At 41.1% G+C, this 62,846-nt stretch overlaps 1 protein-coding gene and 1 pseudogene across 1 annotated transcript; both read right to left on the reverse strand.

The window, feature by feature from the left end:
* Window positions 1-869: 869 nt before the first annotated feature.
* On the reverse strand, window positions 870-2,619 carry LOC133726944 (UDP-glucuronic acid decarboxylase 1-like; annotated as a pseudogene).
* An 18,933-nt stretch (window positions 2,620-21,552) lies between these two features.
* LOC133709859 (uncharacterized) lies at window positions 21,553-51,392 on the reverse strand. Its single transcript, XM_062135790.1, has 8 exons — window positions 48,383-51,392; window positions 47,730-47,820; window positions 47,423-47,585; window positions 40,171-40,258; window positions 23,408-23,606; window positions 22,182-22,288; window positions 21,988-22,068; window positions 21,553-21,864 (listed from the first exon to the last, which is right to left on the reverse strand). The coding sequence occupies exons 1-6, from the start codon at window positions 48,386-48,388 to the stop codon at window positions 22,260-22,262; spliced, it is 576 nt and encodes a 191-aa protein (XP_061991774.1). The 5' UTR covers window positions 48,389-51,392; the 3' UTR covers window positions 21,553-21,864; window positions 21,988-22,068; window positions 22,182-22,259.
* Between the last annotated feature and the right edge of the window lie 11,454 nt (window positions 51,393-62,846).

A 62,846-nucleotide genomic window follows, 5' to 3' on the forward strand; every position in this document is an offset into this window, starting at 1 on the left:
GGTCCAGATTCCATGAACCAACCCAAGAACATGGTAGCAAATCTGCAGAGAAATGATGATAAGAAAGCTTGATCAGATAACTGCTTAACCCCACATACAGTACTGTTTTATATAATCCGCAATGATGGATAAGAATTCTGTATTTCATGTTGTCTTCTTTAACATAGAAAAAGTGAAAAACCAAAATGATGGAAGCTAGAGTCATTCAGAAATATAAAAATCTATTTGTGCTAGTTGCCTTTCTATTAAAAATATATGTCAACGGTCAGAACTGCATCATTACAAAGACCACTGACTGAAGCACCAAATCATTTACGGACCTTTGCATTCCCATCCCTAATCCAACCTCTCTAAAATAAATGATGTAAAAGAAAAGAAAGAGCTGGCCTTGAATCGTTAAATTTGAACAGAAAGAGAAATAGCAGACAATCAACCAAGTAAATAACAGAGTGTACTGGTGTTGTTAGGGTAAATAACATCTGTATCTCATTCCCAACACCCAACATGAAAAATTTAGTACTTCCTGAATCACCCAAGGAATAATAACACAGGAAATGTAGAGTCTATGAAAAACACAGGAATAATAACAAACGATAGCTATTAGAGATTGACCAAACAAATGAATATAATGTTACAAATTACCCAAGGAACATTACAGATTGTACCTGCCAAGAAACTATATAAAACTACATTTGAGATTGTACCTGCCAAAAAACCATATAAAACCCCGCATTAACCTCAAGAAACCCAAGAAAATGAAAATCCCAAAAATTAACTAAAACCCGTCAGCAGTTGTGCATTTTATGTATTGAAACTTAAAAAAAAAAAATACCAATATACGTATCATTAGAGAATGATAATATTCCAAGATCAGGAGAGAGGAAACATTCCTAGAAGTAGTATAAGGAGATTAGTTTACCTGATTGAGCAGAGTTTTAGTTATTGCTCTGTTTGTTCTATTGGTACCAAATGATTAGAGGAGCAGGTCTAGTAATATGGTCTGACTGCGAGTAGACTAAAAGGAGAAAAAGAAACAATTCAAGGAATGTCAGCAGTGTACCAAGTATATATTGCAACTTTGAAATTTGAAACAGAAACAACAGAAAACAGACATAAAGCATCCATCTTTCACATCAAAACGATATCAGTAAAGAAGACTAATGAAACAGAAATCAATACGGAAATTTCCGTATGTGTGTTGGGCAAGCAATAAAATCCCAAAAGAACTGTCAACAAAAATAATTGAGGATTACATTCCACCACCACAATTTGTGCCAGAAACAGTGGTCAAAATTGTCAAAATCTAGTGATTGTGGATTTCGTGCTAATCAAGCACAGTGAGAAACAAGAGATACATCTTCCTACTATTGCATTTTGCTAGAAGTGCCAGATAATGTAAGTTGAGGATGACAAAAATAAACGAATGAATTAAGATACAGCCATGCTTCACACTATACATACTGGTTGTCCTTTAATTATTAATTAATTCCCTTTTCCTTCATCCTCATTTAAAATGCGATTTTGGAAATCACTCACCATTAGAGGCAGTCCCTCCCTCAGTGATACTTTTGGCTCCCAGATCAACAGCTCTTTTGCTTTGCCAATATCAGGTTTCCTCTTATGAGGATCATCAGCAGTATTTGGCCTGAATTCTATTGTTGCACTTGAATCAATTGTTTCTTTCACAACCTGTACATTCAGGACAAAGAGAATACTTGAGCATTCCTTTGTAGATCTCTCTCCATTTGCAAGCAAAAAAATCATTCAACAATACCTAACACTTAAGTTTTTAAATCTAAGAACAATCAAGGATTAAAGGAGAACGACATTAAAAATGCTTAAGCACAATTACCATACAAGAACTTTGGAGCATTTTCGGAAGTGTAAATAGATTATATTGAAAAGATTAAGATTATGGAAAATGAGTCTCGTAAACATACCTCAGCAAGCTCTAGCATGGTGAATTCCCCGGGATTTCCCAAGTTGAAAGGCCCCACATGTTCGCCTTCCATCAATGCCACCAGTCCATTTACCTATTATAGCAAAGAAGTGTCTCAGATCATTCATTAATTATTTCATCCGCTCAACCTGTTTCAGGTGATAACCCTTTGAAGTTCAAATCCATACAAACAAATAAATAATGCTCTGCAGGCTTTCAGCTCATGGTCTAAATTTCAAGTGGAAGCTGATGATCATAAGATTTATAGTACCAGGCGTATAATATAGATGCTTCAAAGAGTGTGTCATAACATATAAAAGCCCCAAGGAAAAATGTGAGAGAAGGCATCTGCTAAGGCTCCAGAAGAAAAAGTAACTACCTAAGAGAAAAGGAAAAAGAGAAAAAACTTCCATACCAAATCAGAGACATATTGGAAGCTTCATGTTTGTTTACCATCACTGTACACAGTCAATGGTTGTTTGCGGATAGCCTACACATATAGCCACAGTTATCAGTAAACATATGAGGGATAATCACAATGAGAAACACCCTATGTACTAGTCATGAATCATGAATAAAGAAATAGGTAAGTGATTGACCTGAGCAACAAAATTGCTGACAACACGCCCATCATCCAAACACATACGTGGCCCATATGTATTGAAAATTCGAGCAATACAAACCTGAAAACAGAAAGCCTTATGTGAGTCTGACAGGCCAACTATTTAAAATGAACCAAAACACAACACATCTTGCGTGGAAGTATTTCAAAAGCATTCAGATGAAACAACGTGCTTAAGAGTGAGAATGGACAGATTATGACTTGTAAACCCTAGTCTAGGATCAAATAAAACTTAGAAGTGAACTAATCCAGGGCGAGAATTGGTATTACCACAAATTTCAAGCAATCATTCAAGGAAAGCTCAAACAACTGAGCTACCTTCCACCCTAGTTTAATAGAAACTAGGCTTATCTCTGGTTTGCAAACCTCTACAAAAACCTTCCTGAATATGCATATAGAATTATAGATAAACTTTTCATTCACACTCTACTACACAGCCCTACATTAACTTCAAAACTAGGCCATAATTAAAAGTTACATTGAATCAACACCCAAAAGAAAAGAAAAGAAAAGAAAAAAAGCAGAACATAGAATACATATACACATTCTCAGAAACCTACAGCAGAAGATATATCCTCATGAATAGAGTTCAATACAGTAGTCACTATCAGAAACCAAAATACAAAAGGGAAACATAATACTTTAAATTTCCCCTGAAATCACAAACCTCTCCACAAACTGATTCAAAAAAGAGATTAACATCAGCTTGAAAAACCTGCAAAAGTCAAGCCAAAAAACAGTCAGATAAGAAGTTTAAAAATCTAGGTGCCAACAAATGACAAACTGTTACCAATAAAAATACCTTCCTGTCAAAAAAACCATCCCCAAATCCCTGAACCCAAATAACAACCAAATCGATTTGAAGAACAAACCATCCCCAAATCCATAAACCCAGCAGCAAATTCCTAAATTAGAGTAAGACCCAACTCTATTTCAGTCACCCAAATCTCTAAATCGATAGAAGCCCAAACACCCAAACCTAATTGCAAAGGACATTAGCAAAAACACCCAAATCAATATCCCAAGAGAACCCTAAAACCCAAAACAAATCAATACTTCGGAGAAAGAGGCTTACCATCCAACAATAGTGAATCAATACTTCGGAATCGTTCGTGAAATTGAAGAACTCAACCAAAACCCAAGTTATCTGGAGGAGAGGTTGAAGAAGAATCTTTTGTGTCCAAAACCTAGCTTGAGCGGTGCGTCTCTAGCTTCCGTCTCTCCTGGGGAAGAAGAACCTCTCATGGTTTTGAGATGAGAGGAATGAATCGATCTGATAGCTAGCTCTAGTTGCTCTAGGTCAGGAGAGCGCGAGGTAAAAAAGAGATAGATGTTTTGATTTTTTCACTGGGTACGGGAAAGCACGGGGTGAGAGGCTGCTTTGGTTGTTGGTTTGTACTTTGTAGACCGATACGAGAGAGCAGTGATGGAGGAAGAGCAGTGAAGAAGAGGAGCTGCTTGGTCGGGCGAGGGAAAACTAAGAATGAACGAAGACGTGAGCTTTTTCATTTTTCCACCAAGTGGTGGAACGCGGGGTCTAGGTCAGAAGAACAAGTCCTAGTTAGGCCAAAAAACTGTTTTTGTCCACATAAGGAGAAAAAACTTTTCCATTTACTCAGACAACAGAATCTGTTGTCTGAATTTTCTAAATTATAACAAACTTGAAAAAGTTGAATTGGTGTTGATTTTGATACGATTTAGACGACATAAATAGTTAAATCTGTTGTCTGAAGACTTTCAAAAAAATCAGACAACAGAAAAAACGTCTTCTGTCGTCTGAGGAGTATGGTATGAAGCATTTTTTGACATAGTGGTATGAATGAACACAAACTATCTGAATCTTTATTATATGATAGATAATGAATGCGATAAATTTTTTACATAATTTGTACATATTGTACAAAGATGTAGGTTATGACAAGGAAGTAGGTTATCTTTTCACAAATGATTGGAGTTACGCTTTCATTTTGTTAGTGAGCAGTGGCAGAGTCAAAAGTTTAAGACTACTAGTGCACACTTTAAAAAAAAAAAAAAAAAAGATTTCATTGAACTGATGCACAATTATTAATATCAAAACATAAAAAATATCAAAATAAAACTTCTATCTATTAAAATGGTGATTGTCTATTAAAAAAAAATGGTGATTGTTCTCGACGATCATATTTTTAAAATCGTTACAAAGCCGTCTTCTTATTTGATTTTTGTTTTAAATGTCTTTCTTAGTAAATGAAATCAAACAATCAAGTATCAACTCGCAACAATATTTGATTTTTGTTTTAAATGTATTAAATAAAGAAAATCTTTTATAATTAATTAATCCATTCATAATTTCAAAAATACAACATACCAAAAATTATAGACTAACTAATATCAAAACATAAAAAATCTTTTAATGAAATTTCTATCTATTGAAATGGTGATTGTTCTCGATGAGATTTCATATTTTAAAATCAAAATAGTATTCTTATTTATACTAGTAAAATGTCTTTCTCAGTAAATCAAAATCAAACAATCAAGTATCAACTCGCAGCATCAGTGAGTCGTGACCTGTTGGTTAGCTAGCCTAACTAACACCATGGTGGTCATGTGTTCAAACCTCACTTACAGTAGGGTTGGGTATGGTGGGTGGAGAGTTACACTGTCGTCCAAAATAAAAAAATAAAAGTATCAACTTGCAACAAGATTTGATTTTTCTATTAAAATGTATGAAATAAAGAAAATATTTTATAATTAATTAATCCATTCATAATTTCAAAAATACAACATACCAGAAATTATAGACTAACTAAGTAACTAACATTAAATAATTAAAACAAAAGATTTGATTTTTCTTTTAAATATATTAAATATGGAAATATTTTGTAATTGATCAATCCATTCATAATTTCAAAAATACAACATACCAAAAATTATAGACTAACTAATATCAAAACATAAAAAAATATCTTAATGAAATTTCTATTTATTAATATGGTGATTGTTCTCTACCAGATTTCATATTTTAAAATTGTTTCAAAATAGTTTTTTTTTTTTAGAATAAATGTCAACTCCATTAATAATAAGAAAGATTACAAAAGAGAAATGTAGAAACTACATCATAAATGAAAAGTACGAAAATAAAACAATGAACATAAAACCTAGCAAAGATACGATTGGATGCAAAAATGCATCTGAGGACGCATCGGGTGTAAACCGTGCTATGTGAAAAGTTACTAATAGTACGACCGACCATAAAAGGGCAATATTCTATCAAAGCAACCGGTGGTATGACCGACCAAGCAGATTCCTCGTACATCTTACGTCGAAAAGAGAATAATCTTCGACCTAAGTTATCGATAGTGTGACCGACCACTAAAGGGCAATCTTCTAACAATATAACTGGTGATGTGACCATCCAAACATCTTCCACGTAAAAAGTACGTCAAACAAAGATCAATCTTCCACCAAAGTGACCTATGAAACAAAAAGATGAAAACCAAATAAAAATCAACATCAAAGCCCACATCCAGGCCCAGTACCAAGTCCAAACCCAGACTCCACCCGTGATCCAGATCCAGACCCAGCACCAGACCCAAATCTGGATCCGACCCGGATCCCAAATCCGGATCTTCAAACCAGTCTACACCATGTCGTCACGTGGCGTCTTCAGCCCAGAAAAGCTTCCGACCATCGGCTCAACATCCGGCGATCTGTCGCCCTCCGCACGCCTCCAGATGCCGCCCATATCAGCCTTCCAGAAGCAAATCCAGGTCCGCCGTACACGACCACAACCAGGGACGAGGTTCCCTGCCTCTATTGCTGGCTGACAACCGCTCGACCTGCTCACCACCGCGTCCACCGTACTACCCCTATCCACCACCAGAATCGGAAAGCTATTCCACCATCCGATCCTCCAATGGCTTTGAGAATCACAGTAATAACTCTGCCGCAAGGAAGAGAAACGTGGCAAACAACCTTCGCCTCTACACCAGATCCCCACCACACCACCGGAGTCACCCAAGTCCTCCATATTCATTGAGGAAGTTTCAGAAGCAAACCGCGAGGGCGACCGCTCTCAACCCTAGCAGAGCAAGCGCTAGGTTTATACAACAAGTTCTTTGTTTATGTTTATGTTTATGTTTTTGTGTTTAATTTCAAAATAGTCTTCTTATTTATACTTGTAAAATATCTTTCTTAGTTAATGAAATCAAACAATCAAGTATCAACTCACAACAAGATTTTATTTTTCTTTTAAATGTATCAAATAAAGAATTCTTTTTATAATTAATTAATCCATTAATAATTTCAAAAATACAACGTACCAAAAATTATAGACTAACTAAGTAACTAACATTAAATAATTAAAACAAAAATACAAACGTTTGTGAGAAATGAACTTTCAAATACTTTCTGGAAATAACAAAGCCATATCGCTGCACTATGATGGCAACCTTTGATGTTAAGTGACCAAATTTTATTTATCTGTAAAAATCTAGTGAGTCCTGTGACCCAATGTGGCTCCACCAATGTTAGTGAGGAGCATGCATGAAGAGCATGCCTTTATGAATGCTTTGAATTTAAATCTTTATTCTTGAACAGAAAATATCTCTCAAATTGTAGTGGTATCTTTGAAACAAATAATTGGGATTTCAAGTTTCATGTTGTTAATGGTAATAGCATGAAAAGGAACCCTAAATTTAACCAAAATTTTTATAATTTTTATGCGGGAACAGAAAACAATATCCAAAATCCAACCATGCTTTTAATTATAACAAAAATGTGCTTATTATGAAAAGATGTTGTGACTAGTGGGTCTCTTTCAAACAAAATAATTGGGGTTTCACTTTCATTTTGCCATAGTGGGGGTAGCACGAGAGAAACCCTAAACTTGAAAGTTTTGCATGCGAATGTTTTGTATTCAAATCCTTAGCTGCAACCACAAAATTTCCGAGCTAATTACCAGATAGATAGGTGCGGTGGGTTTGCAGATATACAACTGCACATGTTATACAATGACGTGTGGGTCTATTTAACAACAAATAATTGGGTTTTCCTCGAGCTATCGATCTCAAGCTCCCTGAAACTGAAAGTAGTCGCACTGACTTCGGCTTTATGGTGTTGTTTTGGCCCCATTTATGTACCAGAAAAAACAGATAGATGAATGGCACAACTCGATGAGCAAATGGCAGTGGTGAATAGTATCACTAAAGAGACGTCGCTCGACATGTACTGTTTCACCTGCAAATTCAAAATGGAACCTAATCCCAGATCAATCGCAACGTTGTCTGCGAATCAACTAGTTGTGCTAAATGTGCAAATGCGCCCCACCTCTCGCTCTTGCCCTTATCTCAAAGCTCATGATCAAGCAAAGAAAGAGTACTGAGTGTTATAGTAGCTAGCTAGTTTTACAGATGATACATTGCTTTCAATCTCAATCGCTGTCGCCATCTTAGATGGATATATACTGCTTTCTTCTGTAGATTAACAACTCGATCTTCAATTTTAACCTAGCCAGCTAACCAGTAGTACTATGAGTCTCTTGTTATACCATTCATGTATTCACAGGTTTCCAACGTAAGGTTTCAAAAATACTCCCAGGCTAGGGGACATTTCTGTTGAAAACCCAAGGACTTGACTCGAAGGTATCAAATGAGTCTTTTCTTTTTATAAGTTGTAGCTAGGAGTGCGGACATTATGATCGCTATGAAAGATGCGATCGCCTCAAGCAATTGTCTAGACGTATATCTTGGCTTTTTTCAAAGTAACGACTAAATGGTTATCCATTCTATTGGATAAATATCGAGTTGAGCAAAATCAATTTAAGTCCTCTATTTCCTTTCCGAGCCTCGTTTGCTTCAAGGTGGTTAAAAGCTAATATTACGTCTTTCATTTTTCAGTGTCCTCCGACCTCATTTCAACATGTCTTTGGTGTTGTTGACTAAGTCACCGATTTAGGGTTACTTTGGTGTTGTTGAAATGTATTCAGTATGGTGATTTAAGATTTTCCTATTTTGCAACCATACAAAGTAATCGCAATCGTATGCTGAAAAATAAAAATCGAAGCAGAGACTTGAAGAAAATATTCAATAACAGAACATTTGATTTACTTTTTTTTTTTTTTCCAGAATTTTACTTTTTTGTCTTTTCAGAATTTTACTCTTTATCCTTCTTTTTTTACCAGAATTCTACCCTGGTGTGTTTACTCAGAAACCCTACTGCCAACTTGCTCCCGTACACACCAGAAGAAAACAAAATGATTAAGTAACGCCGTAACGAGTGGGTAGGCCGTAGGGGTCTGAAATTTCTTTGTAGAACTAATTACTATATTGTTTTTGGATTCTATATTGTTTTTGGATTCATGGGCTGGTTGAGAGAATAGTGGGGGCCCACAGCCCAACAGAATCGCCACCATCACCACCACTTTTAACCGTTTAACACGATCGCCGGTGATCTCACATGATGTGATTATATATGTTGCATATAATTCCAGAATAGGTTATGTTATCCTAGCTACCTCCATACTCCATGTCATGATGCAACTTATCCCATAACCAACGGCATGAATTTCAAACATGAATGGTGCCCCACGACATCATTGGTAATATGAAGGTAGAACAATACAATCAGTGGCGGAGTCAGAATTTGATCTTAAATGGGGCATTCGAATGTTCCTAAAAAAACATTTGGAACTTAAACTATATACCAAAATTTTAATAAAAATTAAAATATTAGAATAAGGTTCCAATAAGATCATTTTTTCTAATTACATATTTTATTAATCAAATATTTTTAGAGTTTAGAAAACTTTTCATGATGGGATATAAATTATCTTTGACTTTTAAAATTATAAGGAAGTATAGTATTTTTTTTTTTGAATAAACAAGGAAGTATAGTGTTAAAAACAATAGAAAATTACACACAAGTGTCATTTTGAAACTTAAATTAGCCATAAGGCCACCAAAGTTTTTTTGTACACATAAGGCCACTTTTATCTTAAAATTATTTCCTTACTGATGATTTTGCCCTTCGTGGAAGAAAACTGACTCCATCGATCAGTCTCTCACCAAAACGAAAGAAATTCACTCTCTCCTCTCTCTCTCTCTCTCTCTCTCTCCGACGAGAAAACCCTTGCTCAGCTCCGGCAGCTCCCTTCCTCACCATCGCGCTCGGCTCCGGCGGCACCCTTCCTCAACGCCATCGCCAATTCTGTCGCCGATTCCATCTCCATTACCTTTCTCAGTCGAAGCGGACCCGAACGGAGACGAGCCGGAGTAGATTCTCATCATCTTCGCGCATGAGGACAACATCGTTGGAAAATGGATCATCGAGGTCCTTAAATCCACCACCTCTAACACCAATCCGGCTATATCACGATCCCGCAGCGCAAGGCGAGAAGGATGAAGGTGAAGTAGATCTGATCTGATCGGCGTCTTCGATAACGCCGCGTCGTTCAACTCCGACGACCTTACGCTCCTCGTCGAGATACGAGGTCGTCGATGTCCTCTAATTCAGCCTGAGCGGATTCCAGATCGCGTTCTTCGTCGTTGGGTCTGAGAGCAATCGGCCCTAATTCGTCATCGTCGTCGAGCTTCAGGTTTACCTACTATTTCCAGATCGCATCTCTGAGCTAATTCAGCCTAGGATGATTTGATTTTTGAACATTCGGAGCTTATGGAATTCTTAAGTTTGATTTACTGAGTATTTGGATTCCGAATTTCTTGAGTTTGATTTGTTGTAAGAATTGAGAAACCTCTACATGATTACAAATTGTTTAGAGCGATTGGAATAGTTAAGTTTGATGTTCAAGATTTAAGTGAATTTGTGATGTGTATTCGATGTCGTAGAATTACCGAGTGGCTGTAATTCATATACTAGTCATCAATTCAAAGTACTAGCTGTCACGCCCCGGATTTTGAATAACAAATCCAAATCCGAAACATGAATTAATACAACTCACATAAATACAACCTGAATTTTTTCTCAAAACAACCACACCTCACATCGCTCGATATTACATAAACCAAATCTCAAATTTGTTTATTACAGCACACTCTCACCAAATTATATTGTAAGGCTCAAATGAGCATAACTCACCTCACAATTACAATTGCTGTAAAACTAAAACAAATTCTCTAACCCGCACGATCACCGTCCTGATTCTCCTGACCTGCAGGATTACCCGCTACACCGTTTGAATAGTGTACCGGGATTGCAACAATACAAACCCGGTAAGCTTTTTGCAAAGCTCGTATGAGTAAATGAAAGGATTGCACGATTTAAAGTAACACAATCAACTCAAGCACATTTTAATTTTGTTTTGCATAAGAATTGAAGTGTACAACATCACTTCAAGCATCAATCAACTCACATCTCATCATGACTACTCAATAATAAACAACTTCTTACTCAATATATACTCACAGGCTTATGATTTATTTATATGAATCATCCCATGCAGTATATTATACTTACAGGCTTATGATTAATTATATTAATCACCCCATTCAGTATATCATACTTACAGGCTTATGATTAATTATATTAATCACCCCATTCAGTATGTCATGTCATACCCAAGGGCATATGATAACTCGTTTATCCCCCAAGCAGTATGACGGCAGACAGACTAGAGCTCTAACTGTATCGTAAAGTGTCACCTGGGCCAAGGTTCACCTTACGAATGACTGCTTTCCTCAATTCACTCGACTCCTCATTTAATTCATCTCAACGACTCAACTATCGCACTTTACTCAATTACCCATTATCATAGACAACACAACATCTAAGATAAATCACATATTCCAAAGGGTAATGCTCAAAATATAACTCAGTAAATCACATCAATACTTCACCCGATGTCACACCATCCAATATATATTCCACGTAAATATATATATACGTAGTCACCCACACAAGAGTGACCACTAATACCAACTATAGTTCACATGCAATAAAATCTAGAAATTCATTTTTATAGTTTAAATACATTTTACTTACCTATGGACCGTAGTCGATCAAGTCCATATAATTTAAAACAAATATTTATTTTCATAAAACAATTTCCACAATTTCCCAATTAAATAAAATCACCGAATTTCGGTTCGTGAATGAACCATGTGCGATTTACTCACCTCGATATTCCCGCTGCGTCTTCAATTTAACACAATACACACCGAAATCGTTCACCCAAGGGAGACCGTCAATCACCTAATCACACATGACCTTATTTTAGCCAATAACTCAAAAACATACTTAAACGACAATCCAACGGTCGGATCGAAATTAAATGATGATCCAACGGTCGGATCCTCACGGATCGCCTTTAGGATCATCCTCCAAAAATCATCACGAAGATCCAACGGTCGGATCTTCCTGAATCGTCCTTACTAACATCTTCACAAATTTATACAAAAATCCGACGGACGGATTCTCACGAATCGCCTCCCTAATCACTGTTTCTCAATTATACGAAGATCCAACGGTCGGATCTTCTCCCGTGACCTCACAAAGTCACCGGGACAGTCATACGATCAAGATATCCAAAATTGAAGCAAAACCGATGGTCAGATCTTCACAGATCGTAAACCGAAGATAAACGTAAAAACGTTAAATAGTAACGTCAAAACGTAAATCCACTATTTATCAACTTTTTCTAACATGACCATGTTATATATCAAAACGCTCGTATGGATGCATAGATCATCGCCTAGATAATGAAAACTCGAAATATGGTCTGATGCGCCGCCACAAGCGGTGGTCAGTGGGCGGTCAACGCCAGTCAACCACCTCCGATGGCAAAGTGACCAACTACAAACTGGTTCAAAATGAAAGGGTGATCGACTTCCATACCTGGAGCTAAGCCTGGTTCGGCCTAGATCGTCCTAGATCAAGCGTTGAAGTTGGATTAATCTGGTGCGTCTGATCAGATTCCAGATTGAATCAGGGACGTCGAAATCTTCAACTCGTGATCTTTCACTCCACACTCCAAATCGTCAAGCAAGGAGGATATGAGGATGATCAGGGGAAGGAGGAGATCACAAAAATGGGGAGGATCGGCCCGTGCAACACCGGCACGGCCAAGATCCGATCGGGTCAAAAGCTTGGCTCTGGGGGGCTTCGATCCAGGGATAGAGACAGCGGCGGGGCAAGGAGACACCAGAGGGAGGCTGTGCGTGCGACGGCGAGCTCAAGGAAGGCCGGGTCCGGGGCCAGAGGAGGCTGGAGGACCACCGTTTGGCCGGGTCGGGTCGGTCGGAACCCGAGGGTTCTGAAGGTTTTCGATCGAGAGAGAGAGAGAATCCGGGGGACTATTCCGCAAAAACAGAAAAGTTTCGTCCTTAATGAAAAATAAAATCAGAAAATTCCCTATTTATAGAAAATTCCCAATTTTCAAAAATTCATAACTTAATCATACGAACTCCGAATAATGCGTTCCACATGTCCACGAACTCGTATCGACGATCTCTACAACTTTCATGAAGGAAGTTTTCCCAAATTTTGAACGTATAAAAAGTCAACTTTGTTGACCCCCTAAAAACGTTCGTTTTCGAAAATAAAATCGTTCGAACTAATTCCACAACTTCTCCAAGCTTCGTACTCGCTCCTACTATCGTGAAATCATTTCGAAAAATCCATGGAATTTAATTTGGATTTTTCGGGGTATTACACTAGCTCTGAGACATGGATAAGCTTAATCAATTCAAAGCCTGTTTGGTTTCTCATTTTGTGCTTTTGTCACCCGGCTGGTAAAACCCTTCATATATTGCCTACCATTTTCTTGTGTCAAGTTTCTCTGTCCCTTTGATTCTCTTTGATTCTGCACAGACTAGTTTTAATGTTCTAAACTTCTGATAGCCTCTGTTGGCAGTTGGGCCTGCTTTGGTTTTAATGCATTTGTTCTCACAATTTGAGTAAAGAAGCCCCAAAACTCTCTCTATTTATCTAAGATGCGGTTTTCAATGTTGGTAAGAGTAACTTTCGGAGTTGGTGAGAGTAGCTTTCGGAGTTGGTGAAAGTAGTTTTTTATTGTTGGTGAGAAGAGTTTTTGATGTTGATGATAGTATCTTTTGTTGTTGGTTGTTGGTGAGAGTAACTTTTGGTGGTGATGATTGTAGCTTTTTGCGGTGGTGATAGTAGTTTTTGACATTGGGGAGAGTAGCTTTTGTTGGTGGTGAATGTAGTTTTTTTGCAGTGGTGATAGTAGTTTTTTGCGTTGGTGAGAGTAGCTTTTGTTTAAGGTGAGAGTAGTTTTTGATACTGGAGTAGCTTTCTAGTATTAGTGAGAGTGGGTCGCTGGTATTGGTGACAGTAACTTTTATTGTTGGTGAAAGTAGCTTTTGGTGTTAGTGAGAGCAACTTTGCTGTTCGTGAGAGTAGTTTTCTGTTACTGGTGAGAGTAGCGTTTGTTGCTGGTAATAGTTGCTTTTAGTGTTGGTGACAGTAGCTTTTGTTGGTGAGGATAATAGCTTTTGGTTTTAGGGAGCATAGGTCTTTTTGGTAAGGAGTAGCTTTTGTTGTTAATGATAGTAGCTTTTGTTACCTCGTCAGAAGTTGCCGGAAATCTCACCACAGTAACTTTTGTTGCTAGTGACAGTAGCTTTTGTTGTTGGTGACAGTAGCTTTTGTGACCTTGCCGGAGGTTATCGGAAATCTCATCAGAGTAGCTTTTGTTGCTTGCGACAGTAGCTTTTGGTATTAGTGACAGTAGCTTTTGTGGTCGCCGGAAGTTGGCCGGAGGTCGACTAGAGACCAGCCGGAGTTGGCCGGAGACCTCACCGGAGAGGAGAGAGAGGATGATTGTTAACTTTTTACTCTAATGGCATTTATGTAAATATATTAATTTTTATATCCAAAATTTAACACCTTTTTTATTCTAGTGGCCTTATGTGTACAAAAAAACGTTGGTGGCCTTATGGCTAAAAAAAATTCAAATATACACTTATATGTAATTAACCCTAAAAACAAATAAAAATTATATCAGTTTTTTCAAACACAAATGAATGTTCCAAACCAAAAAAGAAACAAAAATCTCAAATCTGTTCAAGTAAAACCTTAATTTGTGTTTGGCCTAAACTCTAGGTTACTTGACCTAGTGGTAATAGAGTTTAATTAGAAGAATCTAGAGATTATCTTTCCTTGTATGATTCAGACTCTATGTATTGTAAACCTTTATATAAAGAGGCCCCTATTATCAATGAGAATACACAGCAAATTCCTCTCAATTTCAGTTTCTCTACAACACGTTATCAGTACGAAGCCCTAACCCTGAAACCCTAAATTCGTAGCCTTCAAATTCCAGATACCACCGCCGCCCACCTTGAAGATCCAAATTCCAAGAAGCCAGAACCGGCGGTGCCACCTTCAGAACCGGTCGGAAAATACCCGAACCGGCCCCCGGAAATACCGAAATCCTCTCTGCCCGGTTCGAAGATGTCCTCACCACCTCCTGCAGCCATACTCCACCACCTACAGCGTCTCCATCCCAGACACCCGGAACCGGAAATTTAACCACCGGAACTGCCAAAAAGTCCCTGAACCGCCGCCTCACCTTCAGCCTGCAGATTCTCTCTCTGCCCTATCCCTGTAACCCCAAACCAGAAGCCTAGCGAAGCCCAAAAGCCCAACGAAGCCCAGAAGCACAGCGCAGCCCAGAAGCCCAGAAGCACAGCGCAGCCCAGAAGCCTAGCAACGCGGCCCACTGACGTCAGCGTCCACGCAGGCATCCAGTCAGCACACAGTCAGCGTTCAGTCAGCCTGCCACGTCAGCAGGTCGGTCAACACTGCCGGTCAACCTTTTCCGGCCACTTTTACGGAGGCATTTTTCCGGCCAACTTTTCCGGTCAAGATTTCTCGAATTTTTCAAGGTAAACTTTTCTGAAAATTCCCGTTTTTGAAGTTTTTATTTCTTTTCTCTTCTTTTTTCTCGGGACTTGCAAACTCCCTTCTTCTACCCCTTTTTCTTCATCATAGGGGAGATCTAATTAAGCCGAACGGTGGGGGTTCGTGCTCACTCCAAGCTTGGAGCTTGTTGAGATCTCCAAACTTAGAGTTTGTAGAGAATTTATGATCGACCACTTACGTCATTGTTTCGATCTAATCCAATACCTCTTGGAATTTAATTTCTTGGAAGCGATTACGCTCAGAAATTTTATATGTTTTCGTGGTAGCCTTTTACGCTCCGAAACTAACCCTAATTTCTTGTTCTCTTTCAGGATGAGTAACCTGAACAAATTGGACTTTGCTCCATTGGGAACAACTGGCTCTAAATATCACAGGTGGGTTTGTGATGTCCGCCAGCATCTCAATGCTGATGGAATCCTGGATATGATCCTCGAGCCTAGCCAGGACGTGCTAACTGTTGAGCAAGCTCAAGCTTTGGAAGCAATAGAGCAGCCTTAGAGGCAAATAAGGTGAAAGCCATCATCCTAATGACTCGTCATATGGATGATTCGCTCCAGTACGAGTGTATGAATGAAGAATACCCCAGAAGGCTGTGGGTCTCACTCGAATATAGATTTGGCAACTTCCGTGACTCCCTGCTTCCTGACCTAGAAGTGAGATGGCATAGCCTCCGCTTCTGTGATTTCAAGTCAGTTCTTGACTACAACTCGGAAGCACTTCGCATTAAATCCTTAATGGAATTCTGTGGTAAAGATATCACACATGCGATGTTGATTGAGAAGACTCTCTCTACCTTCCCCGTCTCTGCATTGATGGTTGTTAAGAACTAATAAATCGATGTTGCTGCAGGACGGATCACAAGGTTTCATGAGCTCATTGGAGCTATGAATGTCGCTGAAAAGCATGACAACATCCTTGTGAAGAACTATAATTCGAGATCCATGGAAATAAAGCATATTCCGGAATCCAAATTATAGTCGCGCCCCTAAGAGAAGGCGCCAAGAGCGAAACCCTAACCTTAGGGATACTTCTGGAAGTTCTGGTCCATATAATCGCTCTACTTGGGAAGGTAACCGCCAATATAGGAAAACACGGAACCGAAGAGGTCAACGTGGAAAGAGAGAGGGAGGCAACGCCTCTGGCCATGTTGGTGGCGCCACCAACACTAAGAGCCATCTAAATGACGCTATCAAAGCGCCTCAATCAATGGAGTTTGAGCAAAGAGATGTATGTTCTCGATGTGGAGTGTCTGATCATTGGGCATACATTTGTAGAGCTCGTGAAGAAATCGTCACCACCTACAAAGCATATTGTGAAGCAAGAGAAGCTCACTATATGGAACAAGAAGATCAAGAAGATGATCTAGAGTGAAGGGTTGAAGACTACAAATCTGGCTGGGATCAATAGATCGCCAATTCTGTTTAAGTCTTTATTTTTCCAAGAGATGTAATAGGCAATTGCCATATACTTTGTAGTAAATGCCAATGGTTTAAGTCTTTCTTCAAAGTAGGCTCACCCAAAATAAGTGTGATGTCTAGGAAGGTTCTGAGATTAGTGGTACTTAAGCGAGCCTTGCTCCACCGACATCTCTCTACTTACCTGGTCACATTTATTTTGGAATTACCGACATAAGTTAGACGACTACCATTGTTTTGCATTAGCTAGCATTTTGGATTAGATTTTCTTTGGTCAAAGAAACAATGATGTAACTCTGTTGGCTTATGAATAAAATATCGAGTTCTTTATGACTCCATTTTGATTCTGAGCATATGACTTTTGTGACTACGATGGCTGGGCCATCAGTATTAATTCAAGGACATGGAATAGCCCAAGTTCCACTTGCCAAATGACACCTTAATTACTGTCACAGAAACTCTCTACGCTCCTAGGGCCAATAGTACCTATGAATAGACAACGGATTCCATGTGAAAACGCATGTAGAGAACTGAAATGAGTTCCTTTGCAATACCTCTAATGATTGCGAACAAATGCGCATCTTAGAGAAGTTTATGTGTCTCTCTAGTGGACTCTATGTCACTATTCGAGCTATAAAATCCAATAAAGTTATAAGAGAAGATCTCTTGGATTTAGACACATATTGGCTTTTTCACGTCAGGATAGATCATCCTAGTCATGATATCATGATCCGTCTACTAAAGACTTCATATGGATATCATTTCTTTCGAGCGAAACGAAGCATGAATCAAAAGTTGATTTCTGGACTAAGTGTGACCGACGCAGCTGCCTAGGGCACCGCCTCCGTCCACCACCAGCCTAGGGCTGGCGCAGTCCCTATCCATGACGCAATACCTCTAATGGTGATGGCGCCCTAGGTGATGCTGCAATCACCAACTTGCTTCAAATAGCGTTTCAGACGCTCAGGCCTAACCAAAATTCTCATTGGTTGCTTCTAAAGCCTCTCGCTCGTTTTACAAAGCCCGTTCTTTAGGAAAATTAGGACTGAGACCGTCCTATGCAAAGGATATGAAAATACTCATTATGTTCTTACATAGAATCCATGGGGATTCTATGGACTGATTCAACCAACTTGCGGACGTTTAAATATCTCATGATATTGGTTGATACGCAAACACGCTGGTCACGTGTTGTGCCATTGTCCACCTGTAAATGCTGCTTATGCTACACTTCTAGCACATATCATATGACAACAGGCTCACTCCCCGGATCATCCTCTTCCGTCAATTAGACTTGACAATGCTAGAGAGTTTACATCGAAGACTTTCGATGGTTATTGCATTTAGACTAATGTTGGACATTATATTTCCATAAACACACCCAATTGGTCTCGCGGAAACGACTACGATGGTAGTCCGGACATTGGTAATGCGCACTAATTTCCTTATATCCGCTTGGGGTGATGCAATATCGCATGTAGCTATGCTAATTCGTTTACGACCCACCGCCACTCAACCTACCTCTACGTTACAGCTAGTGACTGGGTACAAGTATCGTACTTACGCATATTTGAGTGTTCCTTTATGTGCCAATTGTGCCGCCACAGCGCTCTATAATGGGTCCTTACAGACGAATGGGCAACTCAGTTGGATTTGAGACTCCAACAATCGTCCGCCACTTCATGCCCTTGCTAGGTGATCTCCTTACCGCTAGATTTGCTTATGTCACTTTGATGAGACAGTCTTCCCATCGTTAGGGGGAGATAAGAACACATATGTTCAACAGGAACGACAGGAATTGTCGTGGTCTGTCCCCACTATGTCTCATCCCGATTCCTACTAAAGTGACGAGATCACACAAATATGCTGCTAACATGCCTGCAAGGAAGGACGTCCCTATGAGAGGACGTAACGCCACCCTACACGGAGGTAGGCATGGCGCCAATGCCAAAGAGAGTGGCACTCTGGCGTTATAGGCCATGGCCCCAGCTAGGATGCGTGGGAGGCCCGTCAGTCGAAGGATACTTTGGCACATTCCAATCATTTGATCATCGACACTCAAAATTCGTCTCATGAGTATCTTCCGGGTTATGGTTATCGTTGGGGGACTCCTCAAACTTACATTAGTGTACATGAGACGTGGGATAGAAACTCCATCATAATTGATGATGTAGTTGCGCATTTCGTTGCGCATGAGTTTGTTGAGTCAGATGATATCGAACCACGCTCTGTTGATGAATGAATGCCAACGTAGAGAGATTTGGCCTAAATGGAAAGATGCGATCCAGGTTAAGTTGGATTCTTTAACGAAGAGGAAGGTTTTTGTGCCAGTGATGCCAACACCTCTTAACATAAAACCTATTGACTAATGGGTCTTCGTTAGAAAGCGTGATGAGAAAAAGAGATGGCAATCTCGCCTTATGGAGCAAGGCTTCTCACAAAACGCCCTGGAATCGACTACGATGAGACATATTCTCTCGTAATGGATGTCATTGCACTCCACTACCTTGTCAGTTTGGTAGTTTCTGAATAACTGAACATGGAGCTTACAAATGTGGTCACTGCATATCTATATGGGGATCTAGATACGAAATATACATGAAGGTTCATGGTGAACTTCATCTACCCAAGTCAAGTGGCTCTAGACCACGGAACGCGTTTACAATAAGATTGAAATGCTCACTAAAGTGACTACTTGATTGGGAAGGGATATGCCCACGCATTTTTATAACAAGTTTCGGATTCTATCGCGGTTCATGTTGGACATGATTTTCATTGGAAGCCCTTAAAGAGTTAAGGGAAACCGCTGAACATTTGAAATCCGAGTTTGAGATGAAGGATTTTGGGAGAATACGATTATGTCTCGGTTTGGAACTTGAGCATCTTGTCGATAGATGCTTAGGCATTTTGACAAGGTCAAGCCTTCAAGCACCCCCATGATCGTCCGTAGTCTTGATCCTGAAAAGGATCCTCTTCGTCAAAAGGATGATGACGAAGATGTTCTAGAGGCAGAAGTGCCTTACTTAGTATGATAGGCGCATTATTGTACTTAGCTAAATGCACAAGACCGGACATCTCATTTGCAGTAAGCTTGTTAGCTAAGATATAGCTCTACGCCGACACGACGCCATTGGACTGATGTTAAAGATATCTTTCGATACCTAAGTGGTACGATCGATATGGGCTTGTTCTATCCCTACAGAGAGACGATAGATTCTGACCCATCAAGTGCCAGGGATGCCACACATGGTGGACTACGTTCCCTCTCCCCATCCCAAAACGATATAAGTGTTTTGGAAGGTTTTGCTGATGTTGGGTACCTCTCTGACCTACACAAAGGTCGCTCCCAAACTGGTTATGTTTTCACCATGGGAAAGACCGCGATATCTTGGAGGTCTACAAAGCAGACCTTAGTCGCTACCTCTTCGAATCATGCAGAGATTATTGCTCTTCACGAAGCAGTTCGTGAATGTATATGACTTCGATCCATAGTTACGCATGTTCGAAGCAATTGTGGTCTGAAGTCTACCACAGATGATCCAACAAGCATTTATGAGGATAATGCTGCTTGCATTGAACAAATGAAGCAAGGCTACATCAAAGGCGATAACACCAAACACATATCGCCTAAATTCTTCTACAATCAGCAACAACAGAAGCTTCTCAAGATCAAAGTGAACCAGGTTCGATCTGAGGACAATGTGGCAGACTTGTTTACTAAGTCATTACCCAAATCCACGTTCGAGAAACATGTGGCAAGAATTGGCTTGCGGAAATTATCTGAACTCCCATGATCGTAGTCATCAGGGGGAGGCGCAGACATCAGGGGGAGATGTCTACATGTTCGTCTCAAAGCGTGAAGGGTGTGTTGTGCTTTTTTTCTCCTTCGACCGAGGTTATTTTTGTCCCACTGGGTTTTTGTTACTCGGTAAGGTTTTTAGCGAGGCAACGAGAGAAGCACCGCGTTTGGGCAACACAAGAGGGAGTGTTCAAGTAAAACCTTAATTTGTGTTTGGCCCAAACTCTAGGTTACTTGACCTAGTGGTAATATGGTTTAATTAGAATAATCTAGAGATTATCTTTCCTTGTATGATTCAGACTCTATGTATTGTAAACCTCTATATAAAGAGGCCCCTATTATCAATGAGAATACACAGCAAATTCCTCTCAATTTCAGTTTCTCTACAACAAAATCAAAGTTCCAATAAGATCTTTTTTTTTAATTACATATTTTATTAATCAAATATTTTTAGATTTTAGAAAACTTTTCATGATGGGATATAAATTATCTTTGACCATTATTTTTTTATTCAAAAAAAAAATTATCTTTGACTTTTAAAATTACAAGGAAGTATAGTATTTTTTTTTTTTTTTGAATAAACAAGGAAGTATAGTGTTAAAAACAAATAAAAAGTACATCAGTTTTTTCAAACACAAATGAATGTTCCAAACGAAAAAAGAAACAAAAATCTCAAATCAACCAATGTTGGCAATAGAATTCGAACATGGGAACTGCAATATAAAATAGATAAGTCTGACCACTGCACTAAACTGACAACTAGTGCTATTAATAAAGTCTTACTTATTTATACGTTTTTTATAAAAATTTTAGTAGGGCACAGGACCCAACGTGGCTCCGCCCCTGAATACAAGGTCCTCGAAGTTTATCATGTATGGCATATCATGTGGCAAAGGAAAAAAAAGAAACAAATATGTGACTGGAATTAGTATATACTAGAATTTGTGCACGCACGTTGCTGCGAGTTTTGAAAGTTTTGGATATTTTGATCCTAATTTGAGAATTGAAATTGAAAGGATAGAGAAAGAAGTACAATATTCTGATTGTAGATGGTTTAGAACACATGAAGTACATTTTTCTAGTGATATCTCCACCAACATATAAGCTCCCTTCCAGCCTTCTGAATGGCACAAACATCACCATTAGAATTAAGTGTAGCGGTCATTCGTTCACCTATAACAGCCTCTTCATGGTGGGTTGGATCTATAACCTATGAAGCATCAAATCAAGTTAGACAGAGAATTCATCATTGCAGCTAAGCGGTGCACAAACATACAATACTTAGAGATACAAAACTGCTTATTTTATTGGTGCAACGGATGAAATAGCTTACCACACTGCTCTCATAACTGAAGAATGCAAAAGTTACTGCAATAGGGAGATGATGTGTTATTAGATGAAGTGGCTCTCTCTCCTGTCAATGCAGTTGCACATGAGATTAATTAGTTAACTCTATTATCCCTGTTAAATCTTGTATATATGAACAAAGGGGTGCTTAATTATCAAAAGAAAGAAACAGGAGCTAACCTCGGGTGGATGTATGATGACTTCCTCACCGTTTTCTCCCCCTAATGAGCACTCAGGCCTCCGCAGCTACTCTCCCAGTTACTGACTTATTAAGTATTGTTTTTGCCCTGTCAACATGTAAATTCTTTTTTAAAAAGACGGCTCTCTGATTTACAGCTACATATTACTGAGATAAAGAAATGGCAGAAAGGACACCTAATGGTAGTAATCTAAGCAGGAATACAAATCACACAAATGGTGAAACAGAACAAAAGCTCATCTCTTTCACACTTTGATCCCTGCAAGTTGGAGCTAATCACTATCTACTACAATCCCATATCATATTTTCCCATAAGAAAGGTTCTTTCCAAACAAATCAACAGATTAACAACAAATGGGATACAACCCAAAAAAACACTCACACATAATAGTGAACTTCTGTTGATTAACCAAGAACAAAGACTTCCATCACTTTTGAAGCAGCAAAGCTTCAAATCAAAAAAGTAAAGCAAAGCCTTATACAAAGTAAACCATGAAAACAAATAAAAGTCTACTGGCATATGTAGTTTGTAACCCTCACCGATAGATGCAGCAGTAGTAATATTAGATATGAAAAAATTAAAAAAATAAAACCATTATATGAAGGAACATAGTTTTCTAGCAGCAAGAGTAAATTCCATCATTATATAAGCTCCTTGGCTCTGCTTTTTATGAAATTAATATCCACCTAAGAAATAATCTAGAAGTGACAATCAACATTGTCCTGTTTAGCTTGTGATTGTAGAGATAAACATGAACAACTGATTGCAGAATATCAACCTTGATATTATGTAATAATATCAACTTATTACAGTCTATAGCTTTAAGAAATATATAAACAGCTGCTTTTTATTCCTTGGAATAAGAAATGGACATGAACATCCAAAAATTGGCATTATCCTTCAAATTTGATAACAGCATATAGCATTTTAATTTCACCATCCATATTTGAGTTTGTTCCCAACACTTCATCATCTCAGTTTCCCCCTTCTCTAGGAAATAACTTTAGATATTGATTTTTTACATCAAAATATTCAGCAATATTATCAAGAGAAAGCATAATTAACAAACATACAAAACACTCATTTACATTACAAAACAATCATTTACGTTAATAGAACCCTGGCATGTAAAGCAAATATCTTCATCATTAGATACCCAAGTACGTTGATCCATTGCTAGTGACCTATCATGAGGTTAGTGCATACCTCTTTGAAGATTGTGGAAAAACATATTCAACAGATCTCGCATCTTCTTTGCAGCAGCGGTTTCCCTACGTGATGCATCTTGTTGCTGCTTCGTAATTGTATTTAAGTGTGTATCCCTGTCTTTCTCCGTCGAAGTGGTTGGTTGCAGACTACCTTTCCTCAAGTAATACTGCTCGACCTTGTTCACTCTTTTCTCAAGCTGCAAATCCACCACAAACTAATCAATCCAAGAAATGCAAAACTTTATAATTGAAGAATAAATCATAAAGACAACTGTTTAAATAGAGATTATAGCTGACAAAAAAGCGACAGTAGCTATAATCAATGAGAAAACTCATTGGAGTGGCACAGCATATAACAACAAACAGATTAGATAACACAACCAGCACTGATATATACAATCTTCACTGAAAAAATGTATAGTCAAAGAAGAAATCATACGGTTACACAGATCCAGACCTGTCTATTTCTTATAAATGGGAAAACAGAATAGACCTGTCTATGATTTTATTGCAGTCTTCTTTTAATTATAGTACACTTCACTCTGTGTTTCTTTCTCTATATCCACTTATATTTATCCATCTGTAGTCACTCCCCTCTTATTTTTAGTGTTACAGTCCTTATTAGAGCATCAGAAAAACCCTAAGACGCCAATGCAAAAGCATTTTCAGAACTAATTGCTATGTTTTCCTTTACTAGTTCTATATGACGTATTAGTAGTCTATTGTCTCTAATTTTCCTTCACTTTCCTCCTTGGTGACACCACACACGAACACACATTCAGGATTGATGATGACACGTGTACTTAACTCATTGCATATCTTTATTTGTATCAATGTATGCATAAATCATTAATATACCAATTGGAACTGAAAATCTGAAATAGTGGTAGACATGATCCTTTTGAGGCCTCATGATATCTGTTAATGTCTAAAAGTTCGGCGGTAGCTGAACCTTTGTTAACGCTGATCCGGTGGGCGGATCGATACTAGTGGTATTCTCAAAGCTTCCGCTACCTGTCAAGTAAAATACACAGCGGCGTCAGAGGGAGACCGCGCTGGGCGGTCTTCAACTCTCCGATGCCTAAGTTAGTCAATGTATTTATGTTGACAAAGTAACAGTAGGTAAGTATTGAATGCGCCATTAATGAGGAGAGAGGAGAGAACCTTTTATAGGTGAGGAGGAGGCTGACCTCCTCCTTGTTTTCGATGTGGGACTGATGTGCTTCAGTTCCCAGCTCTGGGAGCTACTGATGCCATTTTGGCACGGCGCGTGGCGGCGCGTCGGCGGTGACCTGGGGGTGATCCGACGCTGAGGTTGTAGCCCGCCTGGCGGTGTATCTGTATGTCACTCCTTTAGTTGGAATTAGTACCTTTGGCGGTACAATGAGCGTGGCCCATTATAGCTAATTATGCTTGCAAATGTACATATATGTACAAGTCCCCCAAGTCCCCAGTCAAGGAGGGCAATCTTGGTTGGGGAGTTGCTCGGTGGTTTGAAGCGTTTTCTTCCGCTAGACTTGCAAGAGCATAATTAACGTCAGTGCGTTGTCAACCATAGATTTAATGAGCAAACGCTTTATACCCTTTCGGGTGGGCCCCTGCTAGGCCCCCCAGGGAGTCCCCCACTCCCCGGCTAAGATAGACCTCCTGATGGTCGGCAAATTGTTTGTTGAGGGGGAGCTGCACGGAGCAGAGGGTGTTGGGTAGCGAACCCAATCTTAGTACCCGAGTGACGGGGGTCAACGTGCCTGATCAGGGCCGTCGTAGACTGTTGACAAGTCCTTGTGTCCCGTAGGGACGGTCTGACCGTAACGCCTCATGGCGGTCGTTGTCAGAGTGAGGCGTGGCCTCGGGATCCATCGCTGGCGGATATCCCCCCGCTGACTGCAGCAGGAAGCAGCGTCCAGTAGACGTGCCTGGCGGTACTTTTTTTTTTTAGCGATATTGCGCTGAACAAAGTACGCAGTTTGCAAGATGAAAAGGGGGTTCCGCTAGAGGTACGTAGCGGAAGACGCCCCGCTTGCAAGATGGCAAGGGAGAAGTTCCGCTGGCGGGGTTTCGCTCAGCGGAGGCTTCGTCACTTGGAAGATGACAAGGGAGAAGTTCCGCTGGCGGGGTTTCGCTCAGCGGAGACTTCGTCACTTGGAAGATGACTAGGGAGAAGTTCCGCTGGAGGGGTTTCGCTCAGCGGAGGCTTCGTCACTTGGAAGATGACAAGGGAGAAGTTCCGCTGGCGGGGTTTCGCTCAGCGGAGGCTTCGTTACTTGGAAGATGACAAGGGAGAAGTTCCGCTGGCGTGGTTTCGCTCAGCGGAGGCTTCGGACGGTTGGTGAGGTCATCGCAAGTGGTTACCTCCACCAGACACTTCGTTTGGTGGTGGTTAACACGTGTTCAACCCGTAGAGGGTTAGCGTGCGGAGGCTTGTCTCCTAAGCCTGGCCGTCTTCTCGCCATTAATGATAGTAATCCGGAGAGTAAGTGGAGGCCTGCGACACGTGTACGGCTGGTGTGTGATGTCGTTTTTGAGCGGACGGCTTAGAACGCGTTGATGTTGACATAAAAGGGGGGGAACTTCAGCGAGATTTGACACTTTGTGAAAACTTCAAAACCTGAGTCGTCGTCTTCAAGCTCTGCGATTTGCGAAGAGAGTTCCGGGGGACGAAAGCTGCAAGAGTTATCGGATCTTGGGGACGAGGCCTTTACCGGTGAAGACAAGCGCTTTTAATCACACCAAAGACTTCGCCTTTGAGGTTGGTGCTCTGAATCTCATCCCTGTTCCATTGAATTTTTGTGTATGTGCTTCTGTCAGTTTTCTGGGTTTCGTGAATTTGGGGTGTTGTGAGTGTGTAAAGTGGGTTTTGGGGATGGGTTTTGGTGTTTTTTGACACAGTTGGGATTTCTGGGTCCACTAGATGGTCGAATCTGGGTTAAGTGTTTTCGGGTTGTTTGTTCTTGTTTTGGTGTTTTCTGGGTAAACTGTTGCTGATGTTCTTGGCTATAACTGATGTAAGAATAGGCTAGATCTGTGTTTGTGCTAACTGGTGTGGGTTTTAGGGTTTGGGATGGCTAACGTCATAGAGATTTCGAGCAGTGAGGATTCCGGGTCTGACGTGTCGTTCAGCGCGGCGGATAGAATATTTATTGACTCGTTGCGTCCGTCTGCCCATGCAGGAACCTCACTGCCAGAACCGCTAGAGGTTGAGCCGCTACAGACCATACCTTGGGAAGTAGTCATGGGTCGTGCATCACGTCGAGAGAGCTCTAGGCCGGGTGAGGCCGCTACGGCCAAAGCTAGGCGCGATGAGCGATTGGCAAGCAACAACGCTGCCAGCGGCTCCGCTGGGGAAGAGGAAACAGCGGGGGAGGACGCTGAGTCAGCTTGGTTCCTCCAGGATGGCACCCCTGTTGACGAGGCAGGAGGGCAGATGAATGTTGCCGCCGTTACTAGGATGAAGCGGACGTTCCGGCTGCCGGGCTCGGTGAAACTGCGGCCGCCGACGGCAGATGAGAAGGCGTCGATTCTCCCGGAGGGGTTTGCCGCCGTACACGAGGCGATATTCCGCCAAGGAGTGACACTCCCGCTGGTGCCCAACCTTCATATTCTGGTGTGCGAGTTTGGCCTTGCCTTTGGTCAAGTCTGCTCCAACATGTGGCGGTTGATGCTGGCATTAAACTCACTGTGGCGGTTGTCCGGATGTGAAGGGCCTACTGTGGCGGAGGTGCTTCATTTCTACGAGCTGGTCTATGTAAAGCGCCAGGGTTGCAGAGGGCAAGTGAACTTGAGCCGCCGCCAGGGAGCGCCCAAGCTGATCGAGAATCTAAGGGACTCAATGTCCTACTGGCGGGGGACCTTCTGCGTCGCCACAGAGGGTTGGGAGTATCACGCTGGGTCGAACGAGGAAGGGCCAACATTTAGGATTAAGTCGGAGTTCCAACCCATCCGAGGTTGGTAACCGGTTTCCGCTGAACGTAGTTGGCGGGTTCTTGTATTTGCAGACTTGTATTCTTACTAACGACTACTGTGTTTGTACAGCGAGACTGCGGTACACTCTAACGCGCGAAGAAGAGTGTCGCGTAGCAAGGATCAGGGGTTGCTAGCGGAACCGCAACTTGCTGGACTTCCGACTTCTGACCGGTTGGGAGTTACTGGTCGATCAGCGGCTAACTCGCTCCGTTGGTAAGAAATCTCCGCCACAGCGCTTTTGTTTTATAATAAGTAACCCAGGCTGACTGGTTTTTTTTATTTATTTAATTTTTTTTTAGAAACTCCGCCAGGTAACAAAGCGAGTCGCGACGCTTTTGAAAAAGCAATGGACCGTGCGGAGGTTGACAACTTCCTGGAGACAATGTACGCTGAGGGGCTGGCGACCCAGAAGACTCTAGTGAACCCCGAGACACTGGCGCAGCCAGTCCGAGGTTCCTGTGGTGCTGCCAATGCCGCACCACTCCCATCTTGGTGAGGACGGTCTGCCTGTAGTTCAGGCGGGGGCCCAAGTGGCCGGCGGGAAGAGGGGAATCGCTGCAGCTGCGCAGCAGAAGGAGCGGATGCCTGCCAACAGGCGTGGCCCTCAAAAGGAGAGGGTGGTGCAGCCGGCGGAGACTGTCATTGCGCCAAGGGAGGAGCCGTCGGCGAGGGTGACGAGGGCCGCCGCTGGGAACCCAAGGGCGCTGAAGAGAAAGCGCCGGCAGATTGGCTCCCCTGACGAGGAAGAAGGGGAGGACATGGAGACAATCGGGGTCCGCCGACAGAAGAAGGCCCGTCAAGCTCCGTCGAAAACTGCTGTGGTGGAGGGAGAGGCACCCGCCGCCAGTGACCTGGACTCATTTGCCGCGTATGCGGAGTTTATGACGGATGGTGAGCGGGAGTTTCTCTTCCATCTCTGCGAACGGCTAGGGTTCGGCGGCCTAGCGGGTATCTCGCGCCCCACGGCGATTGACCAATCGCCCTACAGCTCGGCGTTTGGTCAAATATCAGCGGGGCTGCACGACATGTTCGTGGCGGAGTCAAAGCAGCCTCTGGTCGAGGGGGAGCTCAGGGAGGAAATCCAAGGTCTCCAGAGGGAGTTGGCGGAGGCGAAGGAGAAACTGGCGGAGGTAGAGCGGCGCCTGGCGAAGGCGGAGTGTGATTTTGAGGACGCTCGAGGCAGGCTGACGGTGGCCATCGAGCGGGACTTGGACCGGAATGAACACGTCTCCAAGTTGGAGCAGGACATCGCCCTGCTGCAGGAGCGGATAGCCGCCAAGGACAAAAAACTCATTATCGTGCAGCGGGAGTCCGCCGCGAGAATAACTGAGGTGAAGCGGCTGGAGGGTGAGGTTGCCCGCCTGAGGGCTGAAGGGAATACTGTTGCGGCCGCCGCTGTTGGGACATTCAAACAGTCGGCGGAGTACAAGAAAGCTCTGACCCAGTCGGCGAAGGAAGGGGCCCTAGCGAACATAGACATGCTGAAGCGGAAGGGCGCCATCGACTTCGCCAAAGCGTCTCAGCCCGACGTGCCGCCGGCTAAGAGTGCCCCACCGGAGAAAGGCGTCGTACCTGCCCCCGCGGAAGGTGCCCGCTTAGGTAGCGGAGAAAGTGGCGCACGGCCGGCGGAAGGGTCCCAGCAGACTCCTCGTCCTACCCAGTCGGAGGTGTCACGTGCTGGCTTCCTGGCGGCGCACACCCGGGCGGACGGCACGATAAAGACACCAAGTCCCACAACCCGAGGGTCTGACCAAACGAGCCGCGCAATCCCGCCGCCACACGCTGAAGCAGAAGATGCCGAGGGCCACCCCTGATGCTCGAACCTTCACTATATTTTCCTTCTTTTCCTTTTGTAGCCGCTGAGGCATACAAATTTGTACCAGACATTTTGAAATGGAATGAACTTTTGAATGTGTTTGTTATGATGTGTTTGTACCGCTAGTATTCGGACTTAGATTTTTCTTTTGTCAATCAATGAAACATTAAAGGAATTAAGATTGGTCCAAGTGCACCATGTAGCGGACGAGGTCCGCTGAGGATTGCTGGCGTTGCCAGTTGCCCTCAGTGCTAGACTTGGTAACAATGGTTTGAATAATTCCTCGTTTCATTGATAGCTGATTTATCAGCGTGTACAAAAGTGGGGTAGTACCCGTTGGGTAGCTTCCCTTAGCTAAATATTGAACAAAAATTTAGCTAAGTCAAGATGCTCCTGGGTAGCGGATGACTATTTGTAGTAATACCGAAGGTGTTCAGTATTCCAAGGGTGGGTCGACGTGACGCCATCCTTGTCCATTAAGTAGAAGGTGCCTGGGCTAACGACTTCCACAATTTTGTATGGACCTTCCCAAGTTGGGCGGAGTTTTGTTGGTGGCGGAATGACTTCCTTCATTACCCAGTCCCCCAATTGGAGGTTCCGGGCCCTGACTCTGGCGTTGTAGAAATGCGATACCAGCCTTTTGTTTTGCAAGTTGTGCAAATGGACCTTGTGTCTTTTTTCTTCTAGGAGGTTCCTGTCCAGGTTGATGCCGTCGCTGTTGGTGTCTGGGCAGTAGCCTTCGACCCTAGCGATAGGCTGAGTTACTTCAACAAGTAGGACAGCCTCTGTGCCGAACATCATACAAAAAGGAGTTTCGCCGGTAGCGGTAGTTGGAGTTGTCCGGATGGCCCAGAGGACTTCTGGAAGCTTCTCCGCCCACAAACCCTTGGCGTCGTCGAGCTTCTTTTTTAGCAGCTTCTTGATTATCTTGTTTGCTGCTTCGACCTGGCCGTTGGTTTGGGGATGGGCGACAGATGCAAAACTCAACTTGGTGCCCAAGTTGGCGGTAAAGGAGATGAGTTCCTTGTTGTTGAACTGCGTGCCGTTGTATGTAATGATTGTATGTGGACACCATAGCGGCAGTAGATGTTCTTCCAGAGGAAGTGAGTTACCTTAGCGGTGGTTATCGCCGTCAGTGGCTCCGCCTCTATCCACTTGCTCTTATAGTCGATAGCAACAATGATGTACTTGAACTGGCCCTTGGCAGTTTGGAACTTTCCCATCAAATAAAGACCCCACGTGGAGTGAATCCATGGGCCAACGATGATTGACAGCGGTTCTGCCGGTGCATGTGGGAGATCTGCAAACTGTTGGCATTTGTGGCAAGACCTCGAAATCTGCCGGGCGTCATCACCAAGTGTGGGCCAGAAGTAGCCCTGTCGCATTGTGCGATTGGCCAAGGATCTGGCGCCCGAGTGGTTTCCACATTCTCCGCCGTGTATCTCCGCTAGAACAACTCTTCCCTTATCCGGGGTTAGGCAGCGGAGGTTGGGATGGGTGAATCCCTGGCGGTAAAGCTTGCCATTCGGGATGTTGTAGCGAGTTGCTCTCCGCTTGAGTTGTCGCGCCTGAACCTTGTCCTCCGGAAGCGTGCCGCTGCGCTTGTATGCAATAATCTCGTCCATCCAGCTGGGATTGACTTCAATGTTGAAGATTTCCACCAGGGTTTTTGTGATACTTGGCCTGTCAAGGCACTCCACTCTTGTGTCCGCTGGACTTTGATGTGGTTGGGCGGTTGCCAGTCTCGCTAGTGAATCAGCTTTGGCGTTCTTTTCCCTGGGGATTTGTGTGATGGTGTGAAATTTGAACTTTTTGAGCAACGTTTTGACGTACCCCAAATATGCTGCTAACTGTTGGTCCTTGGCCTGGAAGCTATCGTTGACCTGGTTAACGACTAATTGAGAGTCACTGAAGATGTTGACGCTGTCAGCCCCTGAGTCAATGGCGAGGAGCAGGCCGGCGATGAGTGCTTCGTATTCCGCCATGTTGTTTGAAGCTTTGAAGTTGAATTTCAACGCGTACTCCGCGTTCAGTCCCCCGGGTCCTGTTAAGATGACTCCGGCGCCACTGGCCTTTGCGCTGGCGGAGCTGTCCACATGCAGGTTCCAATCCGAGTGCGGGGGAGTTGCTTCCTCAGCGGTTACCACTTCTGTTACGGGCTCTGTCTCGGTACCGGGTTCTGGCTGACGCTCGGTGAGCTCAGCGATGAAGTCCGCCACTGCCTGGCCCTTCATGGCGGTTCTTGGCTTGTAGTCTAAGTCGAACTCGCTGAGCTCAATGGCCCACTTGCTGAGGAGCCCTGAGTGTTCAGGGTTCTGCATCACTTGCCTCAGCGGTTGATTGGTTAACACATGGATGGTGTGAGCCTGGAAGTATTGGCGGAGGCGTCTGGCTGCAACGATGAGTGCGAGGGCTAGTTGCTCCAAGGGAGGATACCTTGTTTCTGCTTCGTTCATGCCTCTGCCGGCATAGAACACTGGGAGCTCGTCTTGGCCTTCCCGCCGGACAATGGCGCAGCTTACCGCCGATACCGAGACCGCTAGGTAGATGAACAGTGTTTCTCCTTGCACAGGGACAGAAAGGAGAGGGACTGCCGCCAGGTATTCCTTCAGGCCCTGGAACGCCGCCTGACACTCTGGGTTCCAGTTGATGACTTTTTTGTGAGTCATTTTGAGGAGTTTGAAGAATTGGGCACACTTATCAGTGAGTCTGGAGATGAATCGAGCAAGGGCGGTTAACTTGCCCTGGAGGCATTGTACGTCCACCTTATACTCGGGGTCCGCCAGGTTAAAGATGGCCTGTACCTTGTCCGGGTTAGCCTCGATGCCTCGCTCGCTGACGATGTATCCCAGAAATTTGCTGGCGGTGACTCCAAAGAAACATTTTTCTGGGTTGAGGCGCATACCATAGGCCAGGAGAATGGTTACTATGATCTTGAGGTTTGCCACATGTCCGCCGGCCTTTATGCTCTTAACTAGCATGTCGTCCACGTAGACCTCGATGATTTTTCCCAGATGTTCAGTGAACATAGCGTTCATCAACCGCTGATAAGTTGCACCGGCGTTCTTCAGACCGAAAGGCATGACATTGTAGCAGTAGAGGCCTTTGTCGGTGGTGAAGGTGGTGCATTCCTGGTCGCCGGGGTGCATCTTGATCTGGTTATATCCGGAGAAAGCGTCCATCATGCTGAGGAGTTCATGTCCGGCGGTTGCATCGACTAGCTGATCGATACGAGGTAGCGGGAAACTATCCTTTGGGCATGCCTTGTTGAGATTTTTGAAGTCGACACACATCCGCCACTTGCCGCTGGGTTTCTTGACCATTACCAAATTGGAGATCCACTTGGGATAGATGACTTGGCGGATGAATCCAATGCCCTGGAGCTTGGCAACCTCCTCTCCTATTGCCTGGTACTTTTCCTCATCAAAGGCCCTCCGCTTCTGCTTGATGGGATAAAAGGAGGGTTTGATGGTTAGCTTGTGAGTTATAATTTCAGGAGAGATACCTGGCATGTCAGCGTAGGACCAGGCAAAGACGGCGGCGTTATCACGCAGGAACTGAGTGAGCTCCGCCGCTACCTCTGGGTCTAGCTGGGCGCCTATGCGGACCGTCCGCTCAGGGTGCTCGTCCGAGATGCAGATGACTTTCAACGACGTCTCCGGGTTGACCGGTTCCTTCTTTACATACTTCTTCTCCTCATCTCTAGGATCCTCAAAGATGTTTGGTGGTGGTGCCCGGTTGCCCACCGTCAGGATCTCATGGCGGCGCGCCGAGCGCGCTATAGTCGTTGAATAGCACTCTCGAGCCAACTGCTGACTTCCTCTCACACAGCCCGTGCTGTTGGGTGTGGGGAATTTCATGAGAAGCATGTATCCAGCGATGATGCACTTGAGCTTGTTAAGCGCTGGTCGTCCAATGATGGCGTTGTACGAACTGAAACAATCGACAATAATGAATTCCGTATGTACCTCCGCCATGCATGGACTAGTACCAATAACCAGTCGCATGTAATCCGATCCCAGCGGTTGTGTGACGTCGCCGGAGAAGCTGAGCAGTGGCTCGTGATCCTGGAGTAGTTTCTTGTTCCGCTTGAGATGATCGTAGCAATCGCTGAAGATGACGTTTACAGCGGACCCACTATCCACCAAGATTCTCCCCACAGAAAACCTGCCAAGAATGGCGTCGACCAAGAACGGGTCGTCATGGGGTAAATGTACGCCGCGCTCCTCCTCCTCCGAGAAGGTAATAGGTTCCTAACCTGATTTTGGGAGTTTGGCGGATCTTTCGTAGCGGATGTTGCAGACTTCCTTTGGGTGATTAGCGCGTGCATAGCGCTTCCTTGCCCTCTGGGATATGCTGGTGATTGGAGCACCGCCATCGATGGTGTTGATGCGGCCCAAGGTCTCAACGTTGGCAATTACTGGTGGCGGTTGGCGCGCCTTGAACTGCTCCAACTTGCCGTCACGGTACAAGGTCTCAATGGCCGTCTTGAGAGCATTGCAGCTGTTGGTATTGTGGCCGCTGTCCTCGTGATATTTGCACCACTTGCCGGTGTTCCTGGGTTTACCCGTTTTTTGGGTACTTTGGAGGGGGTGGCGGTGGGATCTGATCCTTGCACTGATTGTAGATGTCTTCATACGAGGCCGTGAGGACTGTGAACACTGCATACCGCTGCGAGGACTCCGCCTGCCTGTTGCGGTTATCCCCATGGGTTGGGCGGTTGCCCTTGTTGTAATGCTGGTCCCTCTGCCGCTTGTTCTGGTGGTGGCCCTGCTGCTACTCCCTCTTCTTGTCAGTTGGCGGTGCTGGAGGGGTCTTGTTAGCGGTTTCCTGATGACTGGAGGGTGGCTGTGTTAACTTTGTTGGAGTTGCTGGTGGTGGCGGTGGTGTTTCTCCATATGTGAGGAATTCCGCCTGGGCGTGGATGACCGCCTCACTCATGACGTGGTCATATGCCGCATTAGGATGATTGTAGTTGAGGTGATAGAGGAATGGCCCTTTGAGGAGTCCCTGCTTGAAGGCCGCCAATGCCATTGTTTTGTCTAGGTCACGGCACTGAGACCCTGCCGCTCGCCACCTTGTGACGAAGGCCTTCAGTGATTCGTCCGCCCCTTGCTTGACGCAGAACAGCTGACTTGTGTTGTGATGTCCGGCGGACAATAGGATGAACCGAGAGAGGAAGGCGTGTGACAGTGCATGGAATGAGTCAATGGACCCTGGCGGACACTCGAAAAACCAGCTCATCGCCTCACCGTCCAATGTTTCGCTGAACAAGTGGCACAAGGTGGCGTCGTCAAATCCCTTGTTGTTGGTGACCTTCTTGAAGGTGTCCATGTGGACGAAGGGATCAGACATTCCGCCGTAATGCGACATCTTTGGGGTTTTTGCAGACGCTGGTCTGATAGCTTGCAGAATCGCAGCGGTGAAGGGCCCAGGTCTGGAAGCGAAAAGTGGATTCTGAGTTGGCGCTGGGGCGCCAGACTCCGCCCACTACCAGAAAAATGGTCTTTTACGGCCCGCAAAGAGCGCCGTAAAAGACATTTTACGGCACACAAAAATGCGCCGTAAATGGACATGCCGTAAAAGACAAAACTCTTTTACGGCGTTTTTCCGAAATGCCGTAAAAGACCTCACCAGAACGCCGTGAAAGACATAAAAGAGCGCCGTGAAAGAGTTTTAGAAATTCTTAATTTCGATTTTCAAATACAAAGAGCGCCGTAAATGACCAAATATGTGCGCCGTAATTGATATCAAAAGTATGCCGTGATTGATCTCAAAAGCATGCCGTGAAAGACAACAATGAACGCCGTAAAAGGGTTTAGAGATTTTTTATTTCATTTTGAAATAACAAAGCACGCCGTAATTGATGTTAGAAGCACGCCGTAATTGTAATTTGAGGCACGCCGTAAATGTGGTTGTAGGATATATTTACAGCATGTAATATTTGCACCGATTTTTTTTTCCTGTAAATTTTGTGATACCATTTCAAAATCTATATAAATCTATCAAAATCTATATAAATCTATACAATTTATTGAGATGAAAAGCGAGATAACAAACTGCAATATCACATTACAAAATGTGAATTAATATGCCAACAACAATATTGTATAAAAACAACTTAATTAAACCAACAATTTATCATTACCGTCCTAAAATGTAAAACATTCTAGATTAACAAAGAGCATCCTAGATCAAAATCTTGAATCACTATAGCAATAGCATTGAAGACCCTTCCAAAGACGAACGACCAGAAGTTCATCATCACTGGATAGCTGGCTTTTCAACCCCATGATTGACAATGCTCTGAAATAAAAAAGCAGACGAATTAGTAAAAATAAATTGGAAGCAAATAACCTCCAGGAAATAACATACTCTAAGCATTAATCAACATGTACTTTAAAATCCATGTAAATACTCTAAGCATTAATCAACATGTACTTTGAAATCTGCAGGAGAGCAAAAAATCACCCTCAAAAGAACCAACAAGCAACTCAACAGAAGTTTAACGGCAGCAACTAAATAACAGAAATAAAAAAGTTGACATCAGCTACACAAGGCAGATTCCAAACATTCAAGACATGAAAGGTTCTTTTTTTTCGTTCATAAAGTGACACGGGGGGAAAATCCTATGCACCGAATGCCTCACATAGCCGGCGGGCCTTGTCACAATGGTGATGCAAGACCTATACCAGATGTAAAAAAGATGAGTCAAAAATAGACATCCATTGGAAAAAAGAAGACTGTATTCAGTGGAATACTATGCCTAGACAAGAAATACTTACCAATTTAAATCATGGAACTTTTATAAGAATGCAAGGGCTCCGTTTAAGAACCAGAAAGAACTAAGAAGCAAAGACTAAGCATCAAATTCTTTGTAAACAGATAACAATGAGAGCTGGAAATTCATAAAAGTAAATCAAAGAACTCAGACTCAAATTGAAAGACATAATCAATTCAATAAACAGAGCAGAGGAGAAACTATACCTTTGGATGGGAAGAGTTTGAGAGAAGGATATGAACAAGTAGAGAGAGACTTTGGGAAAGGAAGAGATTAAGAAAGAAGTTAAATCGTCTGATCAAGATAAATCCTTGAGTAGTGGATAAGAGGAGAGATGGTGATGGACTGAAATGATAGGAATTGGCAAATACCGAGGAGGAGTTGCGCGCAGAGAGTGAAAATAAGAAGAGTAGGAGCTGTTGCATAAAGAGAACAGCAAATGACATATGATTCTTCCAACTCCATCAAAATCCATGCCATCTCAAGCTAAACCAATTTTTCCATTCCAATTGATTATCTACCAAGTACTTCTAAAGAAAGAAAGGGTCTGACTTAGAGTGAAACGATAGAATGAGCAAATAAAATGGATTGGGCAGAATTTTCTTACAATTTCAAATATATTAAGGAAGTTGGAATAAAAGAAAATATCCTTCAGTTATACGACTGAAAGGAAAGTAATCATAATTAAAAATAGTAATATATAAAAACAATATCATATATAAGAAATCATAATATATCTTTGAAACTTGGGTCTCCACAATGAAATTATTAACTTCAACAAAATAGAATACAGAACTTTATGTAAAAAACTAAAACAATCTTTATGAATGACAAGATCGAGTAAATAATACAACTACAATGAAATCATTTTTCTTAATGAACTGGAAGAAACCTACAAATTGGCAGACTGAATACCAGTAGGCCCCTGCTTAAATATAAGAAAGAAGACCACCTACAAATTAGCAGATGGGGAAAGCCAAAATAACAACTTCAATAACTCTCTTAAAAGTGAAATTATTGTAGAGTGAGACAATTGGTAAACCCTGCAAATTCCACACTCATTGTCTGCATGACTCATATACTATAAAAGTATAAACCACACTGTTTCAAACATGCCAACCGCTAGTCCTCTAAAGCTAAATGTACAAATTTACCTAAAAACATCAGCAGCTGCCTGAGAATCAGCACCCATTGCAAGTCCAAGATCGGACCTTCTCACCAGAACCAAGAGAAATATAAGCACCTAGAATATGATCACACAAAAAAAAAAAAACAGCCATATGATCCATAGGATAGAATCCATACAAATTAAATTGGGTCTAAATTTCCTTTCAAATGGGTGATTATAAAAACAAAAACAAAAAAAGAAAGATTGGTAATTTATAGGACTCACTATCTTCCCCTGCTTGAACCATTCATCAGAAGGGCTTGGTCCATATGAATACTTTCCTGTCAAAAACTTACCCACTTCCTCAGTTACTAGTACTGAAAAACTTGGAAAGGCCATTTAGCAAATAAAAGAGGTAGTGGAAAAGAGAATAGACACCTCCACTGAAAGAGAAGCCATCACCCACTTGATAATCAACATCTATGTAATAATCCTACCACAAAAACATGGTAACAAATCAATCAGATGTACGATCACATATCTTAAGGACCCCAAACGCTTGACCACCTCCAAATAACTAAACATATAGACCAATCAGAAACCCTAACCTATGAAATCAAACCAAACCAAAAGCGAAAGGGAAGGTACTCACCAGCCCCGAGTTGAGTTTGATAGACGGCCCGAGAGCACCGTCAGCGAACAGAAGTCATATCTCCACCGCAGCTTTCTCTATTGCAAAAACTACTTCAACCCCTAAAACCCAAACAAATACAACAAAATTAATCCAAAAACTGAACCACAGAGATAGAGATAGGGAAGCGGCGATGAGATAAAACCTCAAAATCCCTAAAAACCACCAAGTTTGAAGCTTTTGATTGAAAAATTAGATAAGGTAAATACAAACAGAGAAAGAAAGAGAAAGAGATAGCGGCCGGAGTACCTGAGAGAGGACGGAGAGAGAAGCAATTGATGCATACACGTCTGGCGTTGGAAGCCTCGAAGGGCCGCGCATAGCAAAGAAGAGAGAGAGAGACCCCAACTGAATTTGGGAGAGACATATTCACTCACCTAATGACAGGATTATTGGCTTCGGCCTTTAGATCGATGGGATGGCATCGAGCGAGGATGAAGAGAAGAAGAGGAAACGAGACGAGAGATGGAGAGTCTGAAGAGATCCGGGTTTGGCCTGAGTTTTTATCTTTTAAAAAAAAAATGTCAGAGTAAAAAGGTTTGGTGGGAAATTAGAATTTAGCTAAAAATGGCTGAGCGGGATTGTTAAGAAACACATCATTTACGGCACACGTGAAAAGCACGCCGTAAAAGATAAAAAATTAGTCTTTTACAGCGCACAAAAAAAGTATGTCGTAAATGTAATATGTCATTTACGGCGCACATGAAAAGCACGCCGTAAAAGACAAAAAATGGACGTCTTTTACGGCGCACAAAAAAACATGCCGTAAATGACCGTCTTTTACGGCGCACACGATATGCACGCCGTAATTTGCGCGTCGTAAAAGACAAGTTTTCTAGTAGTGGCCCGGATCAACCTCTGCTCCAGTTGGTGCATCCTTTCCAATATCTGGGCGGTTGCATCGCCGACGGAATCAGCCTGAATAATCCGCTGGGTCTGCCTGTGCCTCGGCGCAGGCGGATTGCCTTCAGTCCTCGCCCTAGCCTCCGAGCGGTTGGTGTGTGGCAGTGATTCCGCCTCCTGCTCTATCATTAGCTGGGGGATGGGCGGTGGTCCCATCCCCAAAAGTTCAGGTGGGTCCAGCGGTACCTGCATCTGTATGACTGGCCCCGGTAACAATGTGCCAGTGCCTGGTCGACTACGCCTGGTGCTACGTGACTGCTCGCTCTGTGCTGGGCGGGCGGTGGCCTCCAGCGTCCTCTTCAGTTCCTCAAAACGTGCCATGAGCGTAGCCACCTGTCTTTGGGCCTCAGCCTTTTCCTTGCGCTCCTCCTCACGTTCTCTGTTTGCCTTATGAAGATCTGCCAGTGCTAGCTCGTACATGGTGACGAGATCTTGGCCCGGCGGGCGGCTGCTGCTTGGATTTGCCTCGCCGCCGGGGTTGGCCGGGGTTGTGAATAGTGCGCGGTTAACGGCTACCGCTGGGTCAGGGGATTGGGGAATGGCAGAATGGTCTGCCTGCTCTTCAGCGTTTCCCCCGTTGCCGTTAGTCATGGTGATTGTGGTGGGATGACCTTTTGTTCAAGGGTTCCCACAGACGGCGCCAATGTTAATGTCTAAAAGTTCGGCGGTAGCTGAACCTTTGTTAACGCTGATCCGGTGGGCGGATCGATACTAGTGGTATTCTCAAAGCTTCCGCTACCTGTCAAGTAAAATACACAGCGGCGTCAAAGGGAGACCGCGCTGGGCGGTCCTCAACTCTCCGATGCCTAAATTAGTCAATGTATTTATGTTGACAAAGTAACAGTAGGTAAGTATTGAATGCGCCATTAATGAGGAGAGAGGAGAGAACCTTTTATAGGTGAGGAGGAGGCTGACCTCCTCCTTGTTTTCGATGTGGGACTGATGTGCTTCAGTTCCCAGCTCTGGGAGCTACTGATGTCATTTTGGCACGGCGCGTCGGCGGTGACCTGGGGGTGATCCGACGCTGAGGTTGTAGCCCGCCTGGCGGTGTATCTGTATGTCACTCCTTTAGTTGGAATTAGTACATTTGGCGGTACAATGAGCGTGGCCCATTATAGCTAATTATGCTTGCAAATGTACATGTATGTACAATATCTTTGGTATAATTGCTTAGGATTACTATTACTGATGCTGTGATCTTTGGACAATTGACTATGTTGTTCCATTGATAGTTAAATAAACAGAGGAAAAGGGCAAAAATTTGAGTAATATTGATAGTTAAATATGCCGGATTAACATAAAGTCTGGTATATAATCATCTATGATGCAGCAGAAATATGAACAGTTATTTACGCTCTTACTGTGTGCCATCCAAAATCAAGACATTTTAAACCATTTGACGCTTCTGTTGCCAGCATTTCTTAAATACTTTAAGCAAGTTCTAACTCATATGCAGATTGAACGAATTTCAGAAATCAAAACAGAAGCGAGTGTCTCACCTGCAGCTCTTCTGCTTTCCTCAACACAATTCCAAAAATCACCTTCCTTCTCCTCCTTGATGACAAAACCAATATGACAATCGTAAACCTTGCATCACCAAAACCCCAAATCAGTCATATACAATGAACCGAATCGAATTTGACGAACCCTAAATTGAAGCAAAACCCAAGACACAAACCCTAAATCGAAGGAAAACTCACACAATTATGACATGCAGAACCTATTATTAGCAACTTTCTCCCTCTCTTATACTCTCTGCCAATGACAAAACACAAAAATTTGACGAAGAATAGATCCTAGCATAAAACAAATTACCCACAAATCACTTGCACCGGAGGAGCTGATGTTTCCAAGAGTCCTCAGATGCGGGTAAAACAGCAGTGGTGGAACTCTGAGCTAGCGACTAATCGGAGGACAAAAGGAACGTCGTAGCAAGGAAGATGGAATCGGAGTTGCAAATGGTAACGAACAACACCACTTTCCTCGCTCTCTCTCTCTTTCTATCTCTCTCCACCTCTCTGGAGCAAAGAAGCAGAGACACGATAGCACTGAGCAGTACGGCAGGTGTCGATGTAAGAGACAGGAGGCAGGGGTAAAATAGACTTTTCACAATATGGCTCGGCTCGAGCCGGCACTGTTCATAAGCCGATGAACAGTGCGATGAGAATTAGTATATAGTAAATATGTTGGAAAGAACTGCTTCAATTAGCACCTCAGTACTTATTCTATATCAAATGAGTGAAGAATCACATGTTGGTGGTGTATAAGCAATATATAACAACACAAGAAGTAAGCAATAAGTGAAGAATCCGATTAAAGCCCTTAATAAAACTCGAATTATGCTTGACAACATAAAAGTAATAGAAAAGTGAAGAATCATATGTTGGTTTGTAAGTAATAATGTACATGAAAAAAAATTAATCTTATAGCGCTTAGTAAAACCGAAATTATGTTTGACATCATGATTGGCTCAAGTGTGGGTCGCGTACGTAGTATTATATTGTATATGTTATTGAATGCATTGACATTTCAGCTTAAGAAATCAAAGCATAAGCAATATTTGGGATCGGTAGTGTCTCTTATGATCAATTTCAAAATTGAAAAATCAGGGTTTTGAATTACTATGTAAGTTATTTATATGTATTCTTCTTTTATTATTTTTCGATTTACAATAGAAGTATTCTCTAAATAAGATACTGTATGTGTTTGACATTTTCTTGGTTGCTTTCATTACATAGCCTGAGCCACTACTCTGTACCTGCATTGTTGTGCAACGAGCATGTAGGGTCAAAACTTTCTTGGACCGGACAAAATGATACCCAACTTTCAAAAGTGATAAAAATGATACCTAAATTTTTAAAAACAAATCAACTTGATACCCAACTTTCAAAAGTGATTAAAATGATACCTAAAGTTTTAAAAACAAATCAATTTGATACCTCAGTTTATTTTTTTTTAACTTCTTTGTTAAATCAAATGCAAAATCAAGCTCAAAAATTGAAGTGATTTGTGGTCAGAGGGCCACCAATCATCTATAACCCAATCTTCTTCCTCTATAAAATTAAAAAAAATCTTCCATTCAATTTCAATTCTACCATCGATCGTAGAAACAAATAAAGTTCGGATGTTTCCCAACTTCTAAAGAAACAAAGAAAAACGGGAAGAGAGAGAGAGGTAGAGATAGAAGAAGAAGAGAATTAACAAAGTAAAATAAAAAATAATTGAAAAATAGTTTTTTGTGTAAAATATTATTATAACCCCACAAAATAATGCACCACACGTGATCAATTTTAACAAAAAGTTACAAAAAATTAAACCGAGGTATCAAATTGATTTGTTTTTAAAACTTTAGATATCATTTTGATCACTTTTAAAAGTTGGGTATCAAGTTGATTTGTTTTTAAAAATTTAGATATCATTTTGATCACTTTTGAAAGTCGAGTATCATTTTGTCCGGTGCAGGAAAGTTTTGACTCTAGTGGTAGGTTTTACTCTAATGAAATATGTACATACAAACAAGCTAGCTAGCTAGCTTTGAGGAATATTGCATTTCGAATTCACTTTTTAAATCAACTTTTGAATTGGCAATTTCCGTATGGGGTCACTAGCTAGAAGTCCATCGAGAGCCATATAATACAATTTGCTATAGTGATTGATATTGATTCTGCAATGACCTCATGAACAGTTGGATCAGTAGTACTGCAAATAATACCTAAAATGATCTGGAAAAATTACATTATCATCATGAGTGAGTACGTGATCTATTATTTACTTAATTATTAACACACACACATATATATATATATACACATACACATACATATATAGGAAAGAAAACATGTACATAAGGGATTGGGGGACCATAAACAACCCATACCTTTAAATCCCAATAAAATAAAAAGAGATCTTGATCACATGGACACATGTGATGAGGATGGAGATATGGTTTTCAAATATTCATTGTTATAGGCTTCTAGCCCTTTTTTTGTTTTTCTCTTAACTCACTGGAAACATTTTAATTTCCACTCAATTTATCCTAAAGTCTTGACAAGCATTTTTCGACTGTTAAATTCAACAATAAAAAATATATCTAATTAATAATGCAAAAGTAGGAATATATCATATGATAGAAACTGCTAGCTATTTTGGGTTCATATATATCTGACTCCGTAATATCATGAAAAACCTGTATTTTCTTTACTTCTTGAGAGCATATAGTGTTTGTTTAATTTTTTTTTACCCTTGTGACATATTATATGTACCCCACTGCGCACTCACTCACTGGGAAAGTAAGGCATTTTGTGGGTAAAACCCTACTTACAACTGACCCAGGCCACCCATTTTCCACACTCTCTCTCTTTTCTCTCTGTCTATAAAGCTGGCCTTAATTGGTAGACAGATTATATATTGCAGCTTAGAGTGGTCCATGTGAGGGAGACTTTGTATGGGTATGGCCATTCCCAACTCTCTCTCTCTCCCTCCCCCTCTCTCTCAACACAGAAACTTACCTACTACTCTGTATACATCTATCTTGCTCCTGGTGAGCTTCAGAAAGAGAGATGTGAGATCTGAAGAAGAGAATTGTGTGTAATTCTAAGTCCTGGTCATGCTTTTCCACAGCTTTCTTGAACTTCACTTCTCTGCTAACAAACAGTAATTCTCTTTCGAGAGTATTAGCAGAATGTTTGGGAGCTCAAGAAAGCTGTGGGACAACATGACAACCCAGGATTTTTCCATCTCCTTCATTATTTGCTTACAATGTGGCTGCAAATGAAGTATGGATCTAAATACTTCATTTTCTCCAATGGATTGACCCCCAGCAGGTAATTCTCCATCTTTTCTTTGATATAATTCAGACCCAATTCGTCAAAATCTTTTCTTTCATTTTCTGATCTATTTTAAGGGATGTTTTTGTCATAATTCTATCATGATTTGAGCAGATTTGGATCAAAATGCATCTTTATTCTTTAATTAATAACCGTATTAATGTGGCCCCTCATGACAGAAGCTTGTCTCTGCATTTTCTTTAACTAAATACTATGTCCTGGTGCAGCTGAGTTACAATGTGGGTTAGTTTCCATAATTATCTTCAAGTTTTTGACAGAACTCTTTGTAAACCCATGAGTAGTACAGAAATGAGGAAGAAATTCAGTGTATATTTTGGAGTTTTCTTTTCCTAAAACTTTGTTATATATACTGGCACACGTTTGAGCCATGCAGAATGGTAAATTTTATAAATGTTTTTTTTTTCTTGTTGTCTGGTACATTTAGGTGAAATTTCCATTTTCAGTTGAAAGTATATGCTGACTTTCATCCAATTGAATGAGGTGAAAAATAAGTTTTGGTTCAGAGAAGATTCCCTGCCTCTCTTTCCTTTATATCATCAATGATGACACACTTGGGTTCCTGCTAGGCTTTTGATTTTGCTTACTTCCACATCTTCTCCTACATTTCTGTGAAAAAGGTTAAACTTTGTCCTTATCTGACAGTTTTTTTTTAACCATACTCATCACATTTGTTTTTTACTCTCTCTCTCTCTCTCACTTTTATGATTCTGTGATTGTATTTGCTATGATGTACTTGTACAGCTGAATCTACTATTATGCTTCCCCTGATCCAAGACTCAAAATTCAAAATCATGCAAAAAAAAGTAAAAAGTAATATGCACATATTTTCTGTTTATCACTAAATTATTTCATCGAAGTTACAAAGTTCCAGACAAGTTTCTGCAGAGAAGAAACAGATCACCAAATCTGGATTTCTTATACTTATTTAACTACTTCTAGTTGGAATGGTTGTTGAGGCTTCAATAATAGCTCCTTTCTTTAATTAAGTAGTTAGATTGATGGACTACTACTTTTACAGATCATCTCTGTGTGTGTAAAGTAGACACAAATTTTTCAGTCTGATTTTGTAATTAAATCCATAATTCAGCAAATTTATGCATATAACTGAGTTCATCAGCAGTTAGGTAGTAGCTTTTATTCTATCTGTGAGCAAACTAATTTCCTAGCGTTATTCTTCTTCAATTGTAAGTTTATTAATCTACAGCCGGCCATCGATCTATTAATATATAGCTAGCACTGAAACTAGGGTAATAATTCATATACTGAACTCACTGTCGTATCTTCAGCACTGCAATTTTTCTTTTACCTACCCAGAATTACTGCAATTAACTTAAGACACAAGCTCCTGAATCGAACTATAATAATTGAAACATTTATTAATCACCTCCCAAGAGAAAAGAAGAAGCATAAAGCTAAGTCATGCGGTAATTAAAACGAATCTTGATTCCTGGTGTATAAAAGTTTTCTTTGAATTTTAGGTCCACCCGAATCAGTCGGGTTCAGAAAAAAGCCAGACAAGGAAGCATGCATAGTTGTTCCTTCTGTGCTTCACCTTCAGTGTTTCACATAATATTTAAAAACTAAGCTTAGCTCTATGTAGACCTAGCTGTAGATGAATAATAATTGTTCTTACTGAAAGTCATAACGTTTAATTCATTTACTATATAGCTGGGTGTACGTTATAAAATGATCTTTACTGACCTAGTTGTCAGCAACTGTGGAGTCCTAAGCTCTTAACAGTGCTGATTCCTGCAGCAGCGGCAGCCATTAATACACAGTGGAGTAAGTAACTGAGAATGGGAAAGTGATTGAAGTCCAAATCTCGAAGTAAATAAATAGTTATTGGGAAGTCCTGACGTGAATGCCTTTCGAGTCAAATTATGAAGTTGAATACAGCAAATTTCAAGCTGAACTTTTTTTCTTTTTCCTGAAAATCAGAGAGTTGTTCAGACTTCAGAAGTAGCGATGACCCAACAGTGTTTACAAATCGTAAAGCAATTTGGTTCAACAAGAAAAATCCCGTGCCGAGCTTTACTCATCAGCCTAGACGCCTAGTCTTCTTCTGAGTTCTGAGTCTTGGCCAAGAAAAGAAAACCCTAGCCTTTTTTTTTTTTTAATAGATAAGAGATTAGACGATATTAGCTCCTCGGAGATGGACAATGTAGAGAACAAGTCCCACCCTCAAACCCGAAGGTAAAGGGTCCACCACACTCTGGGAGCCACCGCCCGTCCTCCTATTTAATTTTATTAAATAACAAGAAAAATTACAAAGTCCGACGAGTAAAGTACAAAAAAAAAAAAAAAAAAAGAATAGGAGAACCAATGAAGCATCCTCCATCTCTTGTACAAAACCAAAAGGAAAACAATACAAAAGCAAGAAGAGAGTAACTCTTCATGACCTAAATGCAAGTAGACCAACCAACACCAACAACAACGTGACCTTCTCAAATCCACTAGGGCTGTCAATAGGTCGTGTCGGGCTAAGGTATTTGTCGTGTCGCAAGAGACAAATCCAAACCCAACCAATTTAATAATCGTGTCAAAAATTTAAACCCAAACCCAAACCCAACCTATTTATTAAACGGGTTACCCACTTAACCCATTTAATAAATAGATCGTGTCGTGTTAGACAAAATGACCCATTTAAGAGTTAACAATGTGACTCATTTAACTAAAAAAAATACATAAATTATTAAATTCACTAAAAACTCCACAAGACGAATAATATAAATAATTATATATAATTCATAAATAATTAAATCCAATAATTATAAAGCAAAATATTTCAAATTGTCTAATCCTAAGCTGAAATACTCCAAACTTCCAAAATTTCAAGAAGTATAGCATAATCGGGTTATACGGGTTCATTTCGTGTTGGCGGGTTGACCCATGGCCGATCCATTTTTTAAATGGGTCATGGCGGGTTGACCCACGACCGACCCGCTTTTTAATTGTGCGGGTTCAACCCACTTTATTTCGTGCGGGTTTCAAGTCGTGTTATTGGGTCGTATCGGAATTGACAACCCTAAAATCCACATAGTACTCCAACATGCAATTAAAAGTAGGTGCTAATAATGGACAAAACCCATAAGAAAGACTGCCAAATTAAGCAGCCCTAAGATATGGGAAACCCATGGCATCCATATATAATAATGGGAGAAGCTCAGATGGAGGAGTAGCATACCAAACAAGAGATGTGGATGTTAAACCCAAGCTCGTAATCTTATCAGCCACTGTGTTGCCCTCATAAAGAATATGAGAGCAAAAGAAATGCATGGCACGAATCCGATCTAGGCAATTTAACCACAGGATTCATAGTGGCCATGGTGGGATAAAAGAAGAGGAAGAGAGACATGCCAAAATGCTTGTTAAATCACTTTCAAGCCAAATATGATGCCACCCCATTTGGTAAGCCAACTCAACCCTAATAATGACCCCCATTAATTCAGAGAAGAAAGCACTTTGTTGATCTAAGCCTTTACAAAAACTTCCAACGAATTGCCCAGAACAATCTCGGAAAACATCACCACAAGCAGCAGGGCCTAGATTTCCTTTAGCAAGGCCATCGATATTAAGTTTCAACCAAGGAAGAAAAAGGGGATGCCAAAAAACAAGTCAAGGAATTCGCCAAATTTTCTGCTCTGGAGTTACACCTAACCCGACAAGTAACTTACTGTCCAAGATCCCATTAGAGTGTCCAAGCATGTGTGGGGCGATAAAACGAATCCAAGCTTTAGTTGAGTAGAAAACTTTCATTAGTGAAGGCTGTTTATTCTGAAAACATAGCTTGTTTCTAGTTTTCCAAATAGCCATAAGAGCATATAGACCGCTAGCACGCCAAAGATTCATCAATTGTGAAGAGAATACTTTACTAGTAAATGAACCCCAAATATCAGTGAGCGTACCTGAAGATGGGAGGGAAGTACCAAAACAGCAAGCAAGCCATTGCCAGATGTGTTGAGAAAAGGCACAGGTGACAAAGAGATGGGTCAGCGTTTCCTCATGACCAAAAGTACATAGCTGACAAATTGAAACTACTGGGACACCTCGCCTACGCAGCTGATCATCTGTAGGTAATTTATTATGAAAAAGACGCCATGCTAGCATAGAAAAACGAGGAGGAAGAGCTGCTCCCCATATATTAAAGACCCAATTTAGCTCATCAAAGTGAGGCCGAAACAACTCATAAGCATTAGAGAATGAAAGAGTACCAGAACTCGAGTCTTCCCAAATGAGAACATCACGCTCAGGAACAATAGGAAGAGGGATTTTCATAAGAAATCCGGGAAGGTAATGTGAAACCTGATGGGGAAACAAGCCAAATATTATTTAAAAAAATATTATTTAAAAAATTGTGCCTCTAATTTAATAGGGGAAATTCTAGTGTAGTGGTGGGTATCTCATACCCACATTTACAAAAGTGAGAACAAATTTTGTTGTTAAAGTTGTAATTTGAGTCCTACTTTGTGTAATTTTAGTTCTAATAATAGTAATTACACCTCTTACGACATTTTACAAGTTTTTGAACAAATTTGTTGTCAATGTTGTAATCTTAGTTCTAATAATGGTAATTACACCTCTTAAGATATTTTTACAAGCCTTTGAACAAATTTGTTATTAATGTTGTAATTTTTGTTTAACTATATGTAAATAGTGTAAATGAATATGGTAACTTTTGTTCTCAATGTTGTAATTTTGGTTCAAATACTTATAAATTTTTGTTCAAATAGTTATAAATGAGGGTATCTCATACCCACCAGTACACTAGCTTGTCTCATTTAATAGATGTTCTTTTCTATTTTCCTAAACCTCAAATGTCATGCCAGTAGTATATATCGAAATCAACAAGCAAGCAGGGCTAGACATTCATGTTTAGAAGGATGTTCCAAGTAACATAGTGATCTTAGGTGCTAATTGGGTAGGAGCGTTCTGTTAGTCACCCGTTGATCTATAAATCATGGTCACTCATGTTAGTATCTAATAACAATGGTTGAAATTAAATGAATATACTTTCATGTTCTATCTTAATTGGTCCTAGATATATATATACGGTACTTTTCATTCGATCAATAACTTCAAAACTATTTGGGGATTGCTTTGGGAAACCATTTCACCATTGAATTTCACTGCCGAAGATAAGGAGCCAAAAGTGGATGAGCACATATCCTGTTTGAGAATTCCAGGACCTAGTAATAACTAATGGGAACATGGATCCATATACTACATACCAAGGCAATGCAATATATATGTGTAAATTCAAAACGTCACTACTTCAAAGTCTTGAAGTTGAAGTAATATATATATATACAGATTCTATCCAGAGCGAGGTTAGAGTTTAGGGTCACTTTTCAGTCTCATATCTACATCTCGACCATTCAGTTTTTAGATACTAATGTATAGATCATCTCTGCAAAATTTCAGCCAAATTGATAGTCTTTCTCTAACTCGCTTAAATCAATGGACTGAATCTGTCCAACCTGAACCGTACTAGCTTTAAGGCAGTTATCAATGCCTTAACGACCATCAATTTGGCTGAAATTTTGTAGATATGATCTATACATTAGTACCTACAAACTGAACGGTGGAGATATGAATATGTGACCTAAAAGTGACCCTCAACCCTAATCTCGCTCTGAAATTTCAGAGCGAGGTCTTGCTCTGGATAGAATTTATATATATATATATATATATATATATATATATAATGAATGTGCCGAGGATTGGAAATTTTCTTGACCATCACAGTTACTACATTAAGGTCTCGTGATGATGATGATTCGCATGATCATGACATATAAAGATAAAGGCCACTAAAAGCAATGAATCACTAACCACATTATCAACAAGAACATCCAAAAGGAAAACCGAGAATTTAAAACGGTTTACAGCAAATGCTAGATTAGTGGTCACTAACCACATTATCAACAAGAACATCCAAAAGGAAAACCGAGAATTTAAAACGGTTTACAGCAAATGCTAGATTAGTGGACGACATTAACACTGCATTACATAAAAAGTAGTTAAGGTGGAGCATCATTATCATATGACCTATATGATATAAGCAAGTGCAACGTGACCAACGTCTTTAATTTCAAGTGACAAAAAAGGATTTTGGCCCTATTCGTCGGATGCATTCAAATCCCCGTGAGACCACAAACTGTAAATCCAGCCGATCAAGTTCTTGATATATGCCAAGCTATAAATATTCTTGGCCGATCTGGCTCACTTCCTCAGGACCATGCAAGATTCAATTTGATCCCTTGCACACATGGTAAAATGCTCTGGTTGTCCCAAAAATGCTGAGAGAAATTGGATATTGACTGAAAGGCACGTGTTCTAATTTGAATGAAGAACATGGATCAACATCCTTTTCCCCAATCGAATTTCCTTGCCATAGTTGTGAAGGACATAACCCTAAAATCGAGCTAGCGCAACTCGATCAATAACATCTCCACCTAACTATTAAGAAATTCAATGCTTCTTGTATAGATTGCTATACTAACAAGGAATAGACAATCATCAAAAACTCTGTGGTCCATGCAACATTCTATAGTAACCAGAAATTATACCATCTAGTTAGTTCTGCTGAGGCTGTAGCCCTTGGTACTTGGCTTGACAGGGAAAAGGAACCACCCAAATGAAATTAAGAACTAGATGTATCATAGATTGTTAACAGGTGGCTTAATATTGCTCAGATTTATTATGTAGATGAAAGCTTGAAAGCAGACGAGAAATATTCAAAGTCATGAGGTTGGTAATGAGGATTGATCGATGGTGACACCAATGGAATCTGAACTAGTATCTGAACAATGGGTCACTTTTTATCAACCGACACTAGTGCAGCAAGATCACAGATCGATGATTGCAATGGCTAGCTACGCATGTATAGGATGATCCACGAATTAACAAGACCAAGTGAAACCGATCTTAGTTAACCTTTAATCCCTAATTATTAAGGGGAAGATCACATGTGCAAACTGTAAAGTAGGCCTAAACAGTTCAAAAGAAGACCTTAAACAACTTTCAGAGGAGAAGAATCTAATCTGTCATGTAAAATATACTATATAAAAGTTAAACATACATCGTTAAGTACTGTTCATGGATTTAAAGTACAATTGAATCAGAGAGCACTACTTATCTAGAATGTTATCTCAACATGCATTATCAGCACCGAGAGAAAATCAGAGACAAAACACAAAAGGGTAAAGTCATTGTTCAATTTTGTTAACGATTCAAGGACACAAATATCAACAGAAAAATCAGATCTCTGCGTTATCATAGTTGACACGAATCTATGAGACACCAGATGCAGAATTAGGGTTTATAGGTTACCCAAAACCGTCATTCCCCAAAAATCACCACCTTCAAAAACACCAGATTTTTTTCACAATAAATCACGAACAAAACCAATTATATGATGACAAAAATTATACCGAGTTACACGAAAACTTGAAGACATCACACATAACCAAAAAAGAGATCAGAATTCTACCAAACCATATACATGATCTGAAGAGATCGTCTTCTGATATATGCTGGATTTTGCTTGAAGCTTTTGTTTTTTTGAACCTGTTTGTATCTTCCCACAGCTTTATTGAACCACAAACCAAAATCTAGAGCAACCTCTGCCTCAAATGCAAAGATCAGATCTCTTATGCTAGATGCAGTTCAAGAAAGCTGTGGAAGAATACAAAGAGGATCATATCATTTATCACCATCTACACAAACAGATAAGATGCTTTGGAACCTTCCACCAATCAGAAACAGAGAACGGCCTCAGAAATGTCAAAGGGAAAACCAGACCAGACCAGACCAAACCCCAAAAGGGGGTTAGGTTAATTAGGTTAGGTTAGGTTAGGCAGAGGAGAGGAGAAGCCAGAGGAGGTGTAGGTTTTGGAGAGGAAGAGAGGTGGTATTTATAGTGGAGATTAGAGGGTTTTGCAATTTTTAATATATTTTTTATTTTTTTAATTTCATTTTTCTTTTACCCCATCAATCCCAAGAAGAATATTGGGCCTCTGAGACTCACAGTCACAGATTACTGTACTGAAGACTGAACAAAACCCCACCTTTTCCCCCATTCCATTCAAACCTTAATTAAAAAGGGCTGACTACCTTTGATCACATTAATTATAATTAATTTAATTTATATTAATTATTTACTAGTAATTAACAGCTATGCGAAACCGATCGTATTAAATTATATGCGGCTACGATGCAACTTGCTTGCCGGATCTGACGGTGCCGGTTACCCTAGTGGGGGACGGAGGTGGGACCCCTCTCAGATCTGTCTCTTTATAATACCTAAAAGGTGTTGCTTCATTTCAACCAAAAAAAAAGAGGTGTTGCTTCACGCGCTATGGGGAATGTTGGTTTGTAGACGCCTGCTAATGACGTGCGTAAGATGACATCGAAGGACAACTAATTACGAGCAAATTAGGAGTCTTTTTGGTCCTAGCTGGGTTAGACTTTAATACTAAACTAGTGACGCCTGCAACCTCATCACGACGGCTCCAATGTGGTCCTTATGTCCCTATAAATCTATAATTTAGGATTCTTTGAAATAATTTGTTGAACGATCATTTTTATATGTGAGATTTAAATTTGTAATAGAATTTAAAATGATTATGCGTGTCGTTTACTCTCATTTCTACTTCTCTCGCTAGTTTATGGGACAACTCAATTTTCTTTACGATATATATTTTTTTTTACAAGAGACTAAAAAACATCTAATTGTCTGATACCATCTATTATAAGTAATATCGTGGGAGGTCATGAATTAGACTCATGGACAAATGATATTGTATTCTCAACAGTTATGTAATGATGATAAAAAAAATGATTTAATTGATTGGACCATTCAATTCCTTGGGTCTCTCTTTTTTGAGTAAAAAGGTCATCCATTCATTATAATTTAGCAAGCAGTACAAAAACGACGTACCCCTAAAAGTCGTCATAAAACGTCGTTTACAGAGTACCTAAAAATCCTATTCTAAAGATAGAATACGAAGCCAAATACCCCAAGTACACCCACCTTTTAAAGTTACGCACTTTTATTCTAAACAAGAGCTAAGAACTCCGAAGGTTTAAAAGAACAACAGAGTTAATAGTTCCTGCGACCTGAAGAAGAAATTAAAGAGTACTAGGAGAAGAGGATGCAAATGCACCCTCAACGCCATCACCTGCTGTATCCAATGCCTCAGCCTCAGCAATAACCGCATCCTTGGACAGGTTACCTGCGGATTCAAGCACAGCACCAGAGTCAATATGACTCTTCCATTTGCAAGATTTCCTCTCAGGCAGCTCCGGATCCAAAGACCTAGCAGCCTTCAGCTTATTCTTGCTACCTTGAGGTCGACCCAACTTCTTCTTTTTCTTGGGCGAGATTATAATCTGCCCATTCTTATGTTGCAATACCAAAGCGATGTTTTCATCCACTCTAAGGGCAGGAGCTGGAAGCGACAACATCTTCTTACCCGCATTGAGCAAATCATAGCTCGCTTTTCTCTTGGTACCAGCAGCAACCAAACCAGTCGAACCCAAATCAACCCCCGGCTTCAGAAAACCTTTCTTCACTTTGGACCAACCGATAGTTGGCAAGATGGCTGACGTAGCACCATCTGGGAGTAGCTTCTGCCAATTCTTGAACCAGCCGACACCATTGTTCTCAATCAAACCTAAGGATGCACATATTGTACTTCCATCAATCGTGGAGCCATGCAGCACGTCACTACCTTGTGACGCATGGGCTTCCACCATTCCCAACAAATGGGAGCCATGCAACCTACCATCCGGTTGCACCTCCAGTTCCATAACCATTCCCCCAACCTCAGCAGAAGGCATCGGCTCCGTCATAGGAGCTAGTATTGGTTCTAGAGGGAGAACACCCACGTCTAATGACAACCCGGCCATCGCCGCTTCTGGAGGCCCATTCTGAATCTCTGCCTTCTCTTTCAGCAAAAAGCCATCACATCCTGAAGCCTCATGCTCAAATAAGCCGCAGTCCTTACAGAATCCCTTAACTTTCTCATAAATGAGAATAATCTCAGGCTGCACTGTGGGAGAGAATTCAAAGAGCATCCAAGTACGCACCCTCCGACGCGTATCCAACACCAATCGGATCCTCTGCTCCTCCTCCTTCCTACGAAGGGCCGCTTGATCAAATCGAATAACCTGACCAACCGCAGATCCAATTAGGGTTAAAGCATGCTTGTTGCGAAGTGCCAATGGCAAACCCTGGACCGCAATCCAGATCTCCATCGTCCACAAAGGAACCCGCTCCACTGAGCCAATGCCATCATAATTCCCTGCCAACAGCATCGTGTTCCTGTAGAACCACGGCCCACCATGCAGCGCTCTATTACGATCCGCTTCATGAGTGAATTGGAAAAGGAATCGGTCTCCGTCATCATGAACAGAGAGACCGGACTTGAGACGCCATATCGAAGCAATGGTGCCCTTGAACCCAGGAAACCCCGACCTCGACCCCAGCAATCGCCCAACCATATACCAGTTGTTGTCGTGCAGCGCTGCCCGCCCCGCCTCGCCCAAAGACACCCTGGCGGAATCAGAAGGAGGACGAACAGCCATAGTTCCAGTAGGAGTCTGCATCATAGAGCCCAGACAAAAGTTTTGGAGATTTTGGTCGAAGAAAATTTCTGCGAAAACCCTAGCAGAGCGAGCGGCTAGGTCAAAGTAATATCCCTTCCAACAAATTGGTAACTTGTTTAACCCTTCCTTTGGGTCTCTCTAGCTCCCCTTAATATTCTAGATTCAATTGTTATGTCTACAATTGTATTTTATTTTTGTTCTAGCATTTGATAACGATTTTTTTTCTTGATAGAAATCAAGAGTGCGATCTAATTGGTGGCCGAAAGGCAACACGTGAATATCCAAAACCAACGAAATCTCTATCTGAATGAAAATTGTGGATTTCTCGTAATCAAATAAGTTCCAAGTTTGGAACTATAGCAGACCTTTTCTTTTTATAGGACGATCCAAATAAAGCATGACATTATATGTTTCTCATCAGGGAGATCAAGTAATCAACTAATTAGCTATTCAATTTATGTCCTTAGATACTGCGGCAAGTGCGATAACTTATTTACCAATTTTTTTCCAATATATTTTTATGGGCTCTTGACCATTTACCCAATTTGAGCCTAACAAATGCCCACTTACTCCACTAAAATATATGTGTGCCCACTCACCCAATTTGAAGCTAAAATCACAATTTTAAATTAAGCACAATCAATAATTTACAATATATGCCACTATTTCTATCTCTCTCTCTTTCTTCCCCCTAGCCTCTCTGTTCTCTTTCCTCTCCCTCAACAACCGCGTTGCCGACATCGGTCTCCGGAACCTCGACCTCCTCCTCAGCCTCGAGAACCGCGTCAAATATACTGTCGTCGAGGTCCACAACAGCGACTACAGCCTCTCAAGATCGGGATCTGATGCCTTGATCCGATATTGGAATCGCTGCCGCAACGACGAGCATCTCGGCACCTACGTTGGCTGTAACGGCGCCGTTTGGTGCTGCGACATCGAGCTTGGTTCACAGCGAGCCCATCTGAGTCCATTTTCCGGTGAGATTATTGTACCGGAGGTCCAAATTGCAGATCAAAGTTGCAAAGTTCCGTCGCCGAGATCCATCAGGTTCTCCGGCTTCTCTACTTTTGATATGAAACTCTTGGTTCTAATAGATATTGACGAATCGTAGGGCAAAATACTCATCTCCAACCAGTGCCCAAAGCAATTTTGTGAGAAAAGCATGGGCTCAAAGGAATCAATGCTTAGACAAACAAAGAAACATAGAATCTATGAGCCCTATTGCTGCTGCTTCTTCTCTCCATCGCGGCAACGATCCATGAGGAGGACTCTGACACAGAAGCATTATTATCCTTCTCAGGAAATCATGTTGTCATGGAATGGAAAGGAAGGAGTTTAGTTGGGATCTGAGCTGACAGAGAAAAGTTGCAAAGCGAGAAAAAAAAACATGGCAGTGTGGGTATGGTTAGTTTATTCTGAGCTAGCTTGGATACTCACGTATAGAGCAAGGGTTAGTGATGGAAAATACATATGGGAAGGATTTTAAATAGATGGAATCTTTTCTTCTTTTTGATGTATGGCTGGTTGATCTTTTTGTCTTTGATCTTAGTTAGATGCCAATTTGGGATTGGCATATTTGGTATAATTCTTTTGTCCTCTAACATGACGCTCAAGGGTCTGCTTACAAGCTTACATTTGCTTGTAACTCTTCGAGTTCGCCGTGGGTGATATCTAATGCTCTTAAAAATTTTATTGAAAGTCAAATAAACATCCTAAAATTTTCAAAATCAAGAACATTTCCATTTTTCATTGATTATTGACCCTCAATAAAACTTTTATTGGGGGGCAATAAAACTTTTATTGAGGGGCAATAATATTGTTATTGGGGGGTAATGAAACAATTATTGAGGGGCAATAAAACTGTTATTGGGGGGCAATAAAAGTCTCCGGCAAAGTTCGGTGACCGGCCAGTGATCGGAGTCCTGCGGTCGGTTACCGGAGTCCGGTGAGATCTCCCATGACTTCTCTCTAAGAGCAAGTTCACCGGGCTCTCTTATGCCCGGGCACCACGTCAAAAGCAGGCTTGGGGCAAGATTTTTTCACTATTCATGCTTCCACCGGATCTGGGGCAAGACCACAGTGGGAGGCCCAGGGCACCATCTCGGGCACCATGGTGACTGAGGCCGTGACCCAGGATGCCACGCTGGCCCAAGAAGAAGATGAGAGGGGAGACGCGCGTAGCCGAAGAACTGAAGGCCAATCGCGTGTCTTCTACCGGCGACAAGACAGCAGGCGCGTAGCCGCCAGGTTTTTGTCTTTTAGTGGCGTGGGGGTGCGACGTGGCGTGTAGCCGTTGGGCTACTTTGCAGTTTGAATGCAACGGTCCACAGATCTGGACCGTTGATTTTGATAATTAAAGGGATCTGACGGCTATAAATCTGGTACAAGAGGTTAAAAAAAAAATTAACCGTTAGATTACAACGGTAACAAAAAAAATATAACCAAAATTTCCTATAAATACCTCACCTCTTATTTTACTTCTCACACCAAAAAAATCATCTTTCTTCCTCAAAATTTTTTGTTCCTTCTCCTCATAGCTTTCATCTTCTGAAATTTTTTGATTCCAATATGAGCGTACGAGGCAATACAATTGTCCAACCTGTAGCAGATCCAAGTATTGACGGGACACGTTGGCAGACTAATGAAGACATTCAATTGTGCAAGTCTTGGAGGGCTGTTAGCCAAGATCCGGCAAAGGGTACGGAACGAAGAAAATATGATCTATGGATAGAGGTACGCCAACACTATGCCGAACATTGGGATGGATATGTCCGATCATTGCAAGCTTTTCAAGGGAGGTGGAAAACCTTTAAAGTCGAACTTTATGCTTGGCATTGTGCGTTAAGGCAAGCGAAAAGTTGGTACAAGAGTGGTGCGAATATGATTGATGAGGTATGAATTTGTAGTGTAACACGAAATATTAATTTTTATGATTCTTTTAGTGTATATTAAAATTTAATTAGTTGATACATCTTACTTTAAATTATTAGTTGAAATTTTTTGTTGATAATTATACTTTAAATTATTAGTTGATATATTAAAATTTAGTTGATAATTATACTTCAAATTAGTACTTCATAATCATACTTTAGACTTAAATTTATTTTAATTATACATTATACTCACCTTATACTTAAAGTTAGTCGGTGGACATATAATTTGTCTACCCATAAAATTTTCTTTGGTTGAATTTCCAAATTGTTCATCAATACTATTTATCTACATCATACATTTCTCATTTTCAAAAAAAAAAAAAAAAACATTCGATGAACAGTAACTGACTGGTGACCCTGACCCAACGGGTGGAAGCAAAGATCCAGTGGCAGTGAATAGTTTCCTGCTCTGGTGACCCAACGGGTGAACTTGCTCTAAGTGACAAAGAGAAGGAGGGCAAAATTGTCCCAAAAATAAATAAAAAACAATAAAAAAAAACTTAATTGGGTTATTAGGGCAAAAATTATATAATTTATTGGATAAGTGAGCAATCTTATGAGATGGAAACTTAAAATGAAAGCTCAATAAATGTTTACGTTTATATTTTTCAATTACAATGTTAAAAACTTATAACACATTCTCTAAGCAAAAAACAACCTTGCCAGCTGCAACCCGTGTCAATGTAGGTTGTCACTGATTAGCTTTTTATCTAGCTGTAATCAAGCCTCCGCGCGTGACGCACGCGTTTGCACCTGCATTTGGGGCTGATCCCATTGAAACCTAACCAGTTAATTAACCAAATAATAAAAGGATTAGGGTGCAAAATTAGTAGAAATGAGAATATTTTTTTTTTGGGTTAAGGAGCGAAAAATTACGGGGTAGTCACGTGGCGCCATGTGGGTAGTGGGCCCCACGTAACCGTGGGAAGGCGTGATAGTACACTCCCGTATTTTCCGGGACGGAGGTCGCCTTGTCGGGCTGGTTTTGCGGACAACGATTTGCATAATCCCCAAGCCCAAATGAGGCTCTTTCTCATTGGTCAAAATTGGTGCGCACGTTAAGCCTCTGCGCACCCCCTTCTGCGGCGTCGTTTTGCATGTGATAAATCAGGTGTTTTTTTTTTAAAAAATTTAATTATTATTATTATTATTATTATTATTTTAAGAATATCATATCGATATATTAAGAATACTCAGGCCAGCAATGACCATTACTACCATTACATATCCTACCTCTACCGTTAATGGGTAGATAGAGAGTTTGTGGTAAACTACAGTGATACATAGATTATATCTTATTTGATGGTACCCATGCTCACTTATTCAAGAAAGTCTATAAACTATGTTACCAAAGACAAGTAAATAGGCTAATTTTAAAAGCAAATAAACTAAATTTTCTCCTTGCCCTTAACACTAGGGCTTGGAGGTTTGCTAGGGCAGATTACACTTAGCACTTCTTTAGCAGATACCTTCTTAGTCTTGGAAAGATTTTTGTTCTTCGACTCCAAAGGCCTACCCTTCTTCTTCTTGATTGGCAGCGTTTGCTCTTTTGGGATTGTACCCTCTTTGGGTACCAGAACTCCTCCTGGAGCCTCAACCAAACCAAGAGATTTAGCAGAGAATTTGGTGTGGAACACCGAGACTTTTAGCTTCTTTGGTATCATAGCTATACCCTCTGACGTTTCACCTAGCAGAAACTTGAGTTTCTTTGGGGAGGAGAAAGGGGAAGCTGGCCTGCTGCGCTTCAAATTCGCCGGTACCTCTTCAAAAGGTACTAGAGCTAGGGCATCCTTGCTAGTACCCTCAATTCGATCAGCTCGAGTCTCCAAACCTATGTTTCGAATTGCCATCATAGAAGCCAAACAAATTACGTGCTACAGGAGATAATAAAGGTGTTTGCACACCCTGGAATTTGAATGCCCCATTGACAAACCTGTTTTCAGCAAATCACATGAATGATTTTGACAATAGGAGGCGCACCTACTCTGTCTCCTCAGAAGGCTTACACGGTGAGACCGCCTGACAAACACTTTGGGCATGGTATATCAGATTATACTTCCTGCATTTACCAATCAAGTTCTCGAAAAAGAAATCTATCTCGGCCACGACTCCAGGAGCAAGCTTGAGGGTCATTTTCTGGAAGAAAGGTTTGGAGATTTCATGTGCTACCCGAACCCTAATCTGACCAGAGTTGTCAAACAGCTTTTGATCTAACTCCTGGTACGTCCCAACCATGGAGGCCACATTCATGATCGTATGTTTCCCTTCCAGAGCCGGTGGGATGTTATTGATTCTCACCCAAAAGTACAGAGTGTCCAACGGTACCGATTGAGGCATTTTCAAAAAAAAAAAAAAAACGGTACCGATTGAGGCGCAGCAAAGCCATCATAGTCTTGCATGATCATAGGAGCTTTGTTGAAATACCACGGCCCCCCTCTAAGTACCTTGTTCTGATCCTTTCGATGATCGAAAGAGAAGACATACCGGTTTGGAGGCCGATCTTGCACCTTAAACGAGCCATCTAGCACCTAAACACATCGAAAATGACGTTGCATATCCACAGTGTTGCATGCTTTCCTCGTCAAAGGACAAGCCAGCAAGAAAGCTTGGGATCCCCGCTTGGAGGATTTGTCAGCCATGTGGGAGATATCAACGATTTCGCCTCTGGCCAGAGCCAGAGAGGCTGCAAAAGTGGCTGTGACATCCTCGATGGAGGCCATCTTGCAGTAGGAGGAGGGCACCGTAAGCAGATCGGCGCTAGGGTTTCGTTGTTTTTAGAGCGCGGCAGAGAGGCAGCGCAAGGGTTTTGTTTTTAAATTCCTTAAATACATCTATCAAGTGTTTTGTTTAAATCGAAGGTTTTGTGGGTTAATCACAGAAAGGGCACCAGCTGGCACTCACTTAATTAACCCAAACTTTAATCATCGTTTTTTTCTACTAATAAGTTTATGCTTTTATCGTTCATCATTGTCAATTTGTCGTTTCGTTTGATTTGATTTTTGATAATACCCCAACTACATGACCTACCCTTTGATTCCTTACACTAGTGGATCCACTTCAGTTTGTTGCAATATATTCACCACTATGTATAGATTTTTCTAGCAAATGGATTGTGGGTCGGTTTATAAAGGCATGGCAATTTCCTTTGTTTAGGGAAAGTGCGCTTTCAACATAAATATACACAAACCATGTGGCAATAGAAGATGTATGAGTAGCGTTATGATAGGACAGTAGGACACAATGAAAAGGAAGTGGCCGATGGAGTTGTCTCATCGATCCTCCATACCACAGAGGTATAGTATATATACACCCACAAGCATGTGGCAATAGAAGATATATGATCGAGTAGCATCGAACTTTCATACAACATAATATACTCTACTTAATCTTTTCAAAAAATATACTCTACTTAATTAGCGTATTTAATATATTAATTATTTTGTCACAACTCTTAGCGTCAATGTTATATGGTAGGTAGTAGGTACATAATGAAAAGAAAGTGGCAGATCAATGGCGGAGCCTCATTGTTGCTTGAGATGGCCATGGCCCCTCCAAGCTTCCACATGGTTATATATAATTGGCTAAAACTTTTCATTTTTTATATATAAATTGTCACAAAAATTGATGATTGGTCCCTCCAAATCATGTAAACTATATTAATGGCCTCTTCAATTCTGGCATTCTAATTTCGTCACTGTGGCAGATGGAGTTGTCTTGTCGATCCTCCATACTAAAGAAGTTTTGTAGAGTTTATAGATTGTCATCTCTAATGTTTTGCACTTAAACATGTATGGTCCTTACAAATAATGCGTGCTTTGTGGACATTGAACCTCAACCCATACAGTCCATCTGCCATAATTTTTTCTATTGTTCCACAATGTCTGCCAAGCAACTGGTAAGTTGTAAATTGTAACACTACCATTGTTTGACTGGAAATTGTGACCTAGTCTGTTTTGAAATGGTAAACGATAATAGAATCCTTTATGGTATATGTTTAGTAATAGAGTATTATCTCCTTCATTTTGTAATTACCATGATCGAGAATTTAAACATACGGGATTCTCGTACGTGGGAAAATGATCGAGTTTAATGGAATGTGCACGTGGTCTCATTTTGGCAATATATACCTGGACTTCATACTCGATACAAAAAGTTAAAATTGTGAGGTAAAATATTCGTTGAGGGAAAGTTAACTTGGTGTTTCACACTCTGGGGCAGAGAAGCAGAAGCAGAAGTGAGTCAGGGTCTAGTGTTGTGCGCACGTGTAGTAGGGTTAGGGTTAGGGCGGCGACAATTGCATGGAAATGCATGCATTCGTTTGCCAGTATATCACTGACACCATCTACCAACACACATGCCCGCCCTGCCTGACACGATTCAACCCCCCTTTGTCGATTTGATCGGATCGATTTAACCCCCGACTTTGTCTTCTCCATTCCCCCAAACCCCATTTCGATCATTTCCGTTTTGGCTCTTTCCTCTTGTTTTTCCAGCTCCAACTTTTCTCATTTCCACCCATCCCATCTCTTATAATAATGCACGTCTTTTCCAACCTGAATCTGTTTCTTCACCTAAATGGCTAAATGTATCAGAGAATTATTATCCAAAAAAAATAAATTTATCAGAGAATTGGTGGACTTACTGTGCGTATGTGCCTGTGTTTAAATCAAGAATTAAATACTGTTTACTCCCTATACTTATAGAGTTTCATCGTTTCAGTCCCTGACCTTCGAATTTTACATAAAAAGTCCCTGAACTCACAATTTCCTCCCAATTGGTCCCTGCCGTCAAAATTTTCTGTTAAAGTTTCTGAAAATGTCTATTATGCCCTCACTTACTTTTTTTTTAAAATTTATTTTTTTCCTCTCTTTTATTTCTTTTTTTCATTTCACCTCTTGAAGGTCTGTGGATTGGAACTATCTTGATGAGGAGATGAAAAGAAGGAGGCGAGAGAGCCGGAAGAAGAAGAGGTAAAAAGAAAAAAAAATAAGAAAAAAAAGAGAGGAAGAGAAATATATATATTTTTAAAGTAATTGAGGGTATAATAGACTTTTTAAGGGAAGATAATGGAGTTTTTGATGGATGTTTGACGGCAGGGACCTATTGGGAGGAAATTGGGAGTTCAAGGACTTTTTAGGTGAAATTCAAAGGTCAAGGACTGAAACGATGAAACCCTATAAGTATAGGGAGTAAGCAGTATTTAACCCTTAAATCAAACAGCTAATTTATAATGCCTTAGATCTGCAATTAAGTTCCAACTATATGTATGGTTTGAATGGTTTTATACTTTTTACCATAATAAAGTAATATGAGTTTCACATCTAAAACTAATTGACAATGGATGGAGTGGCCCAAACTCTTATAAACCTATAGACAATGCCCCATTTTTCCCATGTGGGATGTATATATTCTCAACAATAAGAGGATATGTGTTTGATTCTGAATACCCTACTAGATTGTACAATGAGGTGCACAGGCAGACAAAACATATATAAGAGTTAGAGATATCATAGATCATCTAGCTGTATATATGAATTATGGGAGGGAGATCATCCATCTAGCCAGGATTTCAAAAAATGCCAAACAATACTAGCTTTAATTCCTCCTATAGATGACCCTAAATTTTAGCTTGTGATCAATAAGGTGACAACCATTCTCTCTCTCTCTCTCTCTCTTTCTATATATATATATATATATATATATGTGTGTGTGTGTGGTTCTATAGAATTGAGCAAACAAAGGAAAAAGCAAGGGGGACATGGTTTAAACTTTAAGAAAAGCTCG

The sequence above is a fragment of the Rosa rugosa genome, chromosome 1 (assembly GCF_958449725.1).
Source record: "Rosa rugosa chromosome 1, drRosRugo1.1, whole genome shotgun sequence".
In the NCBI taxonomy this organism is placed as follows: Eukaryota; Viridiplantae; Streptophyta; class Magnoliopsida; order Rosales; family Rosaceae; genus Rosa; species Rosa rugosa.

Coding starts and splice junctions, on each gene's coding strand:
- LOC133709859 (XM_062135790.1), bottom strand. Junction 40,259..47,422: donor ACTTCCCTCCCATCTTCAGG/TACGCTCACTGA, acceptor TGGTGATGCAAG/GTTTACGATTGTCATATTGG. Junction 22,289..23,407: donor TTTCCACAATCTTCAAAGAG/GTATGCACTAAC, acceptor ACATGTTGACAG/GGCAAAAACAATACTTAATA.